The following is a 72089-nucleotide window of genomic DNA, read 5'->3' on the forward strand; positions in this document are numbered from 1 at the left end:
ATCCCAGATATGCTCAATAATGTTCATGTCTGGGGTGTGTGGTGGCCAGTGGAGGTGTTTCAACCCAGAAGAGTGTCCCTGCAGCCACTCTGTACCAATTCTGCACATTTGGGGGTGTCGTAATGTCCTACTGGAATTTTCATAGTTTGTCGGAATGCACAATGTGCATGAATGGATGCAAAGCGATCAGACAGGATGCTTACGTACGTGTCACCTGTTAGTGTCATATCTAGACATATCAGAGGTCCCATATCACTATAACTACAATCGCCCCACACCATTACAGTTTCCACCAACTTGAACTGTCCCCTGCTGACATGGAGGGTCAAAAGATTAATGAGGTTGTCTCCATACCAGCACACGTCCTTCCGCTCGTTACAATTTGAAACGAGACACAACAGGCAACAGGCAACAGGCAACAGTCATCAACAGTCCAGTGTCGGTGTTGACGGAGCCAGGCCACGCGTAAAGCTTTGTGTCGTGCAGTCATCAAGGTTACGAGCGTGAGCCTGCGGCTCCGAAAGTCCATGGGGATGACGTTTCGGTGAATGGTTCGCACGCTGACATTTGTTGATGGCCCAGCAATTAAATCTGCAGCAATTTGCAGAAGGGTTGCACTTCTGTCTCGTTGAACGATGCTCTTCAGTTGTTGGTCCCGTTCTTGCAGGATCTTTTGCCGGCCGCAGCGATGTAGGAGATACGTTTTACCGGATTCCTGACATTCACGGTACACTAGTGAAATTGGTCTACGGGAAGCACTCCACTTCATCGCTATCTCGGAGATGCTGGCTCCAACTCGCTTGTTCGCCGAGTATAACACCACGTTCAAACTCACTTAAATCCTTATAACTTGCCATTTTAGCAGAGAAACCGATCGAACAACTTCGCCAGACGTTTGTTGTCTTAATTAGGCGTTGCAGACCGCAGTGTCTCATTCTGCCTGTTTACATATCTCTGTACTTGAATACGCCTGCCTATACCATTTTGCTTGGCACTTCAGTGGGTATTACAATGAGATGAAAGCCGGCGTTGACACAATCGATTAAATAGTAAGGGAATTTTCAACTAATAGGGCTATTAGAAGGTGCTTGCTATCTATTATCTGTAACGTTGTGGACATAGCAGCATTAAATGATTATGCATAGTTTCTGCTCAAATTCCCAGAGTAGAATAAGACAAAATCTAATTAACGACGGCTTTTTCGTCAAGAACTGGGACTACAGCTCCCGAAACAATACATTGAATAATGGGCTACGAATGTTAGACGACTTCAGAAGTGTGTGGTTTCAATCATAGGAGGTATCCTCGGACGGAATATCAAGCGGAAGTTCGCTGCAAAGGGACCTGAAGGAAGAAGTAATGTGTGGTGTCGTGAAAGCCAGCCAAAAGCAGTGAGTACAATATAGTGAACAAACAACAACTGCAAGACGTACACATGCAGTAAACATAGCAAGAAAACTGTTATATGTTCCAAATGTGAAGCCATTTCCGAAGAAAGTGATGAATAGGTGATCCCAGGAAGTATGTAGTATAAACTATTGCATTCAACATAAAACATTAGTAATATTTCAGTAACTCTGTAATGACTTTTACTATCAATGAAAAGATATACTGCTCAAAAAAATAAGACAAATAAACTAACACGATGAAAAAAGTGAAATATACTAAATGCGCTTTTGCAGAGTGTGTTAAAAGAAATTTAGTTTCAGTACCTTAATTATATATAAGTAGCTCTTTATATAATATTTTGTTAATAAAGAAAAATAAAAATTAAAGGCATTTGAATTACAGAATTTTATGTGGGTGGCATGAAGCATATATAAACATAGCAGATACGCTTATTTAATCACAAAACTATTTATGACTCAGTGCATAAAATTAATAACGACAGTAAAATCTCGAATATAGCAACACTGCTAACAATACCTTCAATTGAGTGTTACCGATTCCGTGAGTAGCGATGAGAAAATAGCCTCCATGGACAATATATGCAAAGCGATAAACCGAAATGCAGTGGTATCAGAAGTAATTTCGATCACAGGCGGTGGTATCAGTCGATTTGCATGCAGAAAAACGCATTTCGATAGCACACACGTGTGTGATATGTGCATAAATGATCAAGCATTGCCAGTAGAACGAGTCGCTAAAAATTTCAGCTTTTTACCGAATCTGTATGCATAGTTCCTTAATACGCAGACATTTACTCAGATTGCAATAACAGCGGCATACTCGACATTCGTAGTTGACTGAATTTCCTTTTTTAATAGCACTCATCACTGCTGAAATTTTTTTCTACCTATATTGTTGGGCATTCCATTCGCTATAATTGGAGTAAATGCAGTAATTGTAATTGAAATGTACATCTGTAAACATCGTATTATTTGAAGCTATACATAAGTTCAAAATATTACAGTGTATAGGACATGAGACTTCATTTAACGACGCTGACGACTTAACCTCCGGTTAAATCTTTGAATAGAATATACACGGAATATATGATCATAATTATTATCAGATGGCGATATCCATATCTTGACCAAAGCGTCCTCCAAAGCTGCATGGACAGGAGGACCACTCTTCTGAGCTGCACTTGAATCTGAGGATGGGCGTTAGTTAGTTACGTGTTCCACTTGTCATATTGCAAGATACATTGTACTGTTGTCAGGAGGAGAGCGATATCTGAATTTGTGTAATGTAATCTTCTTATTAGAGAAGTTTATTTGTCCAGTTAGAAATATATATATATATATATATATATATATATATATATATAAGAGAGAGAGAGAGAGAGAGAGAACTAGTTTCGTCAAATTAAACTACTATCTTCGGATCTCAAAAAGTATTACAAAAAATGTTTTACTGTCTAATAACCACTTATTCGTTATAGAGAAGAAATTCTAATAAACGTATTACATAACATCACCTTATATAGACCATTGTTCCACTGTATGTAGTGCAATGTCATTTAGTCTAGGATATATTTGGGAAAAACTCTAATACAAATGAAAACGGTTATGGAAAATCCAACGTCAAAAATATAAAATATAGGATGTACTAGATTAACATATCTCGTTGAAGTAGACGCTCCAGGGTAACGTTAGACATTAAGCAATAATGCCATGATTGTGCTAAACGCGCACAAACTATTTTGATCTAATACATTTGGCTAATAAGATATTATCTCCAGTGCCCTTGCAGACAACTGAAGTCAGTTATCATCGGGACTATATAGTGTTTAAGAGTACCACCAGGTAGCAACAGTCTTTCACGTGATAACTTAAAAACATAATTAAATATTTTCCGTGTTTGTATAATATATAAAAGAAAGGCGATAAGCTACAATTAAAATTTTTATGGTTATAAACAATATCCACACCGTTTCTTTATAATAAAATATCGCAAGTGGGAGTACCAATCGCTACAACAGGCATATGGTTTGAAAGGTTGCACAGGTGATATAAGTTACTCTGACCATTGTCAGAACATCGCACAAACATTTCACAAATGTCAAAGATTAAAATCGTAGGATAAAGTCGGACTATACAGGTGGAAACAAGAAATTGTTACGAGGCAGTTCGTCTCAACCATCGATAAAACTTTTTCATACATTTAAGCATACCATATACAAAAAATTACAGAGTTTGTTAAATACGTCAAAATTACAGGGAATAAATACCAATAGGGTTCATGATTGCTGGTAGATGTATCCGGAATGCACATAGACTACATGATTGAGTCAGCAACTGTCTGTTACAAGTAGTAAAACACACAATATGGTTCTTAACCGCTAAGTAAGTGTTACAAATTTACGCAGAGTACACCTGGGCTATTTCAAATAATCAACGACTAGCTGCTAAAATCAGCAAGAAACAAATATTTCCAAGGGAAGAGATGTACAAGTTATTCGAAACGAAAACGTACTTTAATTGTGAACACAGTTTAAACTATTTGCAGGGTGCGTGGACCCTGAGAAAAATGGAGAACATTTTTGGATTCAGCACACAAAAAAGTATGAAAATAAACTAGATTAACAAAAAGCTTTTGAGAACTTATATTTGGTCGGCCTGTGTCTTTAGACAGAATGTTTCTTTGTAATATTTTTTTCAGATCTGAAGTTCAAAATTAACTTGCCAAAATTTGTTTTCTGTTATTGTTCTGTTCTGTTGTCTGTCTTGGCAAATAACCTCTCGAGTAATAAGATTATATTACTCATATTGTAATGATATAGATATTAGAAGCAGCATTAAACACCCCTTTATGAGTTAAAAATCACTTGCATTGAAAATTAATAAAGGTAATTACTTTCTTCTATGATTTAAGTGTGGGTGTCATCGTTCCTTCTCAACTCTGATGGATTACTTACAACACATTTTGTGACAGAAAATATGTATTAGAATGCTACAGCTAAAATATCCCAACTTCTCAAATAGTTGTTTATCAGATGATAAAGGATGAGTTCCTTACATTTATTACTCTTATTGGGCGTATTTCTGCAATGCTTAATTTCTTCCTTCAAGATGGGTTGCCACAGACTATAACTCCTTATGACAATATTAAATGGAAATAACCAAGGTATGTTAACTTACTGATTTATCTCTCTCTACAGTTTTCAATGAAAAGTTATCATTCTGAGTAGTATAAAAAGCTCAAAAATGTTTTTCTTCTTTTCAGTTTAATCTATCAACAAATATTTTTAATTAGTTCATCCATAAATTAATAATCACCTCAATGAAAATAAAGATACAATAACATATTTCAATTCGTTTGGAAGCACATATCTGCAGCTACAGGTTAACATTGAAATCCCCACGTCATTCTACCGTAGAACCTGTTAGTCGAAATAAAATATCGCAGTACGCTAATAAAGTGAAGATTACCGAGCTATTTTCTTGTGAAAAGGATTGTCTTTTGTTGTGGAGAGGACTGCTTCACTTTGTTGTGGACAGGACTGCTTCGCACTGTTGTGCAGAGGGTTGCTTCATTTAGTTGTGAATAGATCTGGATCATTTTGTTGTGAAGAGGGCAACTTTTTCTTTTTTTTCTTCATCAGCCATCTTACTGGTTTGATGCGGCCCACCACAAAATCCACTGCCTTCTGCTAACCTCTTCATCTCAGTGTAGCACTTGCAATCTACGTCCTCAATTATTTGCTGGATGTATTCCAATCCCTGTCTTCCTCTACAGTTTTTCGCCCTCTGCAGCTACCTCTAGTATCATGTAAGTCATCATTAACAGATGTACAACCATTCTGTCCCTTCTTCTTATCACTGTTTTCCACATATTTCTTTCCTCTCCGATTCTGTGTAGAACTACCTCATTCATTACCTTATCAGTCGACCTAATTTTCAACATTCGTTCGGAGCACCACATCTAAAATCCTCCGATTCTCTTCTGTTCCTGTTTTACAACGGCCCATGTTTCACTACCATACAATGGTATACTCAAGACGTACATTCTCAGAAATTTCTTCCTCAAATTGAGGTCGATATTTGATATTAGTGGACTTCTCTTGGTCAGGTATGCCTTTTTTGCGATAGCTAGACTACTTTTGATGTCCTCCTTGCTCCGTCTGTCATTGATTATTTTACTGCCTAGGTAGCAGAATTCCTTAACTTCATCTACTTCGTGACCATCAATCCTGATAAGTTTCTCGCTGTTTTCATTTCTACTACTTCTCATTACCTTCATCTTTCTTCGATTTACTCTCAATCCATACTGTGTACCCATTAGACTGTTCATTTCGTTCATCAGATCATGTAATAATTTTTCACTTTCATTCAGGTTAGCAATGTCATCAGCGAATCGTATCACTGATATCCTTTCACCTTGATTTTAATTCCACTTCAGAACCTTTCTTTTATTTCCTTCACTGCTTCCTCGATGTACAGATTGAACAGTACGGACGAAAGACTACATCCCTGTCATACACCCTTTTTAATCGAACACTTCGTTCTTGGTCGTCCACTCTTATTATTTCCTCTTGGCTGTTGTGTATGACCAGTCTCTCAATATAGCTTACACCTAATTTTTTCACAATTTCAAACATTTTGCACCATTTTATATTGCCGAACGCTTTTTCCAGGTCGACAAATCCTATGAAAGTGTCTTGATTTTTCTTTAGCCTTGCTTCCATTATTAGCCGTAACGTCAGAATTGCCTCTCTCGTCCCTTTACTTTTCCTAAAGCCAAACTGATCGTCATCTAGCGCATTCTCAATTTTCTTTTCCATTCTTCTGTATATTTTTCTTGTAAGCAACTTCGATGCATGAGCTGTTAAGCTCATTGTGCGATAATTCTCGCGCTTGTCAGCTCTTGCCGTCTTCGGAATTGTGTGGATGATGCTTTTCCGAAAGTCAGATGGTATATCCCCAGACTCATATATTCTACACACCAACGTGAATAGTCGTTTTGTTGCCACTTCCCCAATGATTTTAGAAATTCTGATGGAATGTTATCTATCCCTTCTGCCTTATTTGACCGTAAGTCCTCCAAATCTCTTTTAAATTCCGATTCTAATACTGGATTCCCTCTCTCTTCTAAATCGATTCCTGTTTCTTCTTCTATCACATCAGACAAATCTTCACCCTCATAGAGGCTTTCAGTGTATTCTTTCCACCTATCTATCTCCTCTGCATTTAACAGTGGAATTCCCGTTGCACTCTTAATGTTACCACCGCTGCTTTTAATGTCACCTAAGGTTGTTTTGACTTTCCTGTATGCTGAGTCTGTCCTTTCGACAATCATATCTTTTTCGATGTCTTCACATTTTTCCTGCAGCCATTTCGTCTTAGCTTCCCTGCACTTCCTATTTATTTCATTCCTCAGCAACTTGTATTTTTGTATTCCTGATTTTCCCGGAACATGTTTATACTTCCTCCTTTCATCAATCAACTGAAGTATTTCTTCTGTTACCCATGTTTCTCCGCAGTCACCTTCTTTGTACCTATGCTTTCCTTCCCAACTTCTGTGATGGCCCTTTTTAGAGATGTCCATTCCTCTTCAACTGTATTGCCTACTGCGCTATTCCTTATTGTTGTATCTATAGCGTTAGAGAACTTTAAACGTATCTCGTCATTCCTTAGTACTTCCGTATCCCACTTCTTTGCGTATTGATTCTTCCTGACTAATGTCTTGAACTTCAGCCTACTCTTCATCACTACTATATTGTGATCTGAGTCTGTATCTGCTCCTGGGTACGCCTTACAATCCAGTATCTGATTTCGGAATCTCTGTCTGACCATGATGTAATCTAATTGAAATCTTCCCGTATCTCCCGGCCTTTTCCAAGTATACCTCCTCCTCTTGTGATTCTTGAACAGGGTATTCGCTATTACTAGCTGAAACTTGTTACAGAACTCAATTAGTCTTTCTCCTCTTTCATTCCTTGTTCCAAGCCCATATTCTCCTGTAACCTTTTCTTCTACTCCTTCCCCTACATCTGCATTCCAGTAGCCCATGACTATTAGATTTTCGTCCCCCTTTACATACTTCATTACCCTTTCAATATCCTCATACACTTTCTCTATCTGTTCATCTTCAGCTTGCGACGTCGGCATGTATACCTGAACCATCGTTGTCGGTGTTGGTCTGCTGTCGATTCTGATTAGAACAACCCAGTCACTGAACTGTTCACAGTAACACACCCTCTGTCCTACCTTTCTATTCATAACGAAGCCTACACCTGTTATACGATTTTCTGCTGCTGTTGATATTACCCGATACTCATGTGACCAGAAATCCTTGTCTTCCTTCCACTTCATTTCACTGACCCCTACTATATCTAGATTGAGCCTTTGCATTTCCCTTTTCTGATTTTCTAGTTTCACGTTCAAGCTTCTGACATTCCACGCCCCGACTCGTGGAACGTTATCCTTTCGTAGATTATTCAGTCTTTTTCTCATGGTAACCTCCCCCTTGGCAGTCCCCTCCCGGAGATCCGAATGGGGGACTATTCCGGAATCTTTTGCCAATGGAGAAATCATCATGACACAATTCAATTAGAGGCCACATGGCCTGTGGATACACGATACGTGCTTTAATGCAGTGGTTTCCATTGCCTTCTGCATCCTCATATCGTTTATCATTGCTGATTCTTCCGACTTTAGGGGCAATTTCCCACCCATAGGACAAGAGAGTGCCCTGAACCTCTTTCCGCTCCTCCGCCATCTTTGACAAGGCCGTTGGCAGAATGAGGCTGACTTCTTATGCCGGAAGTCTTCGGCCGCCAATGCTGATTATTTATCAAAATTTAGGCAGTGGCGGGGATCGAACCCAGGGCCGAAGATGTTTCTGATTATGAATCAAAGACGCTACCCCTAGACCACGGGTCTTCAGTCTAGTGCTGTTAAGAGGCGTTTACCAGTGGTTATACTGATAAACTTGCCTTCGTCTCATGTTTATTTTCCTTGTGTTGCCTTTGTGCTCCCTTAATAATTTGTGAACATCATTATGAGTGGTTGGTGTAACGTGTACTCACCTAAGGTCAAGTTCGGTTTTCTGGCTTAGTTGAAGTTGCTTGGTCTTTTTCGGCTCAAATTTTATTTATATTACTTTTAAAGGAATTCAAAATCTAGTCATGTACCGTTCCTGATGGCTCCGTCATTTCATGTTACAAATACTTCCGTTTATTGGAGATGAGTCCGGTTTGTAACTTAAGAACATTATTTACGCTGGCTTCGGCACTTGTTTTAAGTTTTATTTAAACATCTTTTAGCGTGGCTATTTGTTTCACTGTGTTCTATAAGGATGGCTCATTGTCTGTTCTAAGCTGATAACAAAATGTCATTTGATTTTGCTTTTATTGGTTTATAATATGTTTTTCTCTCTGTTTTACCTCATATGTCGTTGTTTAATCTATGCTGGAACGGTACTACTGAATAGGTTCAACACAACTGCTGACTAGCCAAAGTTAAATCGTCGGAAGGACAGACTCAGCATGCAGGAAAGTCAAAACAACCTTTGGTGACATTAAAAGCAACGGTGGTAACATTAAGAGTGCAACGGGAATTCCACTGTTAAATGCAGAGGAGAGAGCAGATAGGTGGAAAGAATACATTGAAAGCCTCTACAAGGGTGAAGATTTGTCTGATGTGATAGAAGAAGAAACAGGAGTCGATTTACAAGAGATAGGGGATCCAGTATTAGAATCGGAATTTAAAAGAGCTTTGGAGGACTTACGGTCAAATAAGGCAGAAGGGATGGATAACATTCCATAGAATTTCTAAAATCATTGAGGGAAGTGGCAACATAACGACTATTCGCGATGGTGTGTACAATATATGAGTCTGGCGATATACCATCTGACTTTCGGAAAAGCATCATCCACACAATTCAGAAGACGGCAAGAGCTGACAAGTGCGAGAATTATCGCACAATCAGCGTAACAGCTAATGCACCGAAGCTGCTTACAAGAATAATATACAGAAGAATGGAAAAGAAAATTGAGAATGCGCTAGGTGACGATCGGTTTCCCTTTAGGAAAAGTAAAGGGACGAGAGAGGCAATTCTGACGTTACGGCTAATAATGGAAGCAAGGCTAAAGAAAAATCAAGACACTTTCATAGGATTTGTCGACCTGGAAAAAGCGTTCGGCAATGTAAAATGATGCAAAATGTTTGAAATTCTGAAAAAAAGTAGGTGTAAGCTATATTGAAAGACTGGTCATACACAACAGCCAAGAGGAAATAATAAGAGTGGACGACCAAGAACGAAGTGTTCGATTAAAAAGGCTGTATGACAGGGATGTAGTTTTTTGTCCCTACTGTTCAATCTGTACATCGAGGAAGCAATGAAGGAAATAAAAGAAAGGTTCAGGAGTGGAATTAAAATCAAGGTGAAAGGATATCAGTGATACGATTCGGTGATGACATTGCTATCCTGAATGAAAGTGAAAAATTATTACATGATCTGATGAACGAAATGAACAGTCTAATGAGTACACAGTATGGTTTGAGAGTAAATCGGAGAAAGACGAAGGTAATGAGAAGTAGTAGAAATGAGGACAGCGAGGAACTTAACATCAGGATTGATGGTCACGAAGTCAATGAAGTAAAGGAATTCTGCTACCTAGGCAGTAAAATAACCAATGACGGACGGAGCAAGGAGGACATCAAAAGCAGACTCGCTATGGCAAAAAAGGCATTTCTGGCCAAGAGAAGAAATACCAGCCTTAATTTGAGGAAGAAATTTCTGAGGATGTACGTCTAGAGTACAGCATTGTATGGTACTGAAACATGGACTGTGGGAAAACCGGAACAGAAGAGAATCGAAGCATTTGAGATGTGGTGCTATAGACGAATGTTGAAAATTAGTCGGACTGATAAGGTAAGGAATGAGGAGGTTCTACGCAGAATCGGAGAGGAAAGGAATATGTGGAAAACACTGATAAGGAGAAGGGACAGGATAATAGGACATCTTCTAAGACATGAGGGAATGACTTCCATGGTACTAGAGGGAGCTGTAGAGGGCAAAAACTGTAGAGGAAGACAGAGATTGGAATACGTCAAGCAAATAATTGAGGACGTAGGTTGCAAGTGCTACTCTGAGATGAAGAGGTTAGCGCAGGAAAGAAATTCGTGGCGGGCCGCATTAAACCAGTCAGTAGACTGATGACAAAAAAAACAGCACTAGGGTCCTTGAAAATTTCTCGGGTATTCAGCCAGGTGACATCGTCCAACAGGCGCGTTATTTCGCCAAGCCGCCTTCTTGTCATCTTCGGGAGTTCCTAGAGATTGATTGATCTCTGGTGGATGTCGACTTTATATAACCCTAACCCCCCTCCCGCAGCCACCGTCTTGGCGCTTCCTTGCGGTCCGCGGCCGGTGGTGGGGTAAGCGCGGCTCCGACTTTTGGGGGAAGCGCGGGGCCCCGCGACGCATCATGGACCGCAGACCATCCTCCGCGGCCACGGCCGCGTGCGGAACTCTGCCGCCGTGGTGACAATGCGTCACCTTCTCCAGGTGTCCTGACAGGAGAGGTTTTTCGTGCAGACTGTCGTTGTGTTTTAATCCTACTCAAGGCTGCATACTAGGCCTTGCTTGGCTGGAAATCGTTGCCTTTATTTATTAGCTCTTCATGCAGCCTTATCTCCACTGCAACTTTCAGGATACAGTCCCAAAAGGTGTTTGATTGCTGTAACACCTTTGTGCCATCGTAGTTTATGCCATGACTATATGAGATATGGTGTTTGCCACGGCGAACTTGGTCCGTTGTGCCGTTTATGTTCACTGCATCGCTCCTGTACCATCCGGATGGTCTGGCCTATATACAGTTTCCTGCACCAAAGTCTTCCGAGGGCGAAGCAAACCGGCTGCGACGGCGATCATACCACACATTGAGAACACGTCGGCCAAGATCGGCAGGAATACTCCGAAAATACAATAATAAATGCATGTTTTGCCTTCCAACCGAAGCGAAGACATTATTAGGATCAGTCAAGGTTCAAAATGGTTCAAATGGCTCTGAGCACTATGGGACTCAACTGCTGAGGTTAATAGTCCCCTAGAACTTAGAACTAGTTAAACCTAACTAACATAAGCACATCACAAACATCCATGCCCGAGGCAGGATTCGAACCTGCGACCGTAGCGGTCTTGCGGTTCCAGACTGCAGTGCCTTTAACCGCACGGCCACTTCGGCCGGCGATCAGTCAAGGAGTTTACCACATTCCTTGCCAGTGCAGGAAACTATATGTCGGCCAGACCACCTGGACGGTACAGGAGTGATGGAGTGAGCATAAACGTCACACAGACAACGCACAACTGACCAAGTCCGCCGTGGAAAAGTACCGCATCTCATATAGACATGGCACGAACTACGATGGAAGAACGGTGTTACAGCAATAGAACACCTTCTGGAACTGTATCCTCAAAGAGGCAGTGGAGATCCGGCTGCATGACGAGCTAATAAATGAAGACAGCGGTTTCCAGTTAAGTAAGGCCTGGGTACGATTAAAACACAACACGGAAATCCTCCTCTGTCATGACCCTGAAGAAGGAGACGCATTGTCACCATGGCGGCAGAGTTCCTCACTCGGCCGTGGCCGCGGAGGAAGGACTGCGGTCCATGATGTGTCGCGGGGGCCCGCGGTTCCCCCACCACCTGGCGCCGCGATTCCCCCACCAGTGGTCGCGGACGGCACGGAAGCGCCAAGATGGTGGCCGTGGGAGGAGGGGAGGGAGGGCACAGATTATGTAAAGTCGGCATCCACCAGAGATCATTCAGACTCCAGGAACGCTTTGCGAAATATCGCGCCTCTTGGACGACGCCACCCAGCTGAATACCCGAGAAATTTTCAAGATTTCCGTACGCCGGGTAAACCTCAGATCTCACAGCACGGGGGTTAACTGAGGCCTAAAACACACCATGGCACAGCAGAGGACTCTAAATTATTTGGCACAGAGCTTACACTAAGATGGTCAACAAAACAAGTCCATATGGGTCAGCCAGTCCATGCTGCCTGTAACTTCTGTAGATATGACAGTATGCAGAGCACCCAGGTGGTCTTCGACTAGATTTCTCTGGCATTCAACTGACAGAAAGGCATTGTTGATTTCTGCTAAAATTGCTACTGAACTCAGAGTGTTCCTTGTAGTGTCCATGCCCTACATGACTACCGGGACATGCCGGTGGATGGCCATCCTCCTGTTGTCAGTGATCAACAACTGAGACCATGCCGATCTGTGCGGCGCTAACTCGACGCTGAGTGGACCGTGTGCTTGCCCTTGGCGGCAACGCTAAGCAGGTCGTTGCTTAGATACAAGCAAATAGGCCAAATCGTGCTATCGATACATATTAACAGAGCGCAAGGCTCACTTTACTTTCGTAAAACCTCCTTTCTTTGTTGTTGTTTTTCTTTTTTGCTTGCAAAAATATGTTATAATTTACACAGTTGAATGTTTTCAATAAGCCACAGAAAATATCGAATGATGTTGTTTTATTATTCATTATGGTAAAAAGTGATATCTTAATACAGGGTCTGTCAAACATTTTGAGTCAAATTTGAAAAACTGATAGCAGATCCACACTCGATTACATTGAGATATGGGACCAATGGTGGGAAACTCATATTTATTGTGTTATGGACACAGGCAGCATACACTGCATAATAACAATGTAGCCTATAGTAAGTGCTACAATTGACGACCTCCGGTCTCAATGCAGGTAATGCAAGGGTGAATGCAGTTCTGCCACACTCTCGCAAAGATTTCGCGTATCTGTTGTAAACTGGAACAGAGAATGAACATCGTACGCTCGCAAATATTTCACGTATCTGTTGTAAACTGGAACAGAGAATGAACATCGTACACTCCTGACCACCAAACATATGAAATGCTGCACACAACTTAGCTCATAGCACGCGTGTTATGTGACGATCACATGCATCGCACCAGCGCTTAGCCTGTGTCGCACGCACCCCGCTATCCGTCGTATCAATTGTCCACTGCAGCAGACAGCTTGTGATCTGCCGTGGTGAAGGATGTTACTGTCTGACGCGTAGTCAGAGGTGGAGTGTTACTCGTCACGAGGGTTGTCAGGCGCATTTAATGTACGACGCTGCAGCACGAATGTAAACACAACGCTTTCCAACATGCGTCATCCTAATGGGGAGAAGTTTAGATCTGTGGATATCAACTTACGAGAGATGGGGTCGTTCCCACCCACAGAGAGCCGGCTACGGTTACCGCCGAGGACATGTCCGAACATCAGACTTTGAGGGGGCGGTGGTGGAGCATGTGGCCGACCACCCAGAAATAATCACCAGTCTGCTTCGAAGGGTACAGCCAAGTATTGGTGGAATAGGTGTTACAACCCTATCATAAAATACGTGTGCAACCACTGGCACCAACGGATTTTAAGCCCCTCGTTCACTTCTGGGTTACTATCCACTGGAGTGCTATAGTCCGAACTTCATATACTCCGCTTTATTGACGGATGAGGCCTCATTCAGCCGTGATGTTGTTTTCAACAGCCGCAGCAGCCATTGTAAGTAGGCTTCTTAGGTTCTTATATTAGTAACGCCAATGAAAATCACTGGCTGTGCTGTGCGCAGTCTGTGGCTGGTTGGCATTGTTGAAATATTCGCTATTGTAGTGTTGGGCAGTTGGAGGTGAACAGCGCGTAGCGTTGCACAGTTGGAGGTGAACCGCCAGCAGTGGTGGATGTGGGGAGTGAGATGGCGGAGTTTTGAGAGCGGATGATCTGGACGTGTGTCCATCAGAGACAGTAAATTTGTAAGACTGGATGTCATGAACTGATATATATATATATTATGACTTTTGAACATTAGTAAGCCGGCCGCGGTGGTCTCGCGGTTAAGGCGCTCAGTCCGGAACCGCTCGACTTCTACGGTCGCAGGTTCGAATCCTGTCTCGGGCATGGATGCGTGTGATGTCCTTAGGTTAGTTGGGTTTAAGTAGTTCTAAGTTCTAGGGGACTGATGACCATAGATGTTAAGTCCCATAGTGCTCAGAGCCATTTGAACCATTTGAACATTAGTAAGGTAAATACATTGTTTGTTCTCTATCAAAATCTTTCTGTTTCTAACTATGCCTATCAGTAGTTAGTGACTTCAGTAGTTAGAATCTCTTATTTAGCTGGCAGTATTGGCGCTCGCTGTATTGCAGTAGTTCGAGTAACGAAGATTTTTGTGAGGTAAGTGATTCATGAAAGTCATTGGTTATTGTTAGGGCCATTCTTTTGTAGGGATTTTTGAAAGTCAGATTTCGTTGCGCTAAAAATATAGTGTGTCAGTTTAGTGATGATCAGAATAAGTAAAGAGAGAAATGTCTGAGTACGTTCAGGTTTGCTCAGCTGTTTGAAAATCAAATAACGTAAGGGGTTTATCAGCACAATCATTCATAATATTTTCTAAGGGGACATTTCACCATGTCTGGATTGAGAAAACTCCCCACGCCACCCACATCGGTAGCCACCAGCATCGATTTTCTGTCAACGTAACGGAGAGGACATCGTACCTCACCTAATACCTAATATGACATTTTTAGCTGCCTCTCAGTTTCACTGGTCCATATTACCTGGTGTTCCTGCGAGATGTGCTGCCACAGTTCCTTGTTATCTGCCGTAGGATGTGGTTGCAACACTACGGTGCACCAGGTCGCTTCTATGTTAATGTCCACGAGCAACTGGAAAACAGGTGCTCTCATTGTTGGATTGGAAAGGGAGGTCCTGCCCCTTGGTCAGCGCGATCGCTGGATCTTACATCTGTGGGCATCCCCTCTGGGAATACGTCAAGACGTTGGTGTTTGAAACCCGTGTAGGAAAGGGTGAAGACCTGCTCGCTAGGGATCAAACAGTCTCTTTTTCTGGTACAACATACACCGAGAGAGTATGCGCCGTTGCCATGCATGCATTGAGACTGACGGTCATTACATTGAACAATTACTATGAGCTATGTTGTTCTTGTTATGCGGTGTACTCTGTGTATGTCAATAACTTAATAAATATACATTTCCGACCTTTGATTCGCTATCTCAATATAGTCGGTTGTGGGCCCAGTATCATCCGTTTCAATTTAACCGAAAATGTTTGAGACACCCTGTCCATAGCTAAAATTATCAGCCGAGAAGCCACTATGAAAATCCAACCTGTGATTTACTATGGATTTTATGATTACCACGATGAAACACTGCTATAGTGTTTTTAGCTGTGAAAGAAGCGTATTTTAATGTGTTGTAAACCGGCGTATAGACAAAAACAGTACTGTCGCATTTCCTCTTACTGCATACGGAGTTCACATCTGAGATGGTTGTACCCGTATCTGCAGTGATCGTAATGAATTATTATTAAGGACGCCATGAGATGTTGATACGTGTAAAATAAAATTCTGAATGATTAAAGGGAATGGGTAAGAAGGAGAATGACTGAGTCATGATCGCAAACCTATTCCTAAATGTTGCCTTTGATTGTGTAGTGATGGTAATATTGAACTGTATCACTACCTTCAAAATATAAAAATTTGGATTCGTCGTTCCGTTTATTCGACCGTCAAGGCACTTTTCAGAACATTCTTAGTTACAAACTGAAATATTCCTCGTAAAAGAAAGAGTACGATACGTTTGCAACTAAGACCGGGCAGACATGTCTGTACACTACGGACAGCGAGACCAGATAGTGAATGGAAAATCTGCAGACCTTAAATATACTGTCGGTACGTCCTCCAAACAAAATTTAATTTGCAATCCGGTTTGTAAGTCTAACCGCCTGACCTGTCATCATCTGTTCAGCAACTAAATGGCGTTGGCTAAGTGGTTGTCTTAATTCGTAGGAAATAGTATCGGTATAATTAGTGCCAGGTATTGTGCCCGTCCATTGTTCCGGCTGTTCAATTGCTGCTGGGTACGTAATTCAGCCGTGCCACGTGATTAGGGTATCTGTGTGGTATAGGGTGGCATTGTACACGCAAGGAAATCATACTGGTCTCTACGTAGGTCATACTGGGCAAATGGCAAGACATAAGCCACAAAAAAGGTCATGGTAATTCCTTCAGCCAACGTTTAAAATCAAATAATAATTATAATTTTCTCTTTCCTTTACACCACCAGTGTTCATACCGAACAAATATGAGAATATTTACTTTCTTGTGTACGGGCTATTCTTCTCTCTTACAGCTGGCTGTCCTGACGCGTCGACACTGAAGACGAACAGAGAAACGAAAGCGAGTGTTCTACGAAGTTGGGGTCATAGATTTGACAGGAAATGTAACAACCTCCTTTTGGAAGAAAGAAAAATTCATTTCTCAGCATAATATCCAACTTGCTAATACATTTAATCCAACGAATTAAAAATTTTTTGTTATCACTCAAAATAAATTTATTTCCAAATCGCCATAATACATTTTGACATTTTGAGTGTACATATAGCCTCCGACTAAAGGTTCACCACTTCGTTGGACCAAATCCGTGGTAGAGAACATGTGGGAAATATTTCGATGCAGTGTCCTGGTTTACGTGTATTGTTTGCATGCTAATCTCGATCACTTATGCCTCAGCCCGTTATGAAAGCAATCCAGTAACACTATGCGGTTGTAAGCCGTAAGCATTTTATACTCTTCCGCATAGTACCGGGTGATCAAAAAGTCAGTACAAATTTGAAACCTTAATAAACCACGGAATAATGTAGATAGAGAGGTAAAAATTGACATACATGCTTGGAATGACATGGGGTTTTATTAGAAACAAACAAAAAAATTGCTAGACGTGTGAAAGATTTCTTGCGCGCGTCATTTGGTGATGATCGTGTGCTCAGCCGCCACTTTCGTCACGTTTAGCCTCCCAGGTCCCCAGACCTCAGTCCGTGCGATTATTGGCTTTGGCGTTACCTGAAGTCGCAAGTGTATCGTGATCGACCGACATCTCTAGGGATTCTGAAAGACAACATCCGACGCCAATGCCTCATCATAAGTCCGGACATGTTTTACAGTGCTGTTCACAACATTATTCCTCGGCTACAGCTATTGTTGGGGAATGATGGTGGACATATTGAGTATTTCCTGTAAAGAACGTCATCTTTGCTTTGTCTTACTTTGTTATGCTAATTACTGTTATTCTGATCAGATGATGCGCCATCTGTCGGACATTTTGTGAAATTTTGTATTTTTTTTTTTTTTTGGTTCTAATAGAACCCCCTGTCATTTCAAGCATGTGTGTCAATTTGTACCTCTCTATCTACATTATTTCGCGATTTATTCAGTTTTAAAATTTATACTGACTTTTTGATCACCCGGTACATCTTCGCCTGTCAAGAAATAGTCGGCATCACATTTCCTGTTAACTTTCATCTTTGTCAACCAACAATTTTGATTGCAGTTCTGTTCCTCGACTGTAAAGTAGCACCAAGAATCGTCTACACTCACAGAAAAACTCCACAAATCTTTAGAGTCATACTTGAGCTTGACCAAACACGTGTCTGAAACACAGTTTCTCGAACATCTATGGTTTTCAGGTAGTTAACGCAGTGCACGTCAAGCGTATACAATTTAATTCAGTATGTCATCTGCCCTACCAAAAAGTGAAAATAACTATAAAGCTGCCAAATCATAAAAAGCAGCCGACCCCGTACGACGGAATAAACGCTCGTAGCGAGAGAGAGAGAGAGAGACAGAGAGAGAGAGAGAGAGAGAGAGAGAGAGAGAGAGAGAGAGAGAGAGAGAGAGAGAGAGGAAGAGAGAAAGAGTGAGTCCAAGGAGAAATACCTGTGGGCCCCAAATAAAACACTATAAACCCACTGCTGAAGAAAGGGGACAAAACTGACGCTTAGAATTAAGTAGTCCTCTCCTTACTACCTGTCGCTAGTGGAGCTCGCTCGGCACACAACTCGCAAGTACGAAACTGGGTTCAAAGAAATCTAATCATTTCCAGAACAATGCATAGCCTTCATTGGTTTTAGAAAGCCCTTATGATTCTAAAGGACTAAGATTCTACAGAACAAAGAAGTTATTTCTAATACTAGGAAAATTCTGGATAAACATGAAGATTGTTGAGCAGATGTTCACAGACAAAAAAAGGTTCAAATAGCTCTGAGCACTATGGGACTTAACTTCTGAGGTCATCAGTCCCCTAGAACTTAGAACTACTCAAACCTAACTAACCGATGGACATCACAAACATCCACGCCCGAGGCAGGTTTCGAACCTCCGACCGTAGCGATCGCGCGGTTCCAGACTGTAACGCCTACAACCGCTCGCCCACTCCGGCACAACAACAGAAGTTGTTTGATATTGTAAGTTGTTTGATATTGTACTAAGCGAATGGAAACAGAAACGTTACCAGAGAAGGGCATAGAATGAATCCGTTTTGGACACAGACAAGGAAGATTCGAAGCGAAATGCCTAGGTTTTATCAGCCATGTTATAGTAACATCTAAACAGCTAACGGATGAAAAGTCGATGACATATTAAAAGGCAGGTAGCTAAACTCAATAAAAGTGCGTGGTGATACACCACGTAATGATCGGGAAGGCTGATAACTTTAAATATTTAGCGAACTGGATCCAATGAAACGGATGGTTCAGCAAGCTAGTTTGTAAATGGCATTTGTTCTCTTTTTTCACAATGAGCGAGTAGTGTATCTGTTATATGAAGAACCTCAAAACTACTTGCCATCTCTTAGTAAACAGTGTTTGTAAACTGTTGCTTTGAATATTTCGTCCGTAAAGAATTATACAATGAGGGACGCGACTGTTGATAAATATAAATAAAACAGCTTTTGCGTCAGTCTTTTATTTGCTTAGCGGAAAGGCATCTCTGCTCTTCAGTGACACCGGCTACGTACCTTAACAATTCTGCCCTGAGGACGACGGTGAGAAACATCCAAATGCGTAGCGGCAAAATAAGTGACCGACGCAGAAAACTGCTTTATTTGAACCTATTTCTTTACCTTACGCTAGTCGCCGATAACACCAAGCTGTGCAGCCTGTATATAGGAGCTGCCTAGTCACGAAACCATGCACACAAGCAGCCGTATACAGTTTTGAGTTTCAGTTCTTCGTGAATCGTGGCACGACTAGGATAGTTGAATGTGCAACGTCACCCAATCAGAATTGTCAGAATTTTGTGAGCCCTGATTTCTCTTATTTCATCGTGATGATATTTTTCCCTATGTAGGTGGGTGCCAACAGAAAGTTTTCGCAATATGAGGAGAAAACTGCTGGTTGAAGTTTCATGACAAGATCTCGTCGCAACGAAAAACGCCTTTGTTTTAATGATTGCCACTCCAATTCACATGTCATGTCTGTGGCACTGGGTCCCTTATTTGGCAATATTACAAAACGAGCTGCCGTTCTTTGTACTTTTTCGAAGTCATCCGTCAGTCCCAGCTTATGTGGATCCCACAACGCACAGCAATACTCCAGGCTATGGCGGACAATTGTAGTGTAAGCAGTCTGCTTAGTAGATCTGTTACACCTTCTAAGTGTTCTTCCAATGTACCCACAACATTATCTATGTGATCGTTCCTATTTAGGTTATTTTTAATTATAATCCCTAAGTATTTAGTTGAATTTACAGCATTCAGATTTGTGTGAATTGTCGTGTAATCGAAATTTAGCGAATTTCTTTCAGTACTTATGTGAATAACTGCACACTTTTCTTTATTCAGGGTCAACTGCCACTTTTCGCACCATGCAGATAACTTATCTAGATCATTTTGCAATTCGTGTTTACAAGACGGTAAATGACAGCATCATCTGCAAATAATCGAAGATGGCTACTCAGATTGGCTCCTATGTCTTTAATATAGATCAGGAACAATAGAGGGCCTATAAAACTTCCTTGGGGAACACCGGATATTATTTCTGTTTTACTCGATGACTTTCCGTCTATTATTACGAATTGTGACCTTTCAGACAGGAAATCACGAATTCAGTCGCACAACTGAGGCGGTATTCCATTTGGTTAGAAGACGCTTGTGAGGAACGGTGTCGAAAGCTTTCTGGAAATCACAATATGGAATCAATTTGACATCCCCTGTCGATAGCACTCATTACTTCATGAGAATAAAGAGCTAGTTATGTTTCGTAAGAACGACATTTTCTGAATTCGTGCTATGTGTCAATAGATCGTTTTCTTCGAGGTACTTCATAATGTTCGAATACAGTAAATGTTCCAAATCCCTTCTGCATATCGATGTTAGTGATATGGGCCTCTAATTCAGCGGATTATTTCTATTTCCCTTTTTGGCTATTGGTGTGACTTGAGCAATTTTCCAGTCTTTAGGTACGAATATTTCTGTGAGTAAGCGGTTGTACATAAGTGCTAAATATGGAGCTATAGTATCAGCATACTGTGAGAGGTACCTGACTGGTATACAGTCTGCTCCAGAAGGCTTTATTAAGTGATTTGAGGTGCTTTGCGACACCGAGGGTATCTATTTCTATGTTTCTCATCTTGGCAGTTGTTCTTGAGTGGAATTCAGGAATACTTACTTCGTCGTCTTTTGTGAAGGAGTTTCAGAACACCGTGTTCAATAACTCTGCTTTAGTGGCACTGTTACCATTGACTTCACCGTTGTTATCGCGCATTGAATGTACTGATTGCTTCTTGCCACTGGTGTGCTTTATGTATGACCAGAATCTACTTGGGTTTTCTGTCAGATTCTGAGACGGAATTTCGTTGTCCAAATTATTAAAAGCATCTCGCATTGAAGCACGCACTATATTTCGACCTTCTGCAAAACTTTGCCAATCTTGAAGATTTTGCGTTTTTTTAAATTTGGCATGTTTTCTCATTGCTTCTGCAACAGCGATCTGACCCGTTTTGTGTACCATGGGGGATCAGTACCATCACTTACTAATTTATGTGGTATATATCTCTCAATTGCCGTCGACACTATCTCTTTGAAATCATTCCACTTCTTTTCTACGCTTACGTGATCAGATGGGAAGGAGTGGAAACTGTCTCTTAAAAAGACGTTAAGAGCATTTTTATCACCTTTTTTTAAAAATAGATATACTTTGCGTTTCTTTTCGATGGTTGTGGGTGCTACGGTACTCATCCTAGCAGCAACTCCAAAACGTTAGGAGAATGGGACGTCTTCCCTGGTCACCACCACAACTGGCGACGATGTTCATCCGGGGTAGTGAAAAACCACAATTCGTGCTACACCATTCATCAGCAGTCGGTGCTTCCCAGTCGTGAGACCATTCCAAACGCAGACGTCTTTTGTTGTGGTGTTAACTGGTCCTTATGCATGGGACAGTAATTCCCTGTCGGACAAAATAGTCACATATCGCTACGATATACTAATTAAATGCCGTACTATGTATTTTCTTTTCTGGAGGTGTAGCTACTGGCTTCTGGAGTAAGGATCTTAAATTTCTCTTCCCTGATGCCAGAGCTAATGCATGCGAAAGAGGCAGGTGATCTTGGCGCTTTGAGTACGGGACAGGTTGTAGCCCACTGTGGGCCTGAGGGTTCGTAGAACTGCTCGGCCAGAGCTGGCCTTGTTCCCTTGTCTTCATGTCGGCATGGGCCTTTGATATTCGAGCATAGCGGCTGCAGGTTTCCTGAGTATTGCTAGTGTGACGAATGCAAACACTCGGAACCATATTTCACCGTCTACAGTGTGAGAAAATTTCTAAATTTTACATTATGGATACAGGCAGCCATTCAAGTTATTCATCATCATCATCGATGTGGCGCGAATGTCTGAGTGAATGAGGTGCGACACAGCAACTACAATGGGCCGACCTCTGGTTAGTATAACTGATAATGGAGACGTTTTGCCAGGCTTTCCCTATGTTTTGGTGTGATTCGGGCAATTTTTGCTCGTAGGTGCGGCGCAATTAGTGAATGCTCCTCTCGTAACCGTCATTTATTGCAACGAATAGGAACGTAGGGCAGATGAGAAGACAGTGTCGGTGCGCTAGAGTGGGGCAGGGGGAGAGAACGAGTGTGGGAGAGGGGAGGGGGGGGCACCTGCTCCCAGCTCGTATAGATTACTGAGTCCTGAGAAAGCGCTGCTTTTAGCGTTAGCGCCGCCTTTGCTCTGAGCGGTTCACATTTTGCGAGATTTATTCGCAAACTGTGTTGATTCTTTAGTGGTTTCATCTACGAGCATCTTCGGTCCGTTTTTATCTTGCATTTGCGAGCTGCATACATCTGGTAAGTTAATCACGGTTCAGTAGCAGTTTTCCATATAATTTGACGTACCTACCAGTTATAAACAGTATGTTCTGTACAAACTGAGTCACTCAAGCAGTCTTTTGCTGAATTTTCTCATACATTAATGCTTATTCCATTGTGAAAGCGACTTCGTTAATCAGTCAAGTCCGATCACATTAAATCTGAAATCTGGTAAACTCATTCTGAGGTGCATTACATATTTTAGCTTCAATTAAGCAATCATTTTTGACCTCATTACATAAACCGATATTCACTTTTGTACAGAAGAATAATTGTAAAATATTTAATGTGAGAAAAATAGACGGCCGAGGTGGCCGAGCGGTTCTAGGCGCTACAGTCTGGAACCGCGCGGCTGCTACGGTCACAGGTTCGACTCCTGCCTCGGGCATGGGTGTGTGTGATGTCCTTAGGTTAGTTAGGTTTAAGTAATTCTAAGTTCTAGGGGACTGATGACCTCAGAAGTTAAGTCCCATAGTGCTTAGTGCTCAGAGCCATTTGAACCATTTTTGGAGAAAAATAAAGTCATACCTTAATCCTTAGGAGCGTTATTGCTTTTGTTGTTTGTCCCACAAACGTCGCGGGTTGTATAACAAAAGACAACTGGCTTTCCTTGCATAGCTAAATTGCGTTCTCACTGGGGCTGAATTACATAGTAAAACAGGTGCCCCTTTTTAGAATATTTAATGTGTGCTGTAGTAAATTTAATTCATTTATATAACTAAAGATGAATGAGATTTGCTTTCATTTGTATTTATCTTGGTCTTGAGATGTTGGAGAGATTCAGTTGCCGCAATTACGCAGTTTGTTGGTTTAATGCTTACATAACGTTTCTGTGTTGACTACATAAGTGTGGTAGGCAGTTTGCAGAGTTCACTTCCGAGTCCCAGCACCTCACTGGTAAACTGATACCCACAAACCAGGAAGACGCGAATATTTCGTTTATTCCGGCTGCTGCTAGTCCCCGACCAACGGTGACGGATGATACGGAGAGCTATAGAAAGTCCGTTAGTTCTTGTCGGATGGCAGCTCACGTGTGAACGGGTTACGACGGGTTTGGTGCACAGTAAGGCGACTCACCTTTGTAGTGGTCGACCGGAATCTTGACAACCAGAACGCCTGCTCTCGCATTGCCATACATTCAAACATAATATTGCAGGTCGGGGTTTAGTGACTCTAGATACTAAGACTCAGTGACAGTGGGGAGCAAAGATCATTATATGTCAGGGGTGGCGGGAGGGAAAGCGACACTTTGTAGGCAGTGGAGTGGGCTCTTTGCTTGGCTCAGGGTGAGGTGTGAGTGAAACACTGGAACATTGGAGGTTCCACTAACAGTCATTTATTGAGACTTTTCTTTTCTTTTTTTTTTTTTTTTTTTTTTTTTTTTCCTGGTTGGATGCGGCCCGCCAGGAACTCCTCTCCTGTGCCAACGTCTTCATCTCGGAGTTTCTCTTGCAACCTACGTCATCAATAATTTGTTGGATGTATTCCAATCTCTGTCTTCCTCTACAGTTTTTGCCCTCTACAGTTCCCGCTTGTACCATGGAAGTCATTCCCACATATCATAATAGATGACCTATCATTTTGTCCCTTCTCCATATCAGTGTCTCCCACATATTCCTTTCCTCTCCGATTCTGCGCAAAACCTCCTGATTCATTACATGATCAGTCTACCTAATTTTCAACATTCGCCTGTAGCACAACATCTCAAATGCTTCGATTCTCTTCTGTTCCTGTTTTACAACAGTCCATGTATCACTACCATACAATGGTGTACCCCAGACGTACGTTCTCAGAAATTTCTTTCTCAAGTTAAGGCCTATGTTTGACACTAGTAGACTTCTCTTGGCCAGGAATGTCCTTTTTGCCAGTGCCATGTCATCCTTGCTCCGTCCGTCATTGGTTTTTTAGTGCCTCAATTTCTTAACTTCATCTACTTCGTGAACATCAGTACTGATGTTAAGTTTCTCGCTGTTCTCATTCGAATTACTTCTCTTTACTTTCGTCTTTCTTCGATTAACTCTCAATCCACATTATGTACCCATCAAATTGTGCATTGCTTTCAGCAGATCATGTATTTCTTCTTCACCTTCGCTCAGGATAGCAATGTCATCAGCGAATTGTATCACTGATATCCTTTCACCTGGAAATTTAATTACACTCGTGAACCTTTCTTTTATTTCCATCATAGCTACTTCCATATACAGACAGAACAGTAACGGCGAAAGACTACGTCCCTGTCTTACACCCTTTTGAATCTGAGCACTTCGCTCTTTGTCATCCACACTTATTATTCCATTTTTGTTCTTTTACGTACTGTATATTACAGTTTTTCCATACAGCTTCTCAGAATTTTAACATCTTGCACCACTTTAGATTGTCGAACGCCTTTTCTAGATCGACAAATTTTTCGTTAGTCTCACTTCCATTATCAACTGCACTCCATAATCGCCTCTGTGGTGTCTTTACCTTTTCTAAAGCCAGACTGATCGTCATTAACACATTCTCAATTTTCTTTTCCATTCTTCTGTATATTCTTCTTGTCAGCAACTTGGATGCATCAGCTGTTCAACTGATTGTGTGATAATTCTCGTACACGTCAGCTCTTGCAGTCTGCGGAATTGTGGGGATGACATTTTTTTCAAAAGTCAAATGGTTTGTCGCCAGACTCATACATTGTACACACCAACGTGAATCATCGTTAATGGTAGGACAACCTTCGTACCACCCCACTCTGCAATGTTGCCAAATTTATTCAAGATGGCGGATCGAAGTTGGCGGCTATAAATGTGGCAATGTCGCAATGATATCATGGCGGGAAGTTCTAATTTTGGCGGGAAAATAGGTCAATTGGGCTACCTCAACTAACCTAATCCCCACCTTTCCTTCCCCTCCCCACATCTCCACAAGGAAATGGCGGAAAGTTCATATTTTGGGGGTAAAAAACGTCACTTTGGTACCTCCACTAACTAAGAAAATTGTGTGAAAATTTTTGCGGGAAAATAGCCTACCTCCACTAAGTCATCCAAACGTCACCTCTTCCTTGGAATTGACGGGAAAAGCACTCAGGCTGTGCTGGGCTGCTCGATAGGATGGATGCAAGTCTTTGTTTACTAGGCAGTCTTTATTTAAACAATTTGAATTACGAGAGGCAGTAGCTCCAATTAGTGCGTTCACCATGAGGTACACTGACCTAGTACACAGTACTGCCACCAGAGGGCGCTTCATCCCTTCTGTGATGTGATCCAAGATATCAGTCTGTGAGAAAAAAGGCGTGTACCAACAGGAACCTTTAATCCAGTCATGTTTTAGATTTCAGCCAGCAGCATCAGCAACAGCACAAGAAGAAGAGGAACCATGAAGCCTCAGCAGCAGTTGCAATCCAGCACAGTCCTGCAGAAGAGGAAGAAGCAGAAAAGTAAGTATCTCATACCACATCTTTGTCTGTTGTTAGCATTATCATCATTATTAGTTGTTTTTTGTCTTGGATCGTATGTAGTGCTTCCTTTTCTTTGTTCAGAAGTAGCCCTTGACACGTCCAAGCCTTCAGGGTCGAGCGCCGACATGTCGACCTCTACCACCCCTGTACATGCAGCAACCCCAGCTGGCATCTTTTCGAGACCTACACCGACCTCTGAACCTGCAGCAGCACCAACCTCCTGCATATCTGAACCTGTAGGGACCACATGGGATCCTGTAGCACACATAGGCCACTTACTGGAGAAGGACAAGGAGTTGCTATTGTCCATCACACTCATTGATTTGTGTAATGAGGACACGCAGTCTGCTCCCAACACAATGAACACTGCTGGTGGTCCTAAAAAACAACAAGTTGGAGGACAGTACTGGTCACGAACATACAACCCATCTAGCAGAACATCCCTGTGTTAGTGCAGGCACAGAGTGCAGAGGCAGAGAAGGCATCAAGTACACCCAAATTTTCAGTTCAACATGCAATTTAACTCCCAGTGAAACGAAATGTGTAAACATTGGTATAGAAGCACATGCTGGCTGGGGGTTGCATGTAATAACAGAAATTGAAAATGCATCGAAGGGTGTTAAAGCGTCAATTTCTGCGTTAGACTGGGACGAAATACGTCGTGTAGAGCGTTACATCAATCATCAGATGACTACAGAGTATCATCCAACTCGGACCCCTCACCCCCCCCCCCCCCAAGACATTCGCCTCACTGGTATGACAATACCTGTTAACAGTGTATGATGACAGTGCACTATGTGTGAAATCGGGTGACAAGTCTGTTTACCTATGGCACGCCTCTGTTATGAACTTACACAATCTGGATATTGTGATACGCCTTGCATTGGAGAGATTGAATCGTTGGTTGCCGAACATAAGCTCTGCATACTATGATGTTGTAACTTCCTACGTGTGCACAGTGTACATTTTGATGATTTGGAGCAGTACCTTTGTTTGCACATGAATACTGAACTAAAAGAGAAACAGATTAAATGTGAGTGTAAAAAACCCGAGTAGTGTGAAGTATCCATTGGTTTGAGAGAGAGATACGTGCGGAATTTATTGCATATAAAAAAGTTATGTTCGGGAAGTACTGTACAGGTGTAAAGAAGGAAATAAAGAAAGAGTCTAATGATTTTTTTGAAATACTGCATCCTATGTATGATATTTAAATAAATAATGTATGTATATATATAATCTCAAACTGTGTTTGTGTTTCATTTCATACCTCTCTCATTATAGTCCAAGTAGTACGCTTATTAATATTATTATTTTTCACTGCTACACCCATAATGAAGCAGCCCCCCCAGGGGGTCCACAACTCTTTTGTGGACACGTGCGTAGCGAGCACGGGACCCCGAGCTAATGTGACCCTCCTTCCTTTCCGGGCTGCATACCTTCCCTTCCCTTTCCGCATCCCTCCCCGTCCCCCATCTTCGCCCCCCCCCCTCACCACTGGCTCTTTCCTTCCCTTTCTCCCCCTCTGGGAGTATGGTTTGTGCCTACGTCCGGAGACGGACGCTCGAAACTGTTCCAAATTCCTTGCTTTTACACTTGCAAGTCCTCGTCCTTCCTCTGTCCTTCCTCTGTCCTTCTCTTTTCCTTCCCTCTTCTCCTTGCCCTTTTCTCCGCTGCGGCGTTTGAGACCCCCTTTCCTTTCCCTTTCTCTTTTTTCCTCCCTGTGCGTGTCTGAAGGCCGACCCACGCACTTCCATGCGTAGCCGGTGACGGGGTAACGCGTAATTCCCCGCCCCGGGTAGACAGGTAGGACACGTACGTACCCCCTGGTAACGGCCAGGCCCAGGGAGGGGTGATTATCCGAGCTGATACCTTCCGAAAGTGCCGATTGGTCCCTCCGTCCGTTTGTCGGGAGGTGTGACCTGAGGTGTGAACAATCACCTAAGGCGGGTGTGCCCTCGGTGAGGGCCCCCACAAGGGAGGAGCGCGCCATCGGAGACGCCGGTAATCATGGGGGATTCTTCCGCAATGGTTTCCTCACCTTCCACTATGTCTGCTCACAAACGTAAGTTCACTGAGTCTCAGCCACAGACGGTTCTTCCATCGTTGCCACAGTTCCTTGTTGTTTCTCGGTCTGACGAAGGTCACGACTTTTCCACGGTCAACCCTTTCATTATTCAGAAAGGTGTCGACGCAATAGCGGGTCCTGTAAAGTCTTGTTCCAGATTACGGAATGGCACCCTGTTGTTAGAAACACACAGTGCCCTCCAGGCTCAAAAATTGCTGCGTACTTCTCTGCTCCACACCTTCCCTGTCCGGGTGGAACCGCACCGTACCTTAAATTCCTCGCGTGGAGTCGTTTATACACGCTCCCTCGATGGATTGTCTGACGAAGAAATTCAGCACTATCTGTCTGACCAGGGCGTCACGGCTGTTCATCGGGTTATGAAAAGGGTTGACTCGAACATCATTCCAACCCGCACTGTCTTCTTGACATTTGACAAAGTTCAACTCCCATCAAAAATCAAAGCAGGCTATGAGATAATTTCCGTTCGCCCTTATGTCCCAAACCCTACGCGTTGCTATCGATGCCAGCGGTTCAATCACACCAGCCAGTCCTGTTCCAATCCGGCCAAATGTGTTACGTGTGGCAAAGATGCCCATGAGGGTGCTTGTCCACCTCCATCCCCTCGCTGCATCAACTGTATGGGTGACCACGCTGCTTCCTCTCGAGATTGCCCCGTTTTTAAGGACGAAAAGCTGATCCAGGAAATAAGAGTGGAGGAAAAGGTGTCGACCTTTGCTGCTCGAAAGTTACTCGCCAGTCGACAGCCCACCGTGCCTCAGAAAGGAAAATACAGCACTGTCCTTGCTTCTCCTCGGCCAACAAAGGAGGCGGCCACGCAGACTTGCGACCTCACATTTAGTACCACGGTCGTCAGATCGGCCAGCGCAAAGATCGCCCGTTCAACCTCACCACTTTCGCCTGCCCACTCTATGGCTCACCCTTCGTCGGGTTCTGCTAAATCTCGAGCCCAAAAGTCAGACGCCAAGTCTTCGAAAAAAGAGCATTCTCGTGAAGAGTTTTTACGTACTGCAACTTCACAACCGTCGGTTCCTCCTTCATCTAAACATACCTCCAAGAAGGCTACGAAGAAACACAGTTCCTCTCCTTCTCCGCCAAGGCGTGTCCCATCTACAGCACCACCTGGCGGAAATCGCCCTCGGCCATCTTCTGTGTCGCCGAGGCGCACTGCTGGTGGCCGGTCAACTGGCCGATCGTTGGTGGCAGGAGCCGCTCCTGACCAACCTATGGATCAGGATCTTCTGCCTTCGACTGAATGCCATTCCATGCTGTCGGTCGCAAGCTCTGAGCAGTCGTTGAGTTGACAGCACCCTTGGTCACATTCATCCATTTTCTGTTCACCCTATGTCCATTATCCACTGGAATATCCGCGGCATTCGCGCCAATCGGGAGGAATTCTCGATCCTCTTACGATCCTACTCGCCGGTCATCTTCTGTCTTCAGGAAACAAAGCTGCGTCCCCATGACCGCTTTGTTCTCCCTCATTTTCAGTCCGTCCGATATGACCTCCCCTCTGTTGAAGGCACTCCAGCCCATGGAGGACTCATGATTCTGCTCCATGATACTCTCCATTATCACCCAATCCCCTTAAACACTTCCTTCCAAGCTGTCGCCGTCCGTCTTTCCCTTTCTGGATACACGTTCTCTCTTTGTACGGTATACATTCCATCGTCTACACCAATGGCACGAGCTGACCTCCTTCATCTTCTTGATCAGCTTCCACCCCCCTATTTGCTGGTTGGGGACTTCAATGCCCACCACCCGCTTTGGGGAACTCCACATCCTTGTCCACGTGGCTCACTATTCCTAGACGTCTTCCACCAAGCGGATCTAGTCTGCCTCAACACTGGGGTCCCCACATTTTTGTCTGCCTCCACGGCAAATTTATCCCATTTGGACCTTGCGGTCGGTAGTGTTCCGCTAGCTCGGCGCTTCGAATGGTTCGCCCTTGATGATACACACTCGAGTGACCACTTTCCATGTGTTCTTCGACTGCAGCCTCAACTGCCATATATGCGCTCGCGACGCTGGAAGTTTGCCCAAGCCGATTGGACACTTTTTTCGTCTCTAGCGACATTCGATGACCGTCGCTTTCCCAGCGTCGACGATGAGGTCACACATTTTACCGACGTTATTCTCACAGCTGCGGAACGTTCAATACCACGCACCTCCGAATTGCCCCGGCGCCCTCCAGTTCCTTGGTGGAACGAGGCATGACGTGACGCAATACGTGAGCGGCGACGTGCTCTTCGCATTTTCCGTCACCATCCAACTTTGGCCAACTGTATCCGATATAAGCAGCTCCGTGCGCGATGCCGTCGCGTCATCCGCGATAGCAAGAAGGCAAGCTGGAAATTCTTTATTAGCTCATTTAACACCTTCACTCCCTCCTCGGAAGTTTGGAGTCGGCTTCAACGGTTCTCAGGCGCGCCTAGTTTCTCCCTGGTCTCTGGGCTCACTGTCGCGCATGATACCTTAGTGGACTCCGTCGCAATTTCTAACTCATTGGGTCAGCACTTTGCTGAGATTTCGAGCTCTTCAAATTACCCGCCAGCGTTTCTCCCGAAGAAACGTGCAGCGGAAGTGCGACATCTTGCTTTCTCCTCTCAAAATCGCGAAAGTTACAATACTGTTTTCTCCATGTGCGAACTCCAACATGCACTCTCTTCTTCTCGCTCCTCCGCCCCAGGACCGGATGGTATCCATGTCCAAATGTTGCTGCATTTATCAACCCATAGCCTGCGTTACCTCCTTCGCCTTTATAATCGAATTTGGACCGACAGTACCTTTCCCAGGCGATGGCGGGAAGCTATTGTCGTTCCCGTTCCGAAGCCTGGAAAGGACAAACATCTCCCCTCTAGCTATCGCCCCATTTCTCTCACGAGTAGTGTCTGTAAGGTTTTGGAGCGTATGGTGAATTACCGTTTAGCTTGGTGGCTGGAGTCCCGCAGTCTTTTAACACCAGCCCAATGCGGATTCCGAAAGCATCGTTCTGCCGTTGACCATCTTGTTGCTCTCTCCACTTATATCATGAACAATTTTCTCCGGAAACGCCAAACGGTAGCAATATTTTTTGATCTGGAGAGAGCATACGATACCTGTTGGAGGACAGGCATCCTCCGCACACTGTTCTCTTGGGGCTTTAGAGGCCGGCTGCCCCTTTTTCTTCGCGAATTTATGGCAGAGCGCACATTTAGGGTGCGGGTGAACACTACTCTCTCCCGTACTTTCTCCCAAGAAAACGGGGTACCCCAGGGCTCCGTGCTGAGTGTTGTACTGTTTGCCATCGCCATTAATCCAATTATGGATTGTCTCCTTCCTGATGTCTCGGGCTCCCTCTTTGTGGACGATTTTGCGATCTACTACAGCTCTCAACGGACCAGCCTTCTTGAAAGACGCCTTCAAGGATGTCTCGATCGCCTCCACTCGTGGAGCATCGCAACCGGCTTCCGTTTCTCACCCAGTAAGACCGTTTGTGTTAATTTTTGGCGACGTAAGGAGTTTCTTCCGCCCTCCTTACATCTAGGTCCTGTCAACCTTCCGTTTTCCGACGTCGCTAAATTCTTGGGTCTTATGTTTGACAGAAAACTGTGCTGGTCCTCCCACGTTTCCTATCTTTCGGCTCGCTGTCTGCGTTCCCTTAACACCCTCCGTGTCCTGAATGGTACCTCTTGGGGAGCGGACCGAGTGGTCCTTCTCCGCCTCTATCGCGCCTTAGTGCGCTCGAAATTGGATTATGGAAGCATAGTCTACTCCTCTGCTCGGCCGTCTATTCCTCGGCGTCTCGACTCTATCCACCACCGTGGATTACGTTTAGTGTCTGGAGCTTTTTACACCAGCCCTGTGGAAAGCCTTTATGCTGAGACTGCTGAACCTCCGCTGTCCAATCGGCGGGCAGTCCTTCTGAGTCGTTACGCTAGCTATCTGTCTTCCATGCCTGCTAATCCAGCCCATGACCTTTTTTTCGACGCCTCCTTTGATGTCGGGTATGCAGGCCGCTCCTCCTCCCTACTACCCCCGGGAGTCCGCTTCCGTCAACTGCTCCATTCTCTTTCCTTCCGCTTTCCTAAAACCTTCTTGACAACTTGGGGTACAGCACCGCCTTGGCTCCGTCCCCGGATCGACTTGCTCAGAGACCTATGTCAATTTCCCAAGGATGGTACCCCTACACTTGTTTACCGTCGGGCATTTGCTGCTCTATGTGCACAAATGACGGAAGCCACATTTATTTACACCGATGGCTCGAAAACATCGTTAGGTGTAGGGAGTGCCTATATTGTTGGCGACACCCCAAATCACTTTCGGCTTCCCGACCAGTGTTCGGTTTATACTGCGGAGCTTTACGCTGTTCTCCAGGCTGTCCACTACATCCGCCGCCATCAGCGGATACAGTACGTAATCTGCTCAGATTCTCTCAGCTCTCTCCTAAGTCTCCAAGCTCTTTACCCTGTGCACCCTCTGGTCCACCGGATTCAGGACTGTCTGCGCTTGCTCCACCTGGGGGGCGTCTCAGTGGCGTCCCTCTGGCTCCCGGGACACGCTGGTATCTGTGGAAATGAGGCGGCCGATATAGCGGCCAAGGCTGCAGTCTCTCTTCCTCGGCCAGCTATTCAGTCTCTTCCGTTTACCGATCTACGGAGCGGTTTATGTCGCCAAGTTGCTCGTTTATGGCATGCGCATTGGTCAACACTTCCCCACAATAAATTGCGGGAAGTGAAAGTCCTTCCTTGCGCTTGGACCTCTTCCTCCCGAACGCGTCGTCGGGAGGAGGTAATTTTAGCTCGACTCCGGATAGGGCACTGTCTTTTTAGTCATCGACATCTTTTAAGCGGTGATCCTCCCCCACTCTGTCCCCACTGCTCTCAGCTGTGGACGGTCAGACACCTTTTAATTGAATGCCCCTATTTTAATCCGTTACGCTCCCGTCTACAGCTATCGCCTGATCTATCGTCGCTTTTAGCAGATGACACGCGCTCAGCTGACCGCGTTCTACGGTTTATTAGTGACAGTGAAATGACGTCAGTCATTTGAAGCTTTTTTTTTGGGGGGACAACCAACCCCTTTCTATAGTGGATTTTTAAGCATTCCTTCTGCCTTTAGTTTCTCAAATTTTATGACTTTGTTCCCATTGCTGCTGATTTTAAATTTCGTTTTTTTCCTGTTTTCAACGTCACGGGCTGGGCGCTAATGACCATAGAAGTTTTGCGCCCAAAAACCACAAAAAAAAAAAAAAATAATAATAATAATGAAGCAGCAGCAGTAGACAAACATCGCCTCACCAGTTATTGACAAAATGAATGATCAAGTTACTCTTCACGGAAAAAGTATATATATTTGATTTCTCTGTGTAGCCAATATAGCTCAGTCGGTTGAGTGATGGAGTTATAGTGGCTACACATACTATTACTGTCCCTTCAAGTGTATCTTTCTATACATGCCAACTGCTTGTCGGTACCTGGCTTAACTAATATCATGGGAGGGTAGGTGAAACATCCTCATCACAAGGACTTTGTTCTCGGTGACTGGTCCTGTGAAGATGCAAAAGAAGACCTAAAGAAGGAGAAGAACGGAATTTTCCTTTCTGATAATATACGAGCAATTATTGTATGTCCATCCAATTCTGGCAAGACTAATTTCCTCATGACGCTGCTAACACGTGCAGTCCGATTTGGACATGTTTGTGTATTCTCAAAAACACTGTTTCAGCCCTAGTATCAGCTATTACAGGAGATATTGTGCGGTTTACAGGGTGTTTTATCTAAGCCAAGCATATTCCACAATCCCGAAACAGTTGGCCAGGGATAATGCAAACCTCATTATAGACAAGACTATCTGAATTTAAAACACAAATACCAGTCACATGTAGGAATTGACATGTCGTTCAATGATGTTGTAAAGATATATGATGATTGCTGGAATCATTCACAGTATGGGTGGAACGGTTTTACTTAACGCCTGCTTTGTTTAACCTGTAATTCTTAAGGGAGTGGAAGGGCTGACCAAATAAAGTGAAAATTTCAATTCCAATGTGTTTATTAACTACCAAAAACAATCTCACATAAAAATTGACAGACGCCACTCAGGCAAGATTATTTACAAAACACTCATTACATAAAATCAAAAGAAAATTAATGAATCATTAGCCAACGCTTTCCCATAAACATTGAGAAACGCCACTCAGGCAAAACATTTAAGAAAATCTCTCATTGCATAAAATCATTAATAAATTAATAAACCATTAGCAACAATTTCATATACAAATTGACAGAAGCCACTAAGGCTGAATTTGACCATAACTTTAATAAAACAACTCTAGTTAAGACACGTTATTTAAGACCCTTTCAATTCCAATATTTATTGAAACATATCTTGGGCCATCTTGCAAATTACTAGACTAGAGAACCTTGCAGACCAAACCACGAAATTGTTCAAATGCCCATTGGCTTGTAAGATGGATTTTTAGGGCATAGAAAGTTAAAACTTTGTACAGTCATAAATGTGTAACAACAGAAGTAAGGCCCAAGCTCGTAAGGCCGAAGTTTAACCACGAACGGTGGAACCGACTGTGGGTTGTAATACTTAACTTCGAACGAAGACGTGGCTCCGTTTGCAACCCCACATCGAGTAGGCGACCGAAATATGAACCAAGCAAACGCTACCGAAGAGGAACACACGAGCTCAAGGGAAGTCCACCGCCCGTAAGCCGAACTTGTAATCTAAAGCGAAGCTCTGCGCTTTGGTTGCCTTCCGCCTCAGCTCACTGAAACACAGAGCACAACCGACAACAGGAGGCCAAAAACACTTTTCTTAACTTTAACATTCAAGATTGACCATTAAATTAACACTATAAAGACAAGGCTAAACAACAACTAATTTCAATTGCACGTTGTTTCTTTAAGTGAAACAGTACCTGATAAACAAACGCTAAGAGTGGGAAATGAACTGGTGCACGAGAACCGACACTCACTAGAACTTAATGACACACATATTGGCCACCTTAAGTGGGTCTGCAAAGCTCAACACGGTAACCTTTAGAAATAAAAACTGAGATTGCCCGCAGAGGACATATTTAAATGGATTAACCGATATCGTAAGCAAATTAAACACGTACTAATAATAACTGATGAACTAACATTCTGCAAATACATCAATATTATGTGGAAGCAGAACACACTCTTCGTAAGAGGCATCAATTGAAATCGAACACACATAACATCACACGTCCTGCAGCGTCTTACTATACCAAGAGCGATCACAATCACAGTTAACTAAGCGCTTTTAGTAATTAGATTACTTAACTGGGTGTCTTGTTGCTGGGGCGATTTTGTGAAGATGTCAGACCACGACTTCGCAAGACCTTAAAAGCGTATCCCTCCAAGGAAACGGGCACATACACAGCTCACGAGGTTGTCGGACAATGCACAGCGCCGGCCAACTCCCGCCGCCTCCAGTAAAACCACGTGAAAACCGCCGCCCGGCCTCAGGCACGCCGTCTTCCCTTCTGCCCGCCAGCCAGTCGCCGACTGCTCACCATCGCTTTCCGTTCTCAAAGCATTGTCCCCCTTTACTCGCGGTCGGCAATCGCTTATATCCCGAGCCTGCCCAAGCCCCCAAGACAAACCTCTGTACTAGGAAATCGATCGTACTCATGTCAGAAATACTACTGGCGCCTGTTCCGCCACGGCTCAATGGGTTATCGATAAAACAAGAAAAGTGAATGATGGTAGGTACAGACTGGTAAGAGAGGTTAGTACATCAGTATACGCTGTACCATGGCCAAATTCCGCACTAATTTCTAGCTCTACCTGAGATAATGGGTGTACACAGAGAGAACATTCGCCTGTACGTGGATGCGAAAATTCAGGCAGTTGCGCATATAGTTGGAGGTACGCACAGGCAACTAGAGACATACTACCAGACTCTTCTAAGAATGGTCAATGAGTTTAATGAGTTAGTTAATGAAATCGGTACGAAAGTTTCCGACTAAACTGGAAAGGTCGAGGCTACTGGGGAAAAATAGATGTAGAGTTCGTTCCCGATAAGGGGGAGCAGACACATAGTAAGAGGAAGAAGAAGAACGGATATATAAACCCTCACGCTGCGGAGTCGTTTGATTAGTATGCACCGAAGTGTCAATGAACCAGAAAGTCATTCTAGCGAGGAAAGCGGTTCGAGAGAAATTATAGTTGTTAAGGTTAGGGCATATGGATCGACAGCAAAGACTGAGAGACCTTTATGTCGGTTGCTGAATTCCACAAGCAGCTGTCAGCAAAAACAAAACCACATGATAATGATAGTACTGCCATTGACGAACTCATTTCCGTCAGGTCCCTACTCAGATACACTCCTGGAAATGGAAAAAAGAACACATTGCCACCGGTGTGTCAGACCCACCATACTTGCTCCGGACACTGCGAGAGGGCTGTACAAGCGATGATCACACGCACGGCACAGCGGACACACCAGGAACCGCGGTGTTGGCCGTCGAATGGCGCTAGCTGCGCAGCATTTGTGCACCGCCGCCGTCAGTGTCAGCCAGTTTGCCGTGGCATACGGAGCTCCATCGCAGTCTTTAACACTGGTAGCATGCCGCGACAGCGTGGACGTGAACCGTATGTGCAGTTGACGGACTTTGAGCGAGGGCGTATAGTGGGCATGCGGGAGGCCGGGTGGACGTACCGCCGAATTGCTCAACACGTGGGGCGTGAGGTCTCCACAGTACATCGATGTTGTCGCCAGTGGTCGGCGGAAGGTGCACGTGCCCGTCGACCTGGGACCGGACCGCAGCGACGCACGGATGCACGCCAAGACCGTAGGATCCTACGCAGTGCCGTAGGGGACCGCACCACCACTTCCCAGCAAATTAGGGACACTGTTGCTCCTGGGGTATCGGCGAGGACCATTCGCAACCGTCTCCATGAAGCTGGGCTATGGTCCCGCACACCGTTAGGCCGTCTTCCGCTCACGCCCCAACATCGTGCAGCCCGCCTCCAGTGGTGTCGCGACAGGCGTGAATGGATGGACGAATGGAGACGTGTCGTCTTCAGCGATGAGAGTCGCTTCTGCCTTGGTGCCAATGATGGTCGTATGCGTGTTTGGCGCCGTGCAGGTGAGCGCCACAATCAGGACTGCATACGACCGAGGCACACAGGGCCAATACCCGGCATCATGGTGTGGGGAGCGATCTCCTACACTGGCCGTACACCACTGGTGATCGTCGAGGGGGCACTGAATAGTGCGCGGTACATCCAAACCGTCATCGAACCCATCGTTCTACCATTCCTAGACCGGCAAGGGAACTTGCTGTTCCAACAGGACAATGCACGTCCGCATGTATCCCGTGCCACCCAACGTGCTCTGGAAGGTGTAAGTCAACTACCCTGGCCAGCAAGATCTCCGGATCTGTCCCCCATTGAGCATGTTTGGGACTGGATGAAGCGTCGTCTCACGCGGTCTTCACGTCCAGCACGAACGCTGGTCCAACTGAGGCGCCAGGTGGAAATGGCATGGCAAGCCGTTCCACAGGACTACATCCAGCATCTCTACGATCGTCTCCATGGGAGAATAGCAGCCTGCATTGCTGCGAAAGGTGGATATACACTGTACTAGTGCCGACATTGTGCATGCTCTGTTGCCTGTGTCTATGTGCCTGTGGTTCTGTCAGTGTGATCATATGATGTATCTGACCCCAGGAATGTGTCAATAAAGTTTCCCCTTCCTGGGACAATGAATTCACGGTGTTCTTATTTCAATTTCCAGGAGTGTAGATAGAATATTCGGCGTTGGCAGGGGGAGACCGTACATGTTAGGCATGCTTCCTGTAAATGTAACTGATGACACAATACAGACTGATGATGGGCTGTTTGAGAGAACACCTGGCTTAATGAATCTTATTTTCCTAAGACCTACCAAAAAACCTATAAGTTATTCAGTTAATGATAGGGAAAAGTACCGTGAAAGATTGCATTTGACAAGCTGTACCCTAAGATCGCAAAAAGCCTTAGCAACAAGAAATATAAAACCATTTTAAAACCAATACTTGATGGCGAAACTGTGTCACATAACTTGATTTGAGCATGTCACAGGAGCGAGGAGGCAGTTAACGCTCTTGCTTGTGTGCTCTAGTAAAGGCATAGGGGTAGGCTTTACGGCTTTACCTGTGTTTGAAGGAAGAGGGTGCCGAGTTAATTGACAAGTAAAAGTGTACGGCGGCTAAGAGCTGAGGGGAGCTTTTTTCTGCAGAACCTGGGTGAAAACTTTTGGCGACAGCCAAGTCCCTGGGTCTCACTGTGTAGACTCATTGGGTGGCGCCAGTTGGTCGGCAGCCACCTCCAGGTAGGCTGAATAGCACTGAGGAGTCGCTGCAGCTATGAGCAGCACGTTGCAAGGTCTGATGGTTGGCAATAAAGTATAGTATGGGCTCCTGTTTGGTAGAAAGCGGATGAGACAGCTGAGAGTTTCTGAGAGTTTTACAGGACAGAGCAGTGGCGACCAGGCGTCCAGACTCTGCTACAAAACATATTTGTGAAGGCATGAGGCTTTTAGCGAGTTTATGGCTGTTCTTTCGAAAGTTGAAAATGGATGCAACAGGGGAGATAACGATCCTTCTATGGAGGGCTGCGGTTCCATCCAAGTCATTCTTTTAGCAAACACACAGCGTAAATGTGTGGGAAAGAGGGTGCGAAGCTGAATCCTTTATCCTTTTCTCCCAATTAATTTTTAAAGTCGCTGGTGGTCAAATCTACGTATGCAGAGCGGGGGGAGGGGGGGGGGCCTGTCTCCCTCCTTCGAATGCCAAGCTCCAGCTCGTGATTGGCTTGTGCTAAAGTGTGTGTAGTCTAAGAATGCAAATGTGCTATGATACTGGAGGAAAGCTGTAGAGAAAGAGAAGATCATGCTTGTACTGGTGCTTCGCTAGTAAAGAACAGCAGGTGTTTACCTAGATCGCGAGACTTGTGTCCTCTACTAGCGTGCCACTTAGAGCCTGTACCAGTCACCATCTGAGCCATCAGAGGTACTGCTTCTTGCATCACGCACACAACGAGTTATGTGTGGGTGTACTTATTTATTTTGAGTCGTCTGTCTAAAAGTTTGACATATTCTGTCACGCATAGTTGTATCACGGAGTCGAATTGGTTTGGCATACCAGCAAACGGGTCCACCTGCACACTGGAATCCACCAGGGCTTCAGAGACTCATAGGGAAGCTGAACACGAGACTGCATACTTGCATATTTCCGGGCGCGTTCTTTGGTACCATATCTTTCTTGGTGGAATAGTAGAGTACAGATGGTTGATAGTGGCGTAGGTTTTGGGCCATACCACGGATTCAAATTAATGAAGTCAGATAAACCGATTCGTTGTGGTTAGTGTGGTGTGTTGATTCCCTGATGATCACTTTGTTAACCATAGACTGCATATTACTGAAAGCATTTGTCAGATAAAAATGTCTGTATGGCGTTTCTTCAGCCATCTGTTGTCATATGATGTTAAAAATGAACAAATCAATTGTTATTTGGACCACAACTCCTCCCAGTGTTCTGATTCACATTATCTTTGCCATTTTATTAAAGTCTTGGTTGAAACTGAGAGAGGCTAGAAGGTTGCATGATTCCTCGATGGGAAGGCATGCCCTTAGAAAAGCAACAAGGTCGCAGTACCCTCCTGCCAGGTTCTCGATCCTCATGAACGGGATTCGCTCCTCAAAGGCGTCTGCAATCACTGAGTATTCTAACAGTGGTATGGTATCACTGACCTGATGACCTTCACTAAAAGAACGGGAGAGAGAAGTGCCACTAGCCACAGTATCTTCTCTATTTTTATTAATGCTATTTTCAGTCCACCCTATTTATGATGGTGCTGGGGAGGGGAAAGTCGGTATGCGCTGAGGCACACATACCTTGCGTTTACGCCGATTCTGATGATGCTGATATGATGATGATGACAGAGCAACATGCTGCGGTTCTACCGGGTCAGACCGATGGCAACAGCTAGGCAGAGGTGATAATCCCCGACGCTTTTGTTGCAGTTGCTGTTGCTGTTGCTGCAGACCCGACCTGGTAACTTGTGGGGGTGATGGTTCATTGCTTGGCCCACAGACGACAAAGCGGCGGTGCCGGGGTGACGACGGTGGCTTCCTGTGCGGTGATTGGCGGACCCCTTATAGGCGATGTGTGTCTCACCAGGCGTGCAAGAAGGTTTAACCACCACCGGCATGTGCGTCACACTGTGTTGCGACTGCGGAGAGGTGACCACTGTAGAAGAAGAGTTAAAAAGCAGTTCAGTACATTCCTTACCACTGCTGTTCCAGTGAAAGAAAGAATTCTGACGATCACAAGGTTATAAAAAATAGTTCAAATGGCTCTGAGCACTATGGGACTTAACATCTGTGGTCATCAGTCCCCTAGAACTTAGAACTACTTAAACCTAACCAACCTAAGGACATCACACACATCCATGCCCGAGGCAGGATTCGAACCTGCGACCGTAGCAGTCGCGCGGTTCCAGACTGAAGCGCCTAGAACCGCTAGACCACCGCGGCCAGCACAAGGTTATAAACAGAGTGAGTAATTAACTATTTTGCTCTGGCTCCAGGGCATTAACACTTCATTAGGAGACTCTACCACACGCTCAAAGAAGTCATCATCATTATCATCTAATAGGGCCAGATAACAGCGCCTTTCCTCCACCTCCTCTAGTTCAACGGCCCTTTGTCCGACCCATTCAGGCTTGTCATCGTCCCTGTCAGAACCGACGTCTAGCAGTTTGTTCTGTCTCGCCTACAACAACAACACACAAGATATATAAACCGAAAAACATGTAAGAAATAAGAAAATTTTGAATCGCTACTATACAAGAACGAATTATAATGAAAATTATACTCATATGGCAATCCTGGCTGTGAACCTACCAAAGGAGGCAGCACTTTGAGAGTCTGCCATGGCCCAGCCCTGTCCCATCTCCCCTCACCTGGAATTCCAGGAGATGGAATTAATAAGGCGAATTTAACATACACACGAAAATTTGCACTCAAAATACAATTTATTTACTCACTTGGTAATCCTGTCTCCAGAATTCCATGCCTCTTGGCACTACTCTCTGAATCGTTGCTGCTGCTACCTCTCATCCTCTTGGAACCGATTTCCTGAAAAATTCTTTAATAAATTAATAAACTATATTCCATACAGTGACTTGAATCCCATTAATTGTTTAAATAAACAGTATTCCATACATTGTCTAAATTGTTTAAACAAGATTCCATTCACTGCTATCGAATTTCCTCCGAATGACCAATCAAATGAGGTTTTTCCCCATCAATTTCCAGGAGGAGGCGATGGAGGGAGGGGTTTACCAGTGGGGGAGGGGTTAGTTAATTGATCAATTTAATTAAGTAGTCAATCAAATTAATAAGAGTGAGAGGGGCTATTCCAATAACTCAGACCTCAAAGTGTACCTTTATCAGCCAGGGAGATTGGGTGAGCTGGAGATTTCCTGAGGGATGGGGTGGAGATGGAGGAGTGGGGATTGGTAGAGGAACAATAAGTTAAGTAACTGTCAATCAAAAGGAAGTATTTTCTTAGCAGGACAGTAGGTTAATGATCTTTCAATCAAAGGGAAGGGTCCTCTTAGCAGAACAATGGGTTAATGAAATGTCAATCAAAGGAGAACAATAGGTTTGCACCTGAGTGCATACCTGCCCCTAATGTAGGCAACCCACACTAACAAAATGTTCCACTACATAGTTCGCCCTGCTACTATCGTTTCGTTGCCACTTCCCCCAACGATTTCAGAAATTCTGATTGAATTTTATCTAACCTTTCTGCCTTATTTGATCTTAAGTCCTTCAAAGGTCTTTTAAATTCTAATTCTAATACTGGACCACCTATCTCTTCTACATTGACTCCTGTTTCCTCTTCTATCTCAAAATACTAATCTTCCCCCTCATAGAGGTTTTCAACGTATTCTTTGCACCAATCCTCTCTTAAATTTCAGCCTACTCTTCATTACTACTATATTGTGTTCTGAGACATAAGACCCTTTAAACAAGCGGAGGAGTACAATGTGTTTTAAGTCGCTCAATTCCTCACGGCTGCGGAGCGGCGGAGTCATAGCGTGGAGATTCCAGTGACCGCAGATAAGACGGCGGCTCGTGCTGCAGCGGCGCGCCAGTGGCGTAGTCCTCCATTCAGTACCGTACCCGTGACTTGCTTCAGCGATGGCGCTGTCTTCTCCTTTGTGAATTCGCTTGTTGAGTTCCTACCAAGCGGGCAAGCCGTGGCACGGAGTGCTCCGTCCCGGAATCGATCCAGCGACTCTCAGGTTCGGTGTCTTCTGGCAGAGTTCAGCAACTCTACGTTCACAGGTGACCCATTAGGTGAGGCCGCAGTCCCATCGTCCTCACTAGCCACCGGGGTAAGTATAACACGAGCTTCTTTCTGGTAACATCTCAAATGGAATCTTTCGCGTTGACCAATTGGCGCTGTACCGACATCTTCATCTGTCGAGCAGAGTAGCGGGAAAGGGTTGCAGCTAAATATGACGTCCGCTGACTAACCATCGGTCCGTCCTTCCAGACGACGTTTCTTCGTGTCTTCTTTCTCCACTCGGAGGACCCCTCAATGCAAGTTTGTGGGATGTATTTGTTCTGTGTTTTCGCCAATGTCGCAAACGTTTCTACTGCGACTGACTCTTCAGTTGTTGATCTATGCTTCTCACGTTGGGCAGAAACATGACCAACGTCGACACACGTGCCCGCTTTCCATTGTTTTACCTCCATGCTGGCGAGGTCGGACATTGGCCTGCCGTCCTTCTCCGTATCGCCAGACACCTCAAGCACGTGAGTTCCGTATGCTGACAGTTCCTGGACGATTGACCGCTGATGTGCGAGCTATGCTGGTTGTTGTTCTCCTCGTAAGCATTGTCCGTCTGCTCGGTCGTTGATCTGCTGAAGTGATGTTGGACAGAAACGTGAGCAATGTCGACATACGTGCCGGCTTTCCTTCTTCGACTGCTGCCGCTTCCGAATATTGTAGCTTGACGTGTCAAAGTCTCTAAAATGTTCGCTTAACCTCTAATAAGTCTTTACGTGTTTTTCTGCCGGATCTCTGCTTTGAACAACCAAAAATAACATTTAATTATTGTGTATAATTATTATACACCTTACAATAACATCACTTTCGCATCCGAATGCCCTTCAGAGTTGGATAAGGTATGATTTGACCATCTGTTCAAATTCAGACCCACAAGAAGGCTGTTTTCAAATTCAGTCACGTACTGATAACTCTCATACGAATATACGACATCTGTGCCCTTTTCAAAGAACAATCTCCATCCGAGAACAACACGGGAAACCAACAACGCTAGAAACGAACTACACTAATTCAGTCTTGTGGCCGTTCCACATGTCAAGGAGAACTGCCATTGATTTACATACCCGCCAAGTACAAAGTTCCATTTGCATCCGACCATATCTTCGGGCGCTTCACTTCGTTTGTCACACAGTCTACTAAAAGTAATAGCAGGAGTGTGAAATACGTCTGAAAGTATAACGGGAGTCAAATGAAAACGAAACAGATAGAAAAAAGTAAGTAAACTTTTTATTATTTCAAATGTCACTGCCATAACTGTTAACATATTCATCTCACTCTGAGAGAAGACGGGCAGTGCCTTCATGGGACGATGTTGGCGGTTGCCTACGGAATCATGATTATACACAGGCGTGTACTTCTTCGCCTGAAGGAAATCCACACCCACGAGTCTCTTTCATCAGGGTGCCAAAAATATGGAAATCGCACTGGAGAGATCGTGACTGAACGGAGGATCTGTAAGTGCTTTCCAGCGAAACTTCTGTAGTGTAGTCGGATCAACCTTGGCAACATTTGGACTCGCCCTGAAGAAAGGCATTCGTGGCCCTTGACTTCCTTCGGACGAAGAATGCACCCCCAGTTACAATCATGGTTCTGTAGGCAACCGCATACCTTTTTTCACGAAGGCATTGACCGTCTTGTCTCACAGGGGGTAGAAGTATTAACAGTTATGGCGATTACTTTTGTAATAATGAACAGTTTACTTACCTTTTCTTACACCTTTCTCGCTTTCTTAATCAAATAATAGGAATTAAAAACGAAACAACCGAACGGGTATGTTGAGGATGTGGTAGTTAGATGTGATGTTTTTATTACAGTCTGACAGTCCATCAGCCTGCAGTAGCTGTATAACGGGCTGCGGTGCGGTTGTCCCATATGTTTTCGGTGTACTGAGAGCGACTGGGTCGTACTTGTACCCGTAACCTGTACAGGTATTGTCATCGTCAAGTAGATCACAGAATGTGGACGGAGGCTTATGATAGAACTCAACTGAATATCACTGTAATTGTAACGCCGGAAATTCATATCCTCCTGTTTCCATCTATTGTACTATAAATTTTTTCCTTATTTTGTCACCTGAAGATAAGACTTTTCTCTTTATATATTGTAATTGTTTTACTGTTTATATATATATATATTTATGTCGATATATAATTGGTTTGTTTTGTAAATATTATTTGTATTTTTTCGCTGGGTCTTGCCTAGGGAAAACTATGCTATCGAACGAATACATCGATAGGTCGTGTGGAGAACCAAAGTGTTTAGGATCTTTGGTAGGGTTAACTCTGTCGCGTGGAGCGCGGGCAGAGGGGAGTCTGGCGCGAGCAGTGCGGTTGAGCAGGTGTGTTGTGTGACGCTCACGCAAGTTGCCGCGCTTTCGGGGTTTCGCAGCATGTGATTGCGCTCGACTTGCTATGATAGTTTCTGACACGGTGTCGCGGACGGGAAGCATTAGCTGGCGCACATCAAGAGCGCGTTTCGCCTGGTAACAGTGTCGAGAAAAAGGCGCGCCAGCATCCAGCTTCTGCAACAGCGACGGCCGACAATGAGTGACTGTCGCCACCTCCTCGACCGACGACTTCAAACCTTCAATCAACCAACAAGGAAGACTGGAAGCACGTAAAGTTTTAGAACTGTATGGCAGACCTCAAACTGGTCAGTTTGTGTCACCAAATTACAGCAACGTAGCATGAACATTTGTTGCTCAGTGTCCCAATTGCATTACCAAGCAAGGTCCCTTCCTTTTCCGGAATGAACCCGAGTGTCGTTGAAATTCAAACGCCAGCATTAAAGTAATATCATTCCATTTCACTGCTTTAATTTCAAAGTCCAGTTAAAGTATTCATAGCTGGCTACAATATTTAGATTACACAAGCACAAATTAAGAGTGCGAGTTTTGTTACCATATTTTAGCTTACCTGTGACTGCAGCTCAGCTTGGTACGTACTAAATTTTACTGTTGTTAATTGTTTAGAATCATTTAATTCAAGTTCAAAGTTAAATCTCTTATTTCTAAATTGCGTAGATTCAAGTAGCTTTTGAAATGATTGTTGAGGTAGCCCAAGACTAACCTTATTTTAATGAATTTCGTAGTGCTTCAGAAACAAAGCTCACTATTAATTTCAGTCACTAAATTAACTTTCAATTCTCCAGTTTTATTAATTCTTTTGCTAAATTAAGTCAGAGTGTAGCGAAATTTATTACTTCTGACAAACATTCAGTTTCCACACAACACGTGTCAACCTTCAGTTGCCACGCTTTTGGTGCTAATTGTATGTGCAATAACCTTTCTTTTTCAGTTACTATAGTAATTGTCCATAGGACTGGCGACCGTAATTTTCCCAAAATCTCAAATATCTAATTACCGCTAGTTAATTGTTAACGCAACGACCCCACATTTACTTTCTTTATTAACTTTACTCTTTTTCAAAATTAATTTCCACCAGTTTCATTTGCATTTTTCCTTTCATTTAGATGTAACCCTTTCCTCCCTCTTTACCGACAGATTAACTTCGGTGACGATTGCTTTCCCGAAATTTCCATTATGTGCACGCGGTTTAATTTTTCACTGTCATTAAGGTCGGTAAGTGAGGGGGAGGTTACACAATGTAGTTTGTTACAGCAAGTCTGAAGATGTCAAAGTAGGCATTATGTCGAAATTCTTTTTGTTCATGAAGATATTGCACGTGATTTTACCCTAGCATAGATTTCAATATCTTCTATTACATAAACTAAGGTATCTTTTTGTGACTTCGTAAGCTTTCCCGGTGTAATAAGACCTGAAAAATTTCCATATTTCGGCGAGCCAATTGGTCACCATCTTCAGGAGAATGCTCCTTCTGCTGATGAGTCCCACTGAGCAGCATTCTCCTGAAGATGGCGACCAGTTGTATCGCCGAAATATCGAATCGAGTTGATTTTAGGATCCGGCAGCAAATCCGAAGAAACTTTCAAGGTATCTTTTCGTTCATCAATATTTCGTCACCTGTGGTAAAACTAGACAATGCCTGGTATTTAATCTTATTTTAAGTTTTTACTTACTTTCATCCGTTATTTATTATGTCTACTGTTTGTCAATTTGGTGAACAACTACATGTCTGCTGCATCGCTGCCAAAAAGGGTAAATGACCTTTATTTATTTGTTTGCTTGTACATAAGAGTTTCATAATCTATGAAATGCCTCATTTTTATTTTTCTCTTAGAGATCTGATGGCTGTAAAGCGTAAATCGCATATCCATGGAAATTAAATGTGACCAGGACTGTGCATTCAACAATTTATCTAAATCTCAAGCTCATTCGTTCACTTCCAAGATCAAAGCAAACTTATTTCACACTCATAATACTTTACTAACTTCGATAGACTTTGAAATCGTCGAAAAGAACAATTTTTTCGGCTGAATACTCCTGGGTCATCCGTTTGTTGAAAACTACTTTAGAAAGCACTGATTCCGTCGTTCTGTTGTAGAATAATTTAAAGGTTATGAAGAAAAAAACACTATTTTATTTTCGGCTGTCAGTTCCAGCATTACCAGCTTCAGAAACACAGATAAATATTTATGGCTGTGAATCTTTTATAGGCCGGAAGATTTTAAACTACTGCATCTGCGGCGTATCTTATTTGCTTTCCACAGATGACCATTTTTAATGTATGATTTGGAACTAAAACGAGAGAAATTACGTCACCGAAAATGCAATGTGCAACTATTTAACTTAGATAAAACATGTTACACATTAAATAATGAATTAAATTACGAATTACATCAACTGTTCTGAGAATAAAACATACTGAACAATAAACTTCGATGATCTGTTCCAAAGGGATGGCTGAACAAGGTAATCTTCTCTTTAAAAGGTTCAATATTACAAACAGCTAAGATATTAATAGCTATTTTAAGCATATAATTGAAGAAACTGTGAGTTTTCTAAGTAATATTATAAACAGGGAAAGCGAAACAATAGCATCTGAAACAACAGAAAACTGGGGCATGTCAGTAAGAGGGGTAATTTACAAAATGTTCTGGCTAGAGTTATGAGTAGTATCTGCAGTTAGAAGTGGCAAGTAAGGGAACTGTGTCTGAGCATTCAGTATCAAACTTAGCAAAATTTCTTTTGTTTCAAGATAGCTCATCTCCCTCCGTTTATGGATGAGATGTAAAACTTTTTGTTGCGCCTAGTAACTATGGCTGTCTTCAAGCAGATGTCCTCCGAAAGTAAAACCTTCTTTTCTGTGTCTTCGACTTTATGGTGTTCCTTCACCCAGGTCCATAGTTTCCTGCCAGAATAACCTATATAGAACTTGCCGCAATCACAAGATTTTTTGTATTCCACTCCTTTCCAAAGCTTAAGTGCTATCTTTACCACAGGGCAAAATGTGTGCAATAGTGAGTGCAAATAGAATGATATTTTAATGTTCCTTTATTTGAGGGTTGTGTATGATGCTTCAAAATAAACACATATATGTGTGTGGCGAACAGTCATCTGGAATTTCTTAAAAAGCTATAAATCAGTGGGTCAAAAATACATTAAATTCAAACATGTTACAGTTGCATGTCCAGTACAAATTTGCTTCGTAACAACATTCATAAGTTTAATAACCCTGAAAACACTGAATATCATAGACATACACTAATGTATACTATATGACTCTTAGCTGCTATCAGCTAGTAGTTCAGGCTTATAGAGGCACACGTTACACATTAACTGCCATAGGCAAAACTGTCGGATTATAAGAACAGGTGAAGATCTATAGCCATAGAACGCAGGACCTACGCTTTAGTCAAGGATGGCAATAATCGTCAATACGCTCAACAAATGGCATCCACAACATTAGTGTAGTGACGCTTCGTCTAATCATAATGAAGCATTTAATACAATCGCGATTGTCAAAATGGAGTTAAGAGACCCTTGAGTGAATCGTGATGCCACAATAAGGCAGTAAAATAAAATAACTGTCTACAAATGATGAGATACAATATCAGTCTTGTTTTTACTGTCAAATAGTTTTAGAACAATAGTAAAAATTACACATCACCGTTATCGCTGTTTTTATGGAAAATAGCTTGTAAAAACCGTGAGTACGGTGAAGTTTGAAATTAGATTTACAAAATTAAATATAGATAATAGTGATCGAAAACCGTGAAGCACTTACGTTGATTATATCTGTATATGAGTTGCAATAATATAAAGCAAACACAATTATATTGATGTACTAAACCTAGACCTTGGGCAACTAAGCGTTAAACTTCAGTTCCTATTTATACAATGCATAAATAGAATACAGAAAAATATAAAACAAATAATGGGTAATCGTTATACAAAAGGCACACTACAAACCATGATATTTAAAATTGTCTGTTGCAGTCTAAATGACCAGAACGGAAGGAAGGGAGGGAGGAACGAAGAGTGTTTTTAACGTCCCGTCCACGTAGAGTCCATTAGAGACGGAGCACAGGCTCGTATTGTGTCAAGGATGGGAAGGAAATCGGCTGTGTTTTTTCATAGGAATCAACCAGGCATTTGCCTGGATCATTTTAGGTAAATCACAGAAAACCTAAATCTGGGTGGCCAGACGCGGGTTTGAACTGTTGCCTTCCAGAATGCGAGTCAAGTGTGCTAACCACAGCGCCACTTCGCTCGTTCTAAATGACCAACAGTTACAGCGTGGTTGTATCTCTGTTGCTCTTGTTGTAGTCTTCGGTCCGAAGACTGGTTTGATGCACCTCTCCATGCTACTCCATCCTGTCCGGGCCTCTTCATCTCCGAGTAACGACTGCTGCCTACATACTTCTGAATCTGCTTACTGTATTTATATCTTGATACCCCTCTACAATTTTTACCCTCCACGCTTCGCTCCAGTACTAAATTGATGATCCCTTGATGCCTCAGTAGGTGTCCTGCCAGCCGATCTCTTCTTCTAGTCAAGTTGTGCCACAAATTCGTCTTCCCCCCAATTCTATTCAGTACCTCAGCATTAGTTACGTGAACTACATTTCTAACCTTCAGCATTCTTGTGTGGCGCCAGAACTAAACTATTTATAACCCATGTTTCAATTCCTTACATATACTTTCAGAAAGGACACCCTGACACTTAAATCTATTCTCCATGATCTTCAGAAATGCTTTACCTGCCATTGCCAGTCTACGTTTTATATCCCCCCTACTTCGACCGTCATCAGCTATTTTGCTCCCCAGATATCAAAAATCTACTCCTTTAAGTGTCTAATTTCCTGATCTAATTCCCTCAACATCACCTGATTTAATTCGAGTACATCATCTTCGTATGGCTTTTGTAGATGTTCATTTTATATCGCCTTTTCAAAACACTGTCCGTTAAGTTCAACTGCTCTTCCAAGTCCTTTGCTGTCTCTGACGGAATTACAATGTAATCGGTGAACCTCAAAGTTTTTCTTTCTTCTCTCTGGACTTAAATTCTTAATCCAAATCCTTCTTTTGTTTCGTTTACCACTTGCTCAATGTACAGATTGAATAACATCGGGGATAGGCAACAACGCTTCTCAACCACTGCTTGCCTTCCATAACCGTCGACTCTTGTAATTGTCATCTGGTTTCTGTACAAATTGTAAATAGCTTTCCGTTTTCTGTATTTTAACCCTGCCACGCTTAGAATTTGAAAGATACTATTCCAGTCAACATTGTCAAAAGTCTTGTCCACGTTCATAAATGCCATAAAAGTAGGTTTTCCTTTCCTTAACTTATCTACGAGAAGTCGTAGAAACAGTATGGCTTCGCATGTTCCTAAATGTCTCCGAAATCCAAACTGATCTTCACCGAAGTCAGCTTCTACCAGTTTCTTCATTATTCTGTAAAGGATTCGTGCTGGTATTTTGATACCTCGACTTATTAAACTGATAGTTCGGCCATTTGCACATCTGTCAGCACCTGCTTTCTTTGGAATTGGAGTTATTATTTTCTTCTTGAAGTCTTAGGGTATTTTGCCTGTCTGATACATCTTGTTCACAAGATGGAAGTGTTTTGTCTTGGCTAGCTCTCCCAGTGCTTTTAGTAGCTCCAGCGGAATGTTGTCTACTCCCGGAGCCTTGTTCAGATCTACGTCTTTCAGCGATTTGTCAAATTCTTCATGTAGTATCTTATTTGTCATCTCATATTCATCTATGTCCTCTTCCATTTCCATAATATTTCCCTCAAGTATATCTCCCTTGAATAGACCCTCCATACACTCCTTCCACCTTTCTGCTTTTCCTTCTTTGTTTAGGACTGGTTTTCCATCCGTACTCCTGATATTCACACGTTTTTTCCAAAGGTCTCTTTAATTTTCTTGTATGCACCATCTATTTTAGAGAAAGATACTTCTACATCGTTAGATGTGTCCTCTAGCCATTCCTGCTAAGCTATTTGGCACTTCCTGTCAATCTCACTTCTTAGACGTTTGTATTGCCTTTAATCTGCTCCATTTATTGCATTTTTATATATTCTCTTTTCATCAATTAAATTCAGTATCTCTTGTATTACCCAAGGATCTCTAATAGCTAAAAATGGTTCAAATGGCTCGGAGCACTATGGGACGCAACTGCTGTGGTCATAAGTCCCATAGAACTTAGAACTACTTAAACCTAACTAACCTAAGGACATCACACACATCCATGCCCGAGGCAGGATTCGAACCTGCGACCGTAGCGGTCGTGCGGTTCCAGACTGTAGCGCCTTTAACCGCTCGGCCACTCCGGTCGGCCTCTAATAGCCCTCGTCTCCTTACCTACTCGATTCTCTGCTGCCTTCACACTATCTCATCTCTCAAAGCTATCCAGTATTCTTCTGCTGCATTCCTTTCCCCTGTTCCTTTCAGTCGTCGCACACTGTTCCTTCTGAAACTCTCTACAACTTCCGGTTCTCTCAGTTTATCTATGTCTCATTTTCTTAAAATCTGCCACTTTGCAGTTTCTTCAGTTTTAATGTACAGTTTGTAACAACATCTGCCCCTGTAACTGTCTTACAGTTTAAAACCGGCCTCCGAAATCTCTATCTTACCATTATAATCAATCTGAAACCTTCCAGTCTTTCCAGGTCTCTCCCAAGTGTACAACCTTCTTTCATGAGTCTTAAACCAAGTGTTAGCTGTGATTAAATTATGCTCTAGGCAAAATTCTACCAGAAGGCTTCCTCTTTCATTCCTTACCCCCAGTTCACATTCACCCTCTATTTTCCTTCTCTACCTTTTCCTACCATCGAATCCCAGTCCCCCATGACTATTAAATTTTCGTTTTCCTTAACTATGTGATTAATTTCTTGTATCTCACCATACATTTCCTCTATCTCCTCCTCACTTGCGGAGCTAGTTGGCATATAAACTTTTTCTACTGTGGTGGGCGTGGGCTTCGTGTCCACCTTGGCTACAACGTTGTTGTTGTTGTGGTCTTCAGTTCTGAGACTGGTTTGATGCAGCTCTCCATGCTACTCGATCCTGTGCAAGCTTCTTCATCTTCCAGTACCTACTGCAACCTAGATACTTCTGAATCTGTTTAGCGTATTCATCTCTTGGTCTCCCTCTACGATTTTTACCCTCCACGCTGCCCTCCAATGCTAAATTGGTGATCCCTTGATGCCTCACAACATGTCCTACCAACCGATCCTTCTACTAGTTAAGTTGTCCCACAAACTTCTCTTCTCCCCAATCCTATTCAATAACTCCTCATTAGTTATATGATCTACCCATCTCATCTTCAGCATTCTTCTACAGCACCACATTTCGAAAGCTTCTATTCTCTTCTTGTCCAAACTAGTTATCGTCCATGTTTCACTTCCATACATGGCTACGCTCCATACAATTACTTTCATAAAAGGCCTTCCTGACACTTAAATCAATTTTTTTTTTTTTTTTTTTTTTTTTTTTTTTTTTTTTTTTTTTTTTTTTTTTGTCATCAGTCTACTGACTGGTTTGATGCGGCCCGCCACGAATTCCTTTCCTGTGCTAACCTCTTCATCTCAGAGTAGCACTTGCAACCGACGTCCTCAATTATTTGCTTGACGTATTCCAATCTCTGTCTTCCTCTACAGTTTTTGCCCTCTACAGCTCCCTCTAGTACCATGGAAGTCATTCCCTCATGTCTTAGCAGATGTCCTATCATCCTGTCCCTTCTCCTTATCAATGTTTTCCACATATTCCTTTCCTCTCCGATTCTGCGTAGAGCCTCCTCATTCCTTACCTTATCAGTCCACCTAATTTTCAACATTCGTCTATAGCACCACATCTCAAATGCTTAGATTCTCTTCTGTTCCGGTTTTCCCACAGTCCATGTTTCACTGCCATACAATGCTGTACTCCAGACGTACATCCTCAGAAATTTCTTCCTCAAATTAAGGCTGGTATTTGATATTAGTAGACTTCTCTTGGCCAGAAATGCCTTTTTTGCCATAGCGAGTCTGCTTTTGATGTCCTCCTTGCTCCGTCCGTTATTGGTTATTTTACTGCCTAGGTAGCAGAATTCTTTAACTTCATTTACTTCGTGACCTTCAATCCCGATGTTAAGTTTCTCGCTGTTCTCATTTCTACTACTTCTCATTACCTTCGTCTTTCTCCGATTCACTCTCAAACCATACTGTGTATTCATAGACTGTTCATTCCGTTCAGCAGATCATTTAATTCTTCTTCACTTTCACTCAGGAGAGCAATGTCATCAGCGAATCGTATCATTGATATCCTTTCGCCTTGTATTTTAATTCCACTCCTGAACCTTTCTTTTATTTCCATCATTGCTTCCTCGATGTACAGATTGAAGAGTAGGGGCGAAAGGCTACAGCCTTGTCTTACACCCTTCTTAATACGAGCACTTCGTTCCTTATCGTCCACTCTTATTATTCCCTCTTGGTTGTTGTACATATTGTATATGACCCGTCTCTCCCTATAGCTTACCCCTACTTTTTTCAGAATCTCGAACAGCTTGCACCATTTTGTATTGTCGAACGCTTTTTCCAGGTCGACAAATCCTATGAAAGTGTCTTGATTTTTCTTTAGCCTTGCTTCCATTATTAGTCGTAACGTCAGAATTGCCTCTCTCGTACCTTTACTTTTCCTAAAGCCAAACTGATCGTCACCTAGCGCATTCTCAATTTTCTTTTCCATTCTTCTGTTTATTATTCTTGTAAGCAGCTTCGATGCATGAGCTGTTAAGCTGATTGTGCGATAATTCTCACACTTTTCAACTCTTGCCGCTTCGGAATTGTGTGGATGATATTTTTCCGAAAGTCAGATGGTATGTCGCCAGACTCATATATTCTACACACCAACGTGAATATTCGTTTTGTTACCACTTCCCCCAATGATTTTAGAAATTCTGATGGAATGTTATCTATCCCTTCTGCCTTATTTGACCGTAAGTCCTCCAAAGCTCTTTTAAATTACGATTCTAATACTGGATCCCCTATCTCTTCTAAATCAACTCTTGTTTCTTCTTCTATCACATCAGACAAATCTTCACCCTCATTGAGGCTTTCAATGTATTCTTTCCACCTATCTGCTCTCTCCTCTGCATTTAACAGTGGAATTCCCGTTGCACTCTTAATGTTACCACCGTTGCTTTTAATGACACCAAAGGTTGTTTTGACTTTCGTGTATGCTGAGTTTGTCCTTCCGACAATCATATTTCCTGCAGCTATTTCGTCTTAGCTTCCCTGCACTTCCTACTTATTTCATTCCTCAGCGACTTGTATTTCTGTATTCCTGATTTTCCCGGAACATGTTTGTACTTCCTCCTTTCTTCAATCAACTGAAGTATTTCTTCTGGTACCCATGGTTTCTTCGCAGCTACCTTCCTTGTACCTATGTTTTCCTTCCCAACTTCTGTGATGGCCCTTTTTAGAGATGTCCATTCCTCTTCAACTGTAGTGCCTACTGCGCTATTCCTTATTGCTGTATCTATAAGGAATAGCGCAGTAGGCAGTACAGTTGAAGAGGAATGGACATCTCTAAAAAGGGCCATCACAAAAGTTGGGAAGGAAAACATAGGTACAAGGAAATACATCAATACTAGATGTTAACTAATTTCTCTTCTCCAGAAACGCTTACCTTGCCATTGCCGGTCTACATTTGATATCCTCTCTACTTCGACCATCATCAGTTATTTTGCTCCCCAAATAGAAAAATTCCTTTACTACTTTAAGTGTCTTATTTCCTAATCTAATTCCCTCAGCGTCACCCGACTTAATTCGACTACATTCCATTATCCACGTTTTGCGTTTGTTGATGTTCATCTTATACCCTCCTTTCATGACACTGTCCATTCCGTTCAACTGCTCTTCCAAGTCCTTTGCTGTCTCTTACAGAATTACAAAGTCATCGGCGAATCTTAAAGTTTTCATTTCTTCTCCATGGATTTTAATACCTACTCCGAATTTTTCCTTTGTTTCCTTCATTGTTTGCTCAATATACAGATTGGATAACATCGGGGATAGTCTACAACCCTGTCTCACTCCCTTCCCAACCACTCCTTCCCTTTCATGTCCCTAGACTCTTATAACTGCCGTCTGGTTTCTGTACAAATTGTAAATAGCCTTTCGCTCCCTGTATTTTACCCCTTCCACCTTTAGAATTTGAAAGAGAGTATTCCAGTCAACATTGTCAAAAGCTTTCTCTAAGTATACAAATGCTAGAAACGTAGGTTTGCTTTCCGTAATCTAGCTTCTAAGATAAGTCGTAGGGTCAGTATTGCATCACGCGTTCCAATATTTCTACGGAATTCAAACTGATCTTCACCAAGGTCAGCTTCTACCAGTTTTTCCATTTGTCTGTAGAGAATACGCGTTAATATTTTGCATCCGTGACTTATAACCTGATTGTTCGGTAATTCTCACATCTGTCAACACCTGCTTTCTTTGGGATTGGAATTATTATATTCTTCTTGAAGTTTGAGGGTATTTCGCCTGTTTCATACATCTTGCTCACCAGATGGTAGAGTTTGTCAGGACTTGCTCTCCCAAGGCCGTCAGTAGTTCCAATGGAATTTTGTCTACTCCCGGGGCCTTGTTTCGATTCATGTCTTTCAGAGCTCTGTCAAACTCTTCACGCAGTATCGTATCTCCCATTTCATCTTCATCTAAATCCTCTTCCATTTCCATTATATTGTCCTCAAGTACATTGCCCTTTTATAGGCCCTCTATTTACTCCCTCCACCTTTCTGCTTTCCCTTCTTTGCTTAGAACTGGGTTTCCATCTGAGCTCTTGATATTCATACAAGTGGTTCTCTTTTCTCCAAAGGTCTCTTTAATTTTCCTGCAGGCAGTATCTATCTTACCCCTAGTGAGATAACCCTCTACATCCTTACATTTGTCCTCTAGCCATCCCTGCTCAGCCATTTTGCACTTCCTGTCGATCTTGTTTTTGAGACGTTCGTATTCGTTTTTGCCTGCTTTATTTACTGCATTTTTATATTTTCTCCTTTCATCAATTAAATTCAGTATTTCTTCTGTTACCCAAGGATTTCTACTAGCCCTCGTCTTTTTACCTATTAAGTCCTCTGCTGCCTTCACTACTTCATCTCTCAAAGCTACCCATTCTTCTTCTACTGTATTTCTTTCTCTCATTCCTGTCAACTGTTACCTTATGCTCTGCCTGCAACTCTGTACAACGTCTGGTTCTTTCAGTTTATCCAGGTCCCATCTCCTTATATTCCCACCTTTCTGCAGTTTCTTCAGTTTTAATCTACAGTTCATAACCAATAGATTGTGATCAGAGTCCACATCTGCCCCTGGAAATGTCTTACAATTTAAAACCTGGTTCCTAAATCTCTGTCTTACCATTATGTAATCTATCTGAAACCTGTCAGTATCTCCAGGCTTCTTCCATGTATACAACCTTCTTTAATGATTCTTGGACCAAGTGTTAGCTATGATTAAGTTGTGCTCTGTGCAAAATTCTATCAGGTTACTTACTCTTTCATTTCCTAGCCCCAATCCATATTCACCTACTAAATTTCCTTCTCTCCCTTTTCCTACTACCGAATTCCAGTCACCCATGACTATTAAATTTTCGTCTCCTTTCACTATCTGAGTAATTTCTTTTATTTCATCATACATTTCTTCAATTACTTCGTCATCTGCAGAGCTAGTTGGCATATAAACTTGTACTACTGTAGTAGGCGTGGGCCTCGTGTCTATCTTGGCCACAATAATGCGTTCGCTATGCTGTTTGTAGTAGCTTACCCGCACGCCTATTTTTTATTTATTATTAAACCAACTCCTGCATTACCCCTATTTGATATTGTATTTATAACCCTGTATTCACCTGACCAGAAGTCATGTTCCTCCTGCCACCGAACTTCACCAATCCCCACTATATCTTACTTTAACCTATCCATTTCCCTTTTTAAATTTTCTAACCTACCTGCCCGATTAAGGGATCTGACATTCCACGCTCCGATCCGTAGAACGCCAGTTTTCTTTCTCCTGATAACGACGTCCTCTTGAGTAGTCCCCGCCCGGAGATCCGAATGGGGGACTATTTTACCTCCGGAATATTTTACCCAAGAGGACGCCATCATGATTTAATCATACAGTAAAGTTGCATGCCCTCGGGAAAAATTACGGCCGTAGTGTCCCCTTGCTTTCAGCCGTTCGCAGTACCAGCACAGCAAGGCTGTTTTGGTTAGTGTTACAAGGCCAGATCAGTCAATCATCCAGACTGTTGCCCCTGCAACTACTGAAAAGGCTGCTGCCCCTCTTCAGGAACCACACGTTTGTCTGGCCTCTCAACAGATACACCTCTGTTGTGGTTGCACCTACGGTACGACTATCTGTATCGATGAGGCACGCAAGCCTCCCCACCAACGGCAAGGTCCATGGTTCTTTGGGGGGGATCTTGGCTACAATAAGGCGTTCAATATGCTGTTCATAGTAGCTTATCAGCATTCCTGTTTCTTTTATTTATTATTAAACCAACTTCTACGCTACCCCTAATTGATGTTGTATTTATGACCTTGTATTCACCTGACCATGTCCTGTTCCTCCTGCCACCGAACTTCACTAATTCCCACTATATATAACTTTAATCTATACGTTTCCGTTTTTAAATTTTCTTAGCTACCTGTCCGATTAAGGAATCTGACATTCCAAGCTCCTATTCGTAGAGCGCCAGTTTGTTTCTCTTGATAATGACGTCCTCCTGAGTAGTCTCCGCACGGAAATCCGAATGGGGGACTACTTTTCCTCCGGTATATTTTACCCAAGAGTATGCCACCATACAGTAGAGCTGCAGGCCTCGAGAAGAATTACAGCTATAACTACCCCTTGCTTTCATTCATTCACAATACCAGCACATAAGGCCATTTTGTTTCATATTACAAAACCAGATGAGTCAATCACCCAGACCGTTGCCCCTGCGATTGCTGAAAAGGTTGCTGCCCCTCTTCAGAAACCACACATTTATCTGGCCTCTCAATAGATACCCCTCGGTTGTAGTTGCACATACATGACAGCTATCCATATCGCAGAGGCATGGAAGCCTCCCCACCAATGGCAAAGTCTAAGATTCAAGTGTTTTGCATTGTGCATTGTTTAACGTATGTAACTTCACTGTTATTAATTTAGGACCATGATATATAACTGCTGTTTAAAATAAATTTTCATATAAATTGTGAGCCTGTATGGTAGTTATTTTAGATGTAATGCTAATTTCTTTTTCTTATGAGTTTTTAAACGGTGGTGACAGGCACCTATTGTGTTCTTTAAGTAATGATGTTCCTAAATAAGTTTGATATGTTACATGTTGTGCTCAATGTCTAGGTTAGTAATTACCTGAGGTAAATTTTCTTAGCTACCTGTCCGATTAAGGAATCTGACATTCCAAGCTCCTATTCGTAGAGCGCCAGTTTGTGTCTCTTGATAATGACGTCCTCCTGAGTAGTCTCCGCACGGAAATCCGAATGGGGGACTATTTTTCCTCCGGTATATTTTACCCAAGAGTATGCCACCAGTGATTCTGGCCAGATCAACGTGCGTTGGGTCTTTTGTTTAACGATTATCCATAACTTGAGTACAGTGCTTAATATTTATTTATATAGCACTTATGCATTGAACAAATAGTAACTGACTGCTGTTTAGGACCTTAGTTGCCCAAGGTCTAGGTTTGGTGTATCAATGTAACTGCGTCTAACTTCGACTATTAGCACTCCTGAACCTAAGTGGTTCATGGTTTCCGGTTGCTATTATCAGTTATTTTTTTAAATCTACTTTCACACTACACCCTACTCACAAATTTCACACGTTGTGTTCCGTAAAGGAAGCGATAATCGTGATGCGTACTTTCTATTATTGTTCTAAAACTAACAGAAAAAAAGGACTGATAATGTACCTTACTATTTCAGGAAAGTTGTTATATTTGCCTACCTTATTGTGGCTTTATTATTTAACACCTATTAAACATACTATTTGAGTCGTGCAAGATTCTTTTAACCACTTAGTTATAATCATGATTGTATTATTTGTATTGTTATGACTGGATGAAATGTCAGTACAGACTTCTATAAGACATAGATTTTCTGGACGCCATTTGTTGCTAATATTGAATAAAGCATAAGTCACACATTCTATGGCTGTAGATCTTCATTAGTTCTTACACTCTTCGACCGTACTGTCTTTACCAGTTAGCGTGTAATGTCTACCTCTGTAAGCCTCTAAAGCTTAAACACCACATTTTTTGATTGTAGATCTTCATATGCTCTCGTAAACTTTAACAGTACCGTCTTTGATGTACGTCTGTGATATATGTGTCTCTGTAAACCTAAACTTACTGGTTGTAAACACTTAAGATTCATCTAGTATCACTGATGTATTTCTGTGGTACTTAAATTTTCGAAGGTTACTGGTCTAACGCACGCTGTTATGGAACAAATTTGTATTGGATATGCAGCTGTATGCTGTTTGAATTTAATGCATTTTTGATGAATAGATCTACAGTTTTGTAAGTATTTTCCAGGTGATTGTTCGGCGTACATGTGTTACTTTATTCTGAAAGTTTGTCTGCGTATACCACATATGTTTTTCTTTTCTTTATTTTATAGTCCTCTGGCATGACGGCAGATAAAACTGAAATCGGTTGAGAATAAAGGTGTATATGTACAGCTGGTGGTTCAAAATGTTTTTTCTTCAAATACTTGACAGCCTTATACTTCTCCCTACAAAATGCTTTAAAAAATAATATTGTATAGTATTACACCAGTGCTACGTTATTTTTTATCCATAATGCGATAGAAACTATACCAACTAAATAATTTCGTAGATCATGTGGAACTGATCACTGCACAACGTGCTCTGCCATAACAGTACCGGCATCCAAGTCCGAGAAATTTGATCAGTACTGAGAATGCATCTGCAATTTATACGCTGTAAAACATGAATCTTTAATTATTAGAACATGTCAGTCTAACGTAAACAGATGTACTACTTTGAAATTTATTATGTACTGTGGCTTTTATGACATGAGCGCTACTTATTTGGTCATGGCGATGAGCACAAAGTGATTTTTGATTTTATACGTTTTATCTATGAAAAATCTTTACATAATGGGACAACTTGGCGTGAGATTTCACCTCAAAATGAGCAGCTTTTATAATAAAAAATTTTTAAGACCTTAAGATAGCAGCAAAGTCTGTCGAAAGCAGTTGTTGTAAATGAAGAAATATTATGCGATCTTGGTTTTAGAAAGGTTTTACTAAGAATGCCTAATGGCTTGATAATGTGATAATGTACATCCGAAACATTTTATGGTAAATAAATCATATTGGTGGATAACATTCTCAGTACTGTATGATGGCTACACAACCGCTATTCCGACACGTCACTGTGGGATGTGGGGACGCCAGTAACAGCAGTGGTCGTCGGCTGCCGAGAGTGTCTGCAGGGAGGGAGCCGAGCTGTGCCCAGCAAGGTGGGGCTGGAGTGGAGGAGGCGCATTCCTGCTCGCGCTGTCGTCTGCCCACGAGCCGCTCTGCAGTTAAATGCCGGCAGGTATTTTTAGGGCCGCAGCAGCAGTAGGGGGACCATTCCCGCCGCCTTTGACGTGCCGCCCGTGCAGCAGACGTGCGTAAATCCCGAAGTGAGGTGGGATGAGCTGCCGCCCATGCCGGACACGTCGGCGCCATCGTAAATGGGCGACGGCTGCCATTTGATGGTCGCCATCTGAGGAATGCGCCCGTGGGGACGGGAACGTCGCGTCTCCTCCAGCTGCCTACACTACTGCCTCATCACACTCTGGTCTCCGTCTACGTAAACTAGGTGTAGAACTATACAAAGGGTGGTCCACTGATAGTGACCGGGCCAAAGATCTAAAGAAATAAGCGTCAAACGAAAAAACTACAAAGAACGAAACTCGTCTAGCTTGAAGGGTGGAACCAGATGGCACTAGGTTGGCCCGTTAGATGGCGCTGCCACACGTCAAACGGATATCAACTGCGTTTTTTTTTTAAATACGAACCCCCATTTTTTATCACATATTCGTGTAGTGCGTAAACAAATATGAATGTTTTAGTTGGACCACTTTTTTCGCTTTGTGATAGATGGCGCTGTAATAGTCACAAACGTGTAAGTACGTGGTATCACGTAACATTCCGACAGTGCGGACGGTATTTGCATCGTGGTATATTACCCGTGTTAAAATGGACCGTTTACCAATTGCAGAAAAGGTCGATATCGTGTTGATGTATGGCTATTGTGATCAAAATGCCCAACGGGCGTGTGCTATGTATGCTGCTCGGTATCCTGGACGACATCATCCAAGTGTCTGGACCGTTCACCGGATAGTTACGTTATTTAAGGAAACAGAAAGTGTTCAGCCACATGTGAAACGTCAACCACGACCTGCAACAAATGATGATGCCCAAGTAGGTGTTTTAGCTGCTGTCGCGGCTAATCCGCACATCAGTAGCAGACAAATTGCGCGAGAATCGGGAATCCCAAAAACGTCGGTGTTGAGAATGCTACATCAACATCGACTGCACCCGTACCATATTTCAGGAATTTGCATGGCGACGACTTTGAACCTCTTGTACAGTTCTACCACTGGCCACAAGAGAAATTACGGGACGATGACAGATTTTTTGCACGGGTTCTATTTAGCGACGAAGCGTCATTCCCCAACAGCGGTAACGTAAACCGGCATAATATGCTCTATTTGGCAACGGAAAATCCACGATGGCTGCGACAAGTGGAACATCAGCAACCTTGGCGGGTTAATGTATGGTGCGGAATAATGGGAGGAAGGATAATTGGCCCCCATTTTATCGATGGCAATCCAATGGTGCAATGTATGCTGATTTCCTACATAATATTCTACCGATGTTACTACAAGATGTTTCACTGCATAACAGAATAGCGATGTACTTCCAACATGATGGATGTCCGGCACCTAGCTAGCGTGCGGTTGAAGCGGTATTGAATAGCATATTTCAAGACAGGTGGATTGGTCGTCGAAGCACCATACCATGGCCCGCACGTTCACCGGATCTGACGTCCCCGGATTTCTTTCTGTGGGAAAAGTTGGAAGATATTTGCTATCGTGATCCACCGACAACGCCTGACAACATGCGTCAGCGCAATGTCAATGCATGTGCGAACATTACGGAAGGCGAACTACTTGCTGTTGAGAGGAATGTCGTTGCAACACGTATAGCCAAATGCGTTAAGTTTGACGGACATCATTTTGAGCATTTATTGCATTAATGTGGTATTTAAAGGTAATCACGCTGTAACAGCATGCGTTCTAAGAAATGGAAGTTCACAAAGGTACGGTACATGTATCACATTGGAACAACCGAAATAAAATGTTCAAACGTACCTACGGTCTGTATTCTAATTTAAAAAACCTACTTGTTACCAACTGTTCGTCTTAAATTGTGAGCCATATGTTTGTGACTATTACAGCGCCATCTATCACAAAGCTAAAATAGTGGTCCAACTATAACATTCATATTTCTTTACGTACTACACCAATATGTGATAAAAAATGGGGGTTCCTATTTTTAAAAAATGCAGTTGATATCCGTTTGACCTATGGCAGTGCCGTCTAGGGGGCTAACCGTAGCGCCATCTGGTTTCCCCCTTCAAGCTAGACAAGTTTCGTTCGCTGTAGTTTTTTCGTTTGACGCTTATTTCGTGAAATATTTGGCCCGATCACGATCAATAGGCCACCCTGTATAGCGCGGAGGCGCTGTAACAAATATCAAAAATGTATGAAAAGGCCGCGCGCGTTGTGATTTGGAGAGAGGGAGGAGGGGGGGGGGATGATGTTGTTCAGTTCCTGTTTGTGCTAGAAACACGTGATACAAAGTTTCTGGTTTAGCCCAGACCAACGGCCAATTTTATAGCCATTCGAACATCTCTCTTACTATAGCTATGTTACAATCTATTAAGGAAAGTTTGAGAGATGAAACTGAGCTAGCACCAAGGACAATTGTACGAATCGGTTAATGCCTCCTGCAAAAGATTTTAATTGGGCTGAAATTACTACCCAGCTAACGGCACCATTTGCATGTGCACCGTTCGCATTTACTGTGTGAAAACATCACCCTCCTTCTGATTTTACGTCCAAAAGCAGTCATTCTTAAATAACTCCGGTCTGGAGAGAGACCGGTGGTTCACATATGGTCCACCATTATGAGGGACCTTTGTGTTATACGTTTTCATCGTTGAAAAACTCTTGCTTCGTTTAGATTTTGCGTGCAAGAAACAATTTTTGGTGGGAGATTTTCGAAGCGCTCCACTTCTGTACTATAAACTCGAACAAAACGGTTGAAACTTTCCACAACGGTAGATAAACGGAAAAAGGCAAAACGGAACATTTTATCCAGTAATCTTAATCCGTTGTCGAGATACGACGTAGGGTATAGCTAAATGTAGCACGTAAAATTCGTTCTTTCCCAAACTGACTGTGCCAAAATACTTTAAAGCGAGTCAAATAAATAAAAATGCATTCTTACGATAAAACTGAAAAAATTCAAAACTCGCTTTAAAAAATATAGCTTCGTTCGAATGTGTAATGAGCAATGACAAAGGGAGAAAGTTACTCGGAAGTATCACAACTGAGGACATAAGAGAAACGACTCAGATCCAGAACAAGATTAAAAGGAGACCAGAAGGAATACAGCTAGGGTGGTTACGGCATGTCGAAAGAGTGGAAGAAGACGGTGGCCAAAGAGAGTTCTTTCATGACGGCCTCTTGGAAGGAGAAAAAGAGGAAGACCACGAAAGGGGTGGCTAACGGGTATCAAGGAAACAGACAGAGGAGGAATAGAAAAGGATGATAAAGGATGGCGAGATAGGGACGTTTGGCGACAGAGATGCGGGATGCGGAATAGCCTTAGGATCACCGCTACAAGAAGAGAATAAATATTTTCGTCGTCCGTTACCTTCACTGCCTTACATTCTGAAAATAAAGAGCCTCTGCGGTGGATGTGATGACTTGCAATTACGCCGTCCTTGTCGGCGGGTATCTACAAGAAACAATTCAGCGTCGACTCACTGGACTGCTAAAAACTTTCTTACGAAATATAAATGCAAGAGGGGACACATTTGCAAGGTAACTCCTGAGCAAGATGCGACGTAAGTATATGGAACAAATTTCTCATGAAACCTAGTTCAAAAATTCAAACATGAAGGCAAAATGCACCTGACAGAGTCGGCAGATCTAGGGAAAGATGTGAGATAATCAATTCGGTATGTCAAAGCATGTGGGAAACCCAATGTCATAAGCAAGCAGATCAGATGTACAATTTATCCGTGGTGGCTACGAACGAACATCGAGCCTGAATATCTGACATTCCTTCCGAGCATCATATCTCGGATTTACTGAAAACAATGATGTTAAGGTTGTGTAGAAAGATAGTTGCGAGTGCGAGAAGCTGTTTGTAACTCACTTACCTTTTCAGATGCTCAGCACATAGACGAATTTCGAACGCCGTATCTTCCGAAGCAATTAAAAATGAGAGCAGCATGAAAATTTTGCTTGCAAAAATCAACCCGAGAAAGACACGATTTTTCCCAAGATACATGTTATAATGGATCCCAATCATACACTGAGGTTACAAAGATCATGGGATACCTCCTAATATCGTGTCGGACCTCCTTTTCCCCTGAGTAGTGGAGCATCTCAATGTGGTATGTACCCAACAAGTCCTTGGAAGTCCGCCGCAGAAATGATGAGCCCGGCTTCCTCTATAGTCATCCATAATTGCGAAATTATACTGCAGGATTTTGTGCACGAACTGACCTCTCGACTATGTCCCATAAACATTTCTGTGATTCATTTCGGATGAACTGGGTGGCCAAATCATGCGCTCGAATTGTCCACAATGTTCTTCAAACTAGTCGGAAACAATTGTGGCCCGGTGATATGGCACATTGTCATCCATAAAAATTCCATCCTTGTTACGGAACATGAAGCCCATGAATGGCTTCTGATGGTCTGAAAGTAGCCTAACGTAACCATTTCCTTTGGACATGCATACAGTCCAAAGGAATTATGCAATGTAATCAGAATAACACAGGCATTGCAATATCGTATAAGCATTTAGAGTCAATGATCGGTTCAGTTGGAACAGAAGATTCAGTCCATTCCATGCAAACAGAGCCCACACTATTATAGAGCCACAACCAGTTGGCATAGTGCCTTGTTGACAGTTTGGGTCCTTGGCTCCGTAGGATTTGCGCCACACTCGAGCGCTTCAGTCTGCTCCTACAAAATGCAGTCGCGACTCATCTGACCAGGTTACGGTTTTCCAGTCGCCTAGGGTCCAACCGATATGGTCACGAGCCCAGGAGAGGCGCTGCTGGCGACGTTGTGCTGTCAGCAAAAGGCACTCGTGTCGATCGTCTGCTGCAATAGCCCACTGTCCTAACGCATGCATTCGTCGTACTTCCCACGTTGATCTCTGCGGTTATTTCACGCACTGTTGCTTGTCTGTTAGCGCTGTCTAACTTTATGTAGATGCCATCGCTCTCGGTTGTTAAGTGTCGGCCGTCGACCACTGCGTTGTCCGTAATGAGAGGTAACGCCTGACATTTGGTATTCTCGTCACTGTGATCTCGTAATATTGGATTCTAAAATGATTTCCGAAATAGAATGTCGCATGCGTCTAGTCTGTTAATTCCCACAATGCGGCTATAAATATGTCGGAAACCTTTTCACATGAATCACATATGTGACAGCTCTGCCCGTGAACTGCCTTGTGTACCCGACACCGCTTGTATATGTGCATATCGCTATCTCATGGTTTTTGTCACTTCAGTGTATAAATGTATCAGAAATGCTCCTTGAGTGCTGAAATTCCTCCAGCACACCGAAGGTAGCTGGTCAAATACATCCATACCAAACCCCAAGGCAAACATTTAAATACTGCTTACTAGTGCGTGCTAGTGATGGCGAAGAACGAGACGACACTGCCTTTGTATTTGAAATGCAAAATGGAACTAAACGAACGCAGCACATCTAGTGCTTTCATTGGCAGCTTCGTGATAAGAAACGTCTGCCCTTCCTTGTTTCTCAAAAATGCTTCGCTCGCACTCGTGACTAACGGTCTGTGAATCAGCAACTGACTTACGCACAATGCGTCTGTGTTATGCATCAAAGGCATTTGCTATGAAATGACCAAATTTCGACTAAGTCGAACAGAACATTCTCTATGACTTACGTCCAGTATTTATTGGTTACAGAGATGAAAATGATTACAGAGATATCATTTCGCACTTTGTTTATTTCTAGGTGTTTATTTATCTGATGAACGATACAGTTTTGTACACTGTAAGCTGCTCTTCAGATGCATTCATTTGTTACACTGTTATTAAGACACATAATGCACCATCAGTGTCATCTGATGCAGAGGGTAAACAAATAACTGTTTCGTGTCGATACCGATAACACAGAATTTTTGGCATACACTAAAGTAGAAACATAAGGTTACTTATGCCCTACATACTCTACACGTACACTTCCAATGACGTGTCCGTCACGTATAAAACTTTTAAAATGATGCGGGCGTGGAAAACATAGAACCCTATGAATATTTAAAATTTAATTATATGCCTATACATCACCATGTCTGCATGGCCATGATAGGCTCCACTGTCTGTCTTACCCCTTCAGTACACAAATCTTCGAGTGTACATGTTATAAACGCAAAATGACCACACTTCCTGTTCGTATCAGACGCTAATGTCACAGCAATAAAATATGGAAAGGCTAAGGGCTAAGGGTCTCATAGCATAAGATTCTTCTTACCTCTGAGACCACACCCAAATATTTCTATGGCACGCACTCATACACAATAAATTCCACCTTTTATGGTAGCCTATAGAGGCAACGAACAGAAAAAAAGATAAGGACTGTTGCCAACTGTTATAAAAAACACAATGAGCGAAATCAATTTAAATGTAATAAAACCTGTGTCTATTACACAGGGTGAGTCACTAACTATTGGCACCTAGAATAATTCCGAAAGTATGATAGTAGCTGATAAGTTTCTCGGACAAATGTTGCATGGGACAACGGCGGCCATAATTATGAGGTCGGTTTCTTTGTTGCATCGGAGATATGAAGGTCAACTTTGTTTCTTTTTAATGGGATGCTATAGTTTGGTACTTACTTTCTGACAGCGGCCATAGAGACGAATCCAATGATGTCTAACAGTAAGGTCTTTGAAGGTCGAAAAGGTGACATGACCGTCCATTTGTAGAAGGTATTCCAAATGATGAACATTGGTATTAATGCAGTGCTGAAAGCTTCTTATCATGGATTGATTGGTATTACTTATAACTTGGGCACTTATCGAAGAACATGCTCTGCAATTCTCTCTCGTATATTGTGCAAATATATAAATAATACGGAGTATCCATCTAAATTGTCATTGACATGTAAACACCATTCGACGGTTTCGCAATACAACACTAATAGGAAAGGTAAGCCTATTATCGTGGAATCAAACGAATGTGAATGATGCATTCCTTCGAAGAACAAGCCGATATGCTCCTCATTTACAGAAAATGCCAACAAAATTCAGTGAGAGCTAGAGATTTACACGCTGAAAGATATCCTCAACGTACAAGATATCCTACACGTCATACATTTCAATATTTGTGTGATAAATTGAGAATAACTGGATCTTTAACGCGTCGGAAACATATTCGGCAAAGGAAAGTTACTAACGAGGAAACGGAAATTGGTACTCTTGTTACTGTGGTTCGAGATTCTTGTGTTAGCTCGCGTCAAATCTCAAGGGAATCTGGCATGAGAAAGAGTAGTGTTGTTCGTGTTCTGCATCGCCATAAATATCATTCTTACCACATCAGTCTTCACCAAGAATTAACTGGTACGGGTTGTATGCCTCACGTTGAATTCTGCCGATGGGCTCAACTTCACACATTTATTAATTTGATTTTATTTACTGACGAGGCTACATTCACGAACCATGGAATTGTTAGTTTGCATAACATGCATTATTGGGCGACTGAAAATCCATGTTGGCTGCGGCAAGTAGCACACCAAAACCCATGGTCGGTGAATGTATGGTGTCGGATTGTGGAGAACAGAATTATAGGTCCCTGTTTCATCGAAGGAAGTCTTAATGGTAGGAAGTTCACCACATTACTGCAAGAAACATTAGGTCTGTTATTGGGAGAAATACCTTTAGGAAGAAGGAACAGAATGTGGTATCAACACGATGGGTAGAAATAAGTTGCAGAGACAATTCTCAAATCGTTGGACTGGACGCGGAGGAGGTATGTCGTGGCTGGCTCTTTCGCCATACTTGACACGCCTGGATTTTTTTCTTGTGGGAATTCGTGAAAGATATTGTTTATAATCATGTTCCAATTACACCTGAAGAAATGCTAGAGAGAATTGTCAGAGCATGTGCTTCAATAAGTGCCGATATGATAAGGAATACCACTCAATCCATGATAAGAGGATTGCAGCACTGTATTGATACCAATGGTCATCACTTCGAACACCTTCTGTAAATGGACGTTCATGCCACCTTTGTGATATTCGTTGTCCTTATAGCCGCTATCAGAAAATAATATCAAACCGTGGCATCCCATTTAAAAAAACCAAGTTGACCTTCATATCTCTGAAGCGATCCCACCTAGCAAAAAAAACCGACGTCATACTATGGCCCCCGTTGTCCCATGCAACTTTTGTCCCACAAACGTTTCAGTTCCTATCATACTTTCGGAGCAATTCTTGGTGGCAATAGTTAGTGACTCTCCCTGAATTACAAGGTTGTCAGTCCGAACCTGGAATTGAGGACAGAGAATTTTAGCAATATATTCTCTCTTTTAGACTAGTTACTAACGTGTTTTACGTAATGTAAGTCCGTTATGCTCATATTTTAACGAAAAGTTTTACGTAACTTTAATTTTTGGTATTTTAGCGTAAGAATCTCTCTTTCTGTACGATTAAATGTAATTTGTTACAGAATTTGAATCTGTTATGCTGACATCATTCGCACTCACCTTTCCTGCTTTCTTGTTCGCCTCCCCCTCCCTCTTCCGCCTTTTTTCTCATGCCCCCCCCCCCCCCCCCCCCCCCGCCTTTCACCAGTCACCTGTTTAAAACATCGACGACAGTTGCGTACTACAGTATTCTGAAGTCCAGTTCCAATACAGATAATATGGGTTGTTGATTCAAGTAGACAAATTCAACAGTTTGTAAAATAGTAGAAAGAGCATACTTAGTTTCACACTAATCCAGGATGAATGAAGCTAGTTATACTGTAAAAAATGTGCAACCACGGCTGAAAAATAAATGATATGTGTACATGTATTTTTGAACATCAATATAGATATTGAATTCTCTCGCGATGAATGTTTCAGCTGTAGTGACATAACTGTCATATATCACTAAGCAATATTGTTTCACTTTATGCCATTATTTTGTCGTTATTTTATTGCGTCTATTAGAAGATGGTCAGTTTTCACAGAAATGAGATTCGTACTTTTCTGCGCAGACCTGACACCTAGTTGAGGGCAGGACACGGTGCTGTCATTATCATCCCAGAGAATAATAGAGCATGACATTTTTTACTTTTCTGTATGAATATAAAAGGTCGACATGCCGCAGTTATATCCAGCCATTGAGGGAAAAATTGTTGCTTCCGTTCCCAAATTTTTGTCGTCCAATTAAACCGAGCTTCCCCGCCACCACGCTAGGTGTGAAGAGGCCAACCAACCGAAGAGGTCAGTAACAGCCTTATGTTTATTAAAGTGAATTTTGTACTCAAAGACAAGGGAGTTTCAGCTTCATTCCCCTGATACAAGGGACATTCTCGTACATCACACTGACAAGAGCATTCAGAAGTCACCCAGGCATTGTCCGCTTCTGATGGGAGCACTTTGATGACTTTGGGGAAATGTAAGTTCTGCAAGCTTCAGTAGCAAATCCTTATTTACTTGTTGCTATTGGTACGTGTCATCCGATTATGGTTTGTGATCTATCTCACTGTCTTTGAATTCATGAGTTGCATAGATAACAATAACTTGTTGCATTTTCTCCAGGTATCATTTCTGTGTAAATTCTGTTCAGCTTTTTGGGGGTGTTGCTTTCTGTCAACTACCTGAAAACTGCATGCAACAACTAGAACAAATAAAACTCGGCTATATTCAGACTTCAGTTGCATTACAATAACTTTTAAATCGTCGTATACCTCTTCCCTGCTTAGGTGACCCATTAACAATAAATATATCCTGTTACACACCTAGGCTTGCCTTTCTCATTGTTATGGTTGCACAGTCGCAAAACTCTACGCTCATTCTCCTACGTTCAGTGAAGATAATGAGCATTACAGTTGCTCAGTTTGTTTCATTATAATTCTGTTTATAGACTAGATCGAGCTGAGTCTATTTGCCCATGAATAATAAGTTTTCTGCATGTTGCTGCATGACTGATTAGCTAACGACATTGCAGTTCTGAGACATAATAAATAACGGCATTTTACAGCAACATCATAGCATAACGTAGGTCTAGGGTTAACCGATCGTACGATCATACTTATGGTTTCTTCAGCTATCCTGCAAAAAACGTCACATCTTGGGATACAAAAAGGTGTAGTTAACATTAATGTTCAGTTTTCTATCTTTCACGTAAATCTGCAGTTGCAGCACATTTTAACTTGGCGCATGCGAACTATATGTTGTATATAATTTGTTTAATTTGTACGTACCGTATTTCGGGTGATTCCATTGGGTAAATTTATATTGCTTGTGCAGTTTCTTGTGTTATGTAAGGAGATATTTTTGTACTCATGACAGATTTGTGACAGCGATAGTTAACTATGTAGTACATTCTGTTTTCATTTCTTTCAACAACTGGTATGGCGTGCGGATTCAAATGCCGTGATATTTAAACGGTCAGAATACGACGCTGCGGTCGACGACGCCTATATTAGACAACAAGTGTCCGGCACAGTTGTTAGATCGGTTGCTGCTGCTACTATGGCAGATTATCAAGATTTAAGTGAGTTTGAACGCGGTGTTATAGTTGCCGCATGAGCGATAGGACACTGCATCTTCGAGGTAGAGATGAATTGGAGATTTTCGCGTACGAGCATTTCACGAGTGCACCGTGAATATCAGGAATCCGGTAAAACAACAAATCTCCGACATCGCTGCGGCCGGAGAAAGATCCTGCAAGAAGGGGACCAATGACGACTGAAGAGAATTGTCCAACGTGACATAAGTACAGTCCTTTCTCGAAATCCTGCAGATTTCACAGCCGAGCCATCAGTAAGTGTCAGCGTGCGAACCATTCAATGGAACTTCATCCGTATGACCTTTCGTAGTCGAAGGCCCACTGCTGTACCCTTGATGAATGCAGCACACAAAGCTTTACGCCTCGCCTGGGCCCGCCAACACCGCCATTGAACTGTCGATGACTGGAAACATGTAGCCTCATCGGACGAGTCTCGTTTCAAATTGTACCGAGCGGATGGACGGGTACGGGTGTAGAGACAACCTCATGCAACCAAGTTGATGGGGCGTGTGCAGTTGGAGTAATATGAGACTCCTGATACGTCTAGATTAGACACTGAAAGGTGAAAAATATGTAAGCATCCTGTCTGATCACCTGCATCCATTCATGTCCATTATCCATTCCTATGGACTTGGGCAATTGCAGCCGAATAATGCGACGCCTCACACGTCCAGAATTGCTGCAGAGTGGCTCCAGAAACACCGTTTTGAGTTTAAACAGCTATGATGGCCACCAAACTATTTTGTCATGAGCATTATTGAGCATATCTGGAATGCCTTGCAACGTGCTGTTCAGAAGAGATCTCCACCCGCTCGTACACTTACGGATTTATGGACAGCCCTTCAGGATCCATGGTGTCATCTCTCTCCAGCACTGCTTCAGAGATTAGTCGAGTCCATGCCATATCGTGTTGCGGCACTTCTGCGTGCTCATGGGGGCCCTAAACGATATTAGGCAGGTGTACTACTTTCTTTGGCTCTTCAGTGTATATGAATAGGGCCAGCTGAGAATGATCTAGAAAGGCAAGGAAAATTTTCAGCCAGGAGGATTCAGTGGAATCTCAGGAAGTCGCGTGGGGATTCTCT

The sequence above is a fragment of the Schistocerca americana genome, chromosome 1 (genome assembly GCF_021461395.2).
Source record: "Schistocerca americana isolate TAMUIC-IGC-003095 chromosome 1, iqSchAmer2.1, whole genome shotgun sequence".
Classification (NCBI taxonomy): Eukaryota; Metazoa; Arthropoda; class Insecta; order Orthoptera; family Acrididae; genus Schistocerca; species Schistocerca americana.